The sequence below is a fragment of the Lissotriton vulgaris genome, unplaced genomic scaffold (genome assembly GCF_964263255.1).
Source record: "Lissotriton vulgaris unplaced genomic scaffold, aLisVul1.2 SCAFFOLD_5440, whole genome shotgun sequence".
NCBI lineage: Eukaryota > Metazoa > Chordata > Amphibia > Caudata > Salamandridae > Lissotriton > Lissotriton vulgaris.
In genome coordinates, this window is record NW_028251731.1 from 53,517 (window position 1) to 125,605 (window position 72,089).

Below are 72,089 nucleotides of genomic sequence, written 5' to 3' on the forward strand. Positions count from 1 at the left end.
TCGGGGTAGTTCGTGGGTCGGGGCGATCGTGACATCAAGTGACCGTTTCTCATCCAGATGAAGTGTAACATCTCAACACTGAGAAATGCTATTTATTAGCTCTTTATTAGAAACAATTTTAGAAAACACAAGATAATGGGTTAATACCTCAAGTTATTTGGGAATTTACTATAAAAGTGGAATGTAGAAAGACGTAAAAGAAAAAAATCACAACCAAACCATCACTCTCATCACCACTCAGACATATCACATTCAAGCTACTAACATTCACACATTCATACGCAAAACTCTGCACGGCCTGGTGAATTTAGTGCACCAGTGTGAGGAGTGGTGGGTCTGCTCGATAATCAAAGAATAATCAAATAACAGTTTATCTAAAGAAATACAATCCTATTAATACATAACAATAAGTTTTTGAAAGAACCTAATGTTCTACAACGGTAGTGTAAATTAGATCCAGTGTAACATCAATTAGCACAAAGATAACAGCAGCAGACCGAAAACAACGGCCTACGCGTTTCAAATCCCTGTGGTTCACCAAGGAATCTCCTCAGGGCCAGCGTTGTTCCTATTCAATGCGTCAGTTTAGGAGCAGTGGACACTGCTCAAAGTTCCTCTGGTCAGGGTGGCATGTCACCGGTGGCTAAAGAACGAAGGGGTCATTTATCTTGCGCAGAACCAATGAATGGTGCTGTAGAGGCGCCGTAAGAAGTCAGCGTGGCAGGGCAGTTAGATCGTTAGACAACGAGCCAAGCGAGATTGATGTCAATGTTTCTCGTAGTGGCGGGCAGCGGGAACTAATCTCTCGCGCATGTGCATACAGAGTGAGCCATGCGCTAGAGATTAGTCCACGCTGACTTCTTATGGCGCCTCTACAGCACCATTCATTGGTTCTGCGCAAGATAAATGATTATCGAGCAGACCCACCACTCCTCACACTGGTGCACTAAATTCACCAGGCCGTGATTTCTTTCTTTTACATCTTTCTACATTCAACTTTTATAGTAAATTCCCAAATAACTTGAGGTATTAACCCAATATCTTGTGTTTTCTAAAATTGTTTCTAATAAAGAGCTATTAAATAGCATTTCCCAGTGTTGAGTTGTTACACTTCATCTGGATGAGATAAGGTGACTTGAATTACAAATCAGTATTGGCATCTTTCTTCTGTTATGTTGTTGTATAGGATCAGCCTTACTGATTAGAGCCAGCCCTAGTTGTTACTTGCATTGATTTAATTTCAAACACAACCTTTGACCATGATTTGTGCTGACGGTCATTCTGAACAAATACAATTTGATTTAATTGTCACACCCCGGTATTTGGAGCAATATTAGGAATACCTTGGCTTCAGGTACACAATCCCAAAATCGATTGGGTCAAAAGAACCATCACTCTTGATTCAAGTTACTGTTCCAAATCTTGTTATCAACACCGACAACAACTTTTTACACCTCTACATTGCACCTCTGTTTTGTCTAACTCCTACACAAGAGATTAAGTTACCACAAATCTATGAAGACTTTCATGACGTGTTTTCGGAGGTTCAGCCTACTCAACTACCCCCACATCGGTCATACGTCTGTAGAATCGATCTAATTCCAGGTGCCACCTTGCCTTGCAGTAGAATCTAAGCTTTATCTGAGCCAGAGACTCTATACCTGAGAGAATATCTTGACGACTTATTGATGAAAGGGTTTATTCGTTACTCCACCTCCCTTGTGAGCTCTGTTTTGTTCTTTGTTCCAAAGAAAAACAAAGAACTTTGTCCCTGCATCGATTATCGCGCAGTCAATAAAGTCACAGTGAAAAACAGATACCCTCTTCCACTCATACCCATTTTATTAGATCAAGTGCGTAATTCCACCATCTTCACCAAACTTGATCTAAGGGGTGCTTACCATCTTATCATGGTAAAAGATGGGGATGAGTGGAAGACAGCACTTTGGACCAAGTTTGGCCTATTTGAGTATACTGTGATGCCGTTTGGGCTTTGTAACGCTCCTGCAGCATTTCAGTTTTTTCATAAATGAAGTCCTACAGGAAAATTCCTAGATGTCTGCGTCATCTGTTACATTGACAACATCCTGATTTATTCCACTTCCACTGAAGAACACATTGGGCATGTAAGAGCAGTTCTACAAAGTCTGAGAGAACACCAATTGTTCGTCAAATTGGATAAATGCGTCTTTCATGCCACTACTGTGGATTTCTTGGGTTATGCTCTTTCCTCACAAGGCATTGCTATGGACCAATCTAAAATGCAGGCCATTTTACATTGGGGACTCGAGGATCTATCAAAGACGTTCAGGGATTATTGGGATTTGCGAATTTTTCTCGACTATTCAGCCCAGGTTTTTCTACCTTAGTTACCCCCATCACTCACCTATTGAAAAAAGGTATCCGTTTTCACTGGTCTGACGAGGCAGAAAAAACCTTCGAAAGTCTCAAATGTCTTTCACTGAAGCACCTATTTTACACCATCCTGACTCGACACACAATATTATATGTTGAGGCAGACGCCTCTCTGGTAGCAGTAGGGGCTATCTTGTCCCAAAGAGATCCTGATACTGGCCATCTTCATCCGGTGGCCTATTTTTCAAAACGTCTGTTACCTGCAGAGCAGAACGCGAGTTGCTAGCTATAAAATTAGCTTTTCAAGAATGGCGTCACCATCTGTTATGGGCCCGCCACACAGTAACCATTTACTCGGATCATCGCAACTTGCAGTTCTATCAGAGTGTTAAGGCTTTGACACCTTGCCAACTCCGTTGGCTTCTCTTTTTCAATGAATATGATTTTATCATTACCAATAGACCTGGCAAGGAACAACAGAAAGCAGACACATTGTCCCGTTTAATTTAGCATGGTTCTGAAGTTATTACCGAACAAATAAGACCTATTATGCCTGAGAATGAAGTAGTCGTTCTCTGTGTTCCACAAGATTTTTTGACTCACATACTAAAAACACAAGGTTAGGCCCGTGTTTTATCTGAAATGATAAAAAAGGAGATTTATTGTATTACGATGATCGTTTATATGTTCCAACTCAGGAATTGCTACAAACTGTGTTGTCTTGGACTCATGATTCGTTTTTTTGCAGGACATCCAGTATAAAAAAGAATATCAAAGTATGTCAAAGACAGTTTTGGTGGCCTACGCGCATTGATGATGTCAAAACTTACACTCAAACCTGCCCCGTTTGTGTTCAAACTAAAACACCTCATGTTGCTCCTGCTGGTTACCTACAACCCATGCCTATACCACCTGCACCATGGCATACCCTAAGTATGGATTTTGTCACCGATCTCCCTATGTCCAATGGTTATCATATAATTTGGGTGGTTATAGACTATTTAACTAAAATGGCTAATTTTGTCCCACTTGAACATATTTGGAAAACAATAAAGAGAGCAAGGGATAATGTCACTTGGGAAGTGACAAGAGATATCTCCTATTCCCCTGGTAGGAATATTTATGCAAACAAAAAGAAGGAGTATCCCCAGCGTCAGGTTTTTTGAAGGAAAACACTTTCGGAGGGTGAATTGTTTGGCACAAGAAAAGGAAAAAGTCAACCTTTTTGATAGGAAACCCCTCACTCACCACCTAGTGGTGACTTGCTTCATCAAAAAGAGGTGTTAAAAATTGTCCTGGTAATCTTAAAAACAATTTTTATTACAAAGTAATCAGAACAATGTTTAAAAATTATTGGCGAGATGTACCTTGGTGAGTTACGGCCAAGGTGTCTCTATATGTGTGTGGATGGCTTGGTCAACATGTTTCTACCTTTTGGGCTGTAGCCCGGTATTCTTCAGGACCAAAAACAGGTGGATGGGGGGTGTGTGCCCCCTAAAAGGCACACCCTCACCTATCCCCTGTATACCAACTGGAAAAATTACCAGCGGTTGATGAGCTCTTTAGAATTAAGAGCAAAACTGGTTACAAAAAAGACTTGTCTTAAGTCCTTTGATTACTTCAACGGGCAGGGGGTAGGGTTCTATAACCTCCGCACCTAGTTAGTTGGCGGGAAATAAAGCGGCCATTCACCTACTCCTATCCTCCTCTGCTCGGCTTTTAAACATTGTTCTGATTACTTTGTAATAAAAATTGTTTTTAAGATTACCAGGACAATTTTTAACACCTCTTTTTTGCACAAACAGTCACACCTGCTCCACTGTAATCCAGGTGTCGAAGCACATCCTGGTGACGCTAGGTCACCAGGGTGGACCCCGATGATGAAGCAAGTCACCACTAGGTGGTGAGTGAGGGGTTTCCTATCAAAAAGGTTGACTTTTTCCTTTTCTTGTGCCAAACAATTCACCCTCCACTTGAACATATGCCTTCTGCCAAAGAACTCACAGATCCTGTTGTTCAACAAGTAATTAGGTTACATGGACTACCAACCACTATTGTCTCCGACCGTGACCCTCAATTCGTTTCCAGGTTATGGCGTAGCTTTTGTTCATCAATGGGCATAGATGTCCGTTTGTCTTCCGCTTATCATCCACAAACAGATGGGCATACGGAACGCCTCAATCAAACCATGGAGCAACTCTTGCATTGTTTCTCTTCTATGTGGACCACGGAATGGGATAAGTCCATGCCTTTAGTTGAATTTGTTTATAACAATTCACTACACTCAGCAACAGGAGTTTCCCCCTTTTATTGCTTGTTAGCTCCCCTGTTCGACATTCTGCTTCACTGTACTTCCACTTGACGATACCCCACTCTACAGCACTCTACTTCACCCTACTCCACTCTGAAATGCTGTCAAGCCCCTCTCTCATGCCTCCAATCTCACACACTTTGCCCTTTGTCCTTTCACTTACCCCATGACCGCCTCTACGCTGAGAGTATATAACCTGGAATTAGAAAAACAAAACTTTAATATGATCGCCAGAGATTCAAAGATTTTTGCATAATAAATGGTGTTGGAATTTTTTCATGAGATACAAAAACATTAGGAATGCATACCATGTGATAAGAAAACAAAGGTTTTTATTCTTAGCAACTTGAGATAGTTACAAGAATATCATACTCTGTTAAAATGTTCACTTATAATGGCTCTTATATGAATTAGCTTGTTGTCACTGGATTTTTTATATCTATTAAAGCATTGGAATGTTGGGAGCTCCATTGAAAAAAATGGAGTAGCTCTGGGCTTATAATTGCTGGTATAAGCCTGGAGCTCCAACATTCCAATGCTTCTTCGTTCACAGCTGTGGCTGTGAACAAAGGCTTCAGGGAGCCTGAGGGGATTTCAATCCCCTCGGGCTCCCTCAAGACTTTGTTTTATTTGTTAGAACATTCTGCCGTCTAGTGTTGGAATGTTCTAATAGCCTTATAGCCCTTCGTAGCTGGGCTATGCCGGCTATTAAAGTCCCGCTCCCTTGTTAAAGGCCCTTTAACGCTGGGGCGGGCATTTAGTAGCCGGTATAGCCCGCCACGGCGGGCTATAATGTTATCATACATTGAAAATATGTCTCGGATGGCAGATTGGTTTAGCAGCCTTCAGGCAACAGCTAATCACCACACTTCAGAATGTATTTGTGGATAAATCGGTGAAGAACATGAATGCCATGAACTATAAATGTAGGTGTCGTAGCAGCACTTCGCAATTAAATGTAAACTTCTTTCATAAATAAAACTAGAAATTAATCATTAGATCTCATAGCTGTTTGTAGACACAACCTAAGTACAAATTGCTGGGGGCAAAGCTTGGCTGGCTCTAAGATGGCCGCGCACTAGACAAGCTCCGCGAGAACAGCCTGTAATCCTGCATGATCCTACTTTTCAGTCCTGCCTAGACTGGTAATGCCTCTAAGATGCACTAAGGGAGTGCTGCTGCACTGAGCACCCTGTTTTTAGAGCGTCCTGGGGCCCACTGTGTGCTGCTGCTGCGCTGTGCAGGCTAGCTGACGCGTCCTCCATTTTTTAGGTGAAACACGGTGCGGATGGCCGAGATGCAGAGGGCGACCCAACATGGCCTGAGAGGTGCGGAACTCTTATCCACATGAACTTCTGAGCTGAGCACGACTCCTGGGGTCCCTCGGAGATCTGGAGAGGCATCTGCCCTGACAAATTGAGGAGCTTGTGATTTTGGCTGGAGCGTGCGGCCGGTGAGCACGGCAGGTCTGAGCTCTAGACGGCGGCAGAGTGCTGGTGCGGCCAAAGGATCCGGTGATTGAGCTATTCCCCGGCCCCCGATGGAGCTTTATCCCTATCTTAATAAGGTTTGTTTGGAGTTGGCTGCACCGTTGGGAGCCTTCTGTCTGACCTAGAGGAATTCCACTGCCTCTTTGGGCCTCAGCGTGGCTCATCCTGCTTCCTACTTGTTGTATTGATTTGGTGGGTGTGTCAAGTCCGATTTCTCTGCCTTCCCGGACCTCCCTCTGGCACAGTAGAAGTGCAAGATGAGAGCTACAAAATATGATTAGAGGTGAGTGCGGACAGTTGTTTACCCATTGGGAATACTGAGGGGGGAGAGCTTCTCAATTACTAGAGAAGAGTCTCTGACCTACAAACCATGTTGCACCCAAAATACAATCTGCAAGAGCTTAAGGGAAAGGAGAGGCAATAGTTTAATGCGGCATTGGATTCATATTCTGCTGAAAGCTTAGGGCCTCCCTCCTTCTGATATTACTGTGAAACTGTACAACTGCGACGGGTGGGCCTCTTACCTCATTAGAGCGCTATCAGTGGTGGAGATAGGGGAGGCAGTATTGAGACCTTATTCTTGAGGTGGGAGCGCTAAGGCTGAAATCAGCTGCCTGTTCAGCTTTAACCATGGGTCGCTCAGACAAGTCCCAGTCAAAGCTCCATTTTGAACCCCGCTAAACCCATAGACAGCAGGATGTGGATAAAAATTCCACAGAGTCTGGTTCTGAAATTGGTGCTTCTGTGTCAGATCCAAAGCTGAAACACATCCTGGCGGGTATGCAGCGCAGTTTCACCAAAATAGATGGCAAGATAGATGCTCTGTCATTTCGCATGGACAGAATGTCTGAGCGCCTTGACAAACACACTGAAAGACTGGATGCAGTGGAGAAAAAGGGTCTCAAATGCGGAAGACATTGTTGCCTCAGGTACACTGGCTCATACAAAAATGGACAAAATCCTTCAGACTGAGCAGGGTAAGGCAGAGGATTTGGAAGTGCGCTCTAGTACCATCAATATACAGTCAATTGGTATTGCCGAATTTACCAATATCCCTAACATGGAACTTTTTTGTGGAACATTTACCAGTCACTCTTTTTGGCAGATACACTTTCTGCATGGTGTTTGTTGTGGAGGGGCCCATAGGTTGTTAGCGCCCAGACCAATAACGGGTGCTCCCGGAGTCCTATTATTGCAAAACTGCTTAACTATAGAGACCAAGATGTGGCCTTACGCAGGGCTAGAGAGCTCCAGTCACTGCGTTATGAGGGAATGGACATATCGACATATCCTGACTTTACGCAGCAAGTTCAGGACCCCCGATGCCAGTTTCTACCGATTAAGAGAAAGCTCCGGGATTTGAACTTAGACTGTAACATGATGTACCCCGCCAAGTTGCGCATCCAGGTGGAGGGAAATACTCATATTTTCACAGATCCTAAGCAGGTTCCATTTCTGCTGAGGGGGGTGCTGGACTAGACGACGAAGAACAATGAATGCTATTGGTGCTACTGTCAATAATACAGACTTAGGGAATAGCTTCTTGGTGGTGGAGTTGACGATGCAGTTGAGTGCTACTTGGTAAGCCATAGTTGCTCTTCAATACCAGCATGTGGGTGAGCTGTGATACAGGTGAGACTCGGAGCTGGTACCTAAAGAGAACTATGGTAAGGCTATCGCCAGGCTTAAAGATGATGTTAATAGATGGATACGACTTCCACTTTCTTTGATAGGCCACATTTTCCTCATGAAAATGACTATACTCCCCAGATTTGTATTCCTATTTCAGAACATTCCAATAATCCTCCCAGGTCATATGTTCAAAGTCCTCCGATCTTCGCTGATTAAAGTAGTCTGGGCTGGGAAACAACCCAGAGTTCAATCGGACATACTAACATTACCTACGCCATGGGCGGCCTCAATTCCCCAGACCTAGAATCATAGTTCAGAGCTGTGCAGGGCTCCCAAGCCCATTGCTAGATTCATGCTCCGTTAGATCTCCCGCACTTGCACATTGAAAGACTGGCCGCTGACCTGTCTAGTCTCTCACAAAAGATGTTGCAGCCCCCTAGTAGGAGACCCTGTATACTGGACTCTATCTATTCCACAGTGCATTTGTGGTATAATTTATTAAACAGACAAGCTGCTGTGATTATGTACTCTCCTCTGATGCCAGTGGAATGGTCCCATTGGCTTTCATTCAGAAGGGAAAAGGAAGCTATTCAGGCATTAGCCACACTCAACATTACAAAAATGGGACATTTGTTTTTGGACTGCAAAGTTTGTAGGTGGGCAGACATAGCGACGGAAGGGCACAACTATGCTACCCTTACACGATTTCATTTTCATAGGGTCAGACATGCTCTGCAGGAGTTACTAGGTGAGGATATGCAGGGACATTTTTAATTCGCTCCTCCTCTCCAGCTAACTTGGTAGCTACCATATATAAATTGGCACAGGAATTTAGGAGAACACGCCCCACAAGAGCCAGATTAGACTTGCAGCGAGAGTTGGATATGATAATTGATGACAGCACCTGGCAGTATTGTTGTGAAATGACAAAAAATATCATTAAATGACAGACACTGCCTTATCCACTTTAAATTTCTAAATAGAGTTCATTACACGCATGAAAGACTGTTCTGGTATGGCGTACGGGATTCGGCAGCCTGCTTATATTGTCATCAGGGAAATGCGGGGTTTATACACGTTGCTTGGTATTGCCCCAGGATTGCGGAGTTTTGGGATATGGTAATTCACACATTAAATGAAAACACTGACCTCTCACTGGCACCTGACCCTCCGCTGGCTTTGCTGGGCTACACAATTTTTTTTTAAAAGGGGGTCAGACGATTGATTGCGATAATCTATTAATTGCCAAACGCAGAATAGCAATGTGTTGGGCTAGAGGTCTAGTTGCTCATATCGAGGAATGGTGAATAGACATGTTATATTGCAACACACACTCAGAAATTTACAATGAGTTGTTACCTCCTCATAACCAACCCAAGGGATTCTGGGGGTTATACCAGCAGTACTTGGTTGGCAAGGAAACGGGAGAACCGGAAGGCAACACAGATTATCACTATGACTGAATTGTATGCTGTGGGGTGACTTGCATGTCTCTGCTGTGTCGGGGAAAGAGGTTTTAGGTAATTTATAGGAATCCCATTACACACATCCTGTATGTGTTCATTCCCATTCCACGTCATCATGTAGCTTGACTGTATTATTGCTCTAGTTGTGATATCTACCACTCTCTAAGTGGCCAAAATGGACTCCGACAGCACCCAGTCATGTTTCTCATATATTCCTGCATGTGCATGTAACACTGGATATTGTTTAAATAAAATAATGAAAAAAAGTACAAATTACTACTTTTTGAAATAGTCAATGCATTAATATGTGTAAAAATATAAAAACGATTGCAATACCAAGTGCATATGTGAGGTATAGATCTACAGTTCCAAGAAATCCCTTATTTGGCCACACATTTGGTGCTGGGGGAACGCACCACTCCCCTCTGATACCGAGTCGTGGGATTCCTATACCACTCCCCTCTGATGCTGAGTCCTGGGACTCCTATACCACTCCCCTCTGACGCTGAGTCCTGGGACTCCTATCCCACTCCCCTCTGACGCTGAGTCCTGGGACTCCTATACCACTCCCCTCTGATGTTGAGTCCTGGGACTCCTATACCACTCCCCTCTGATGCTGAGTCCTGGGACTCCTATACCACTCCCCTCTGATGCTGAGTCCTGGGACTCCTATACCACTCCCCTCTGATGCTGAGTCCTGGAACTCCTATACCACTCCCCTCTGATGCTGAGTCCTGGGACTCCTATACCACTCCCCTCTGATGCTGAGTCCTGGAACTCCTATACCACTCCCCTCTGATGCTGAGTCCTGGAACTCCTATACCACTCCCCTCTGATGCTGAGTCCTGGGACTCCTATACCACTCCCCTCTGATGCTGAGTCCTGGAACTCCTATACCACTCCCCTCTGATGCTGAGTCCTGGGACTCCTATACCACTCCCCTCTGATGCTGAGTCCTGGGACTCCTATACCACTCCCCTCTGATGCTGAGTCCTGGAACTCCTATACCACTCCCCTCTGATGCTGAGTCCTGGGACTCCTATACCACTCCCCTCTGATGCTGAGTCCTGGGACTCCTATACCACTCCCCTCTGATGCTGAGTCCTGGAACTCCTATACCACTCCGCTCCGATGCGGAGTTGTGGCATTCCTATACCACTCCCCTCTGATGCCGAGTCCTGCTATTCCTATCCCCCTTTCCTCTGACGCTGAGTTCTGAGATTCCTATACCACTCCCCTCTGATGCCAGTGGAATGGTCCCATTGGCTTTCATTCAGAAGGGAAAAGGAAGCTATTCAGGCATTAGCCACACTCAACATTACAAAAATGGGACATTTGTTTTTGGACTGCAAAGTTTGTAGGTGGGCAGACATAGCGACGGAAGGGCACAACTATGCTACCCTTACACGATTTCATTTTCATAGGGTCAGACATGCTCTGCAGGAGTTACTAGGTGAGGATATGCAGGGACATTTTTAATTCGTTCCTCCTCTCCAGCTAACTTGGTAACTACCATATATAAATTGGCACAGGAATTTAGGAGAACACGCCCCACAAGAGCCAGATTAGACTTGCAGCGAGTGTTGGATATGATAATTGATGACAGCACCTGGCAGTATTGTTGTGAAATGACAAAAAAATATCATTAAATGACAGACACTGCCTTATCCACTTTAAATTTCTAAATAGAGTTCATTACACGCATGAAAGACTGTTCTGGTATGGCGTACGGGATTCGGCAGCCTGCTTATATTGTCATCAGGGAAATGCGGGGTTTATACACGTTGCTTGGTATTGCCCCAGGATTGCGGAGTTTTGGGATATGGTAATTCACACATTAAATGAAAACACTGACCTCTCACTGGCACCTGACCCTCCGCTGGCTTTGCTGGGCTACACAATTTTTTTTTAAAAGGGGGTCAGACGATTGATTGCGATAATCTATTAATTGCCAAACGCAGAATAGCAATGTGTTGGGCTAGAGGTCTAGTTGCTCATATTGAGGAATGGTGAATAGACATGTTATATTGCAACACACACTCAGAAATTTACAATGAGTTGTTACCTCTTCATAACCAACCCAAGGGATTTTGGGGGTTATACCAGCAGTACTTGGTTGGCAAGGAAACGGGAGAACCGGAAGGCAACACAGATTATCACTATGACTGAATTGTATGCTGTGGGGTGACTTGCATGTCTCTGCTGTGTCGGGGAAAGAGGTTTTAGGTAATTTATAGGAATCCCATTACACACATCCTGTATGTGTTCATTCCCATTCCACGTCATCATGTAGCTTGACTGTATTATTGCTCTAGTTGTGAGATCTACCACTCTCTAAGTGGCCAAAATGGACTCCGACAGCACCCAGTCATGTTTCTCATATATTCCTGCATGTGCATGTAACACTGGATATTGTTTAAATAAAAGAATGAAAAAAAAGTACAAATTTCCACTTTTTGAAATAGTTAATGCATTAATATGTGTAAAAATATAAAAACGATTGCAATACCAAGTGCATATTTGAGGTATAGATCTACAGTTCCAAGAAATCCCTTATTTGGCCACACATTTGGTGCTGGGGGAACGCACCACTCCCCTCTGATACCGAGTCTTGGGATTCCTATACCACTCCCCTCTGATGCTGAGTCCTGGGACTCCTATACCACTCCCCTCTGACGCTGAGTCCTGGGATTCCTATACCACTCCCCTCTGATGCTGAGTCCTAGGACTCCTATACCACTCCCCTCTGACGCTGAGTCCTGGGACTCCTATCCCACTCCCCTCTGACGCTGAGTCCTGGAACTCCTATACCACTCCCCTCTGATGCTGAGTCCTGGGATTCCTATACCACTCCCCTCTGATGCTGAGTCCTGGGACTCCTATACCACTCCCCTCTGACGCTGAGTCCTGGGATTCCTATACCACTCCCCTCTGATGCTGAGTCCTAGGACTCCTATACCACTCCCCTCTGACGCTGAGTCCTGGGACTCCTATACCACTCCCCTCTGACGCTGAGTCCTGGGACTCCTATACCACTCCCCTCTGATGTTGAGTCCTGGGACTCCTATACCACTCCCCTCTGACGCTGAGTCCTTGGACTCCTATACCACTCCCCTCTGATGCTGAGTCCTGGGACTCCTATACCACTCCCCTCTGATGCTGAGTCCTGGAACTCCTATACCACTCCCCTCTGATGCTGAGTCCTGGGACTCCTATACCACTCCCCTCTGATGCTGAGTCCTGGGACTCCTATACCACTCCCCTCTGATGCTGAGTCCTGGGACTCCTATACCACTCCCCTCTGATGCTGAGTCCTGGAACTCCTATACCACTCCCCTCTGATGCTGAGTCCTGGGACTCCTATACCACTCCCCTCTAATGCTGAGTCCTGGAACTTCTATACCACTCCCCTCTGATGCTGAGTCCTGGGACTCCTATACCACTCCCCTCTGATGCTGAGTCCTGGAACTCCTATACCACTCCCCTCTGATGCTGAGTCCTGGGACTCCTATACCACTCCCCTCTGACGCTGAGTCCTGGGACTCCTATACCACTCCCCTCTGATGCTGAGTCCTGGAACTCCTATACCACTCCCCTCTGATGCTGAGTCCTGGAACTCCTATACTACTCCCCTCTGATGCTGAGTCCTGGGACTCCTATACCACTCCCCTCTGATGCTGAGTCCTGGAACTCCTATACCACTCCCCTCTGATGCTGAGTCCTGGGACTCCTATACCACTCCCCTCTGATGCTGAGTCCTGGGACTCCTATACCACTCCCCTCTGATGCTGAGTCCTGGAACTCCTATACCACTCCCCTCTGATGCTGAGTCCTGGGACTCCTATACCACTCCCCTCTGATGCTGAGTCTTGGAACTCCTATACCACTCCCCTCTGATGCTGAGTCCTGGGACTCCTATACCACTCCCCTCTGATGCTGAGTCCTGGGACTCCTATACCACTCCCTCTGATGCTGAGTCCTGGAACTCCTATACCACTCCCCTCTGATGCTGAGTCCTGGGATTCCTATACCACTCCCCTCTGATGCTGAGTCCTGGGACTCCTATACCACTCCCCTCTGATGCTGAGTCCTGGAACTCCTATACCACTCCCCTCTGATGCTGAGTCCTGGGACTCCTATACCACTCCCCTCTGATGCTGAGTCCTGGGACTCCTATACCACTCCCCTCTGATGCTGAGTCCTGGGATTCCTATACCACTCCCCTCTGATGCTGAGTCCTGGGATTCCTATACCACTCCCCTCTGATGCTGAGTCCTGGGACTCCTATACCACTCCCCTCTGATGCTGAGTCCTGCTATTCCTATACCACTCCCGTCTGATGCTGAGTCCTGGGACTCCTATACTACTCCCCTCTGATGCTGAGTCCTCGGATTCCTATACCACTCCCCTCTGATGCTGAGTCCTGGGATTCCTATACCACTCCCCTCTGATGCTGAGTCCTGGAACTCCTACACCACTCCCCTCTGATGCTGAGTCCTGGGACTCCTATACCACTCCCCTCTGATGCTGAGTCCTGGAACTCCTATACCACTCCCCTCTGATGCTGAGTCCTGGGACTCCTATACCACTCCCCTCTGACGCTGAGTCCTGGGACTCCTATCCCACTCCCCTCTGATGCTGAGTCCTGGAACTCCTATACCACTCCCCTCTGATGCTGAGTCCTGGGACTCCTATACCACTCCCCTCTGACGCTGAGTCCTGGGACTCCTATACCACTCCCCTCTGATGCTGAGTCCTGGAACTCCTATACCACTCCCCTCTGATGCTGAGTCCTGGAACTCCTATACTACTCCCCTCTGATGCTGAGTCCTGGGACTCCTATACCACTCCCCTCTGATGCTGAGTCCTGGAACTCCTATACCACTCCCCTCTGATGCTGAGTCCTGGGACTCCTATACCACTCCCCTCTGATGCTGAGTCCTGGGACTCCTATACCACTCCCCTCTGATGCTGAGTCCTGGAACTCCTATACCACTCCCCTCTGATGCTGAGTCCTGGGACTCCTATACCACTCCCCTCTGATGCTGAGTCTTGGAACTCCTATACCACTCCCCTCTGATGCTGAGTCCTGGGACTCCTATACCACTCCCCTCTGATGCTGAGTCCTGGGACTCCTATACCACTCCCTCTGATGCTGAGTCCTGGAACTCCTATACCACTCCCCTCTGATGCTGAGTCCTGGGATTCCTATACCACTCCCCTCTGATGCTGAGTCCTGGGACTCCTATACCACTCCCCTCTGATGCTGAGTCCTGGAACTCCTATACCACTCCCCTCTGATGCTGAGTCCTGGGACTCCTATACCACTCCCCTCTGATGCTGAGTCCTGGGACTCCTATACCACTCCCCTCTGATGCTGAGTCCTGGGATTCCTATACCACTCCCCTCTGATGCTGAGTCCTGGGATTCCTATACCACTCCCCTCTGATGCTGAGTCCTGGGACTCCTATACCACTCCCCTCTGATGCTGAGTCCTGCTATTCCTATACCACTCCCGTCTGATGCTGAGTCCTGGGACTCCTATACTACTCCCCTCTGATGCTGAGTCCTCGGATTCCTATACCACTCCCCTCTGATGCTGAGTCCTGGGATTCCTATACCACTCCCCTCTGATGCTGAGTCCTGGAACTCCTATACCACTCCCCTCTGATGCTGAGTCCTGGGACTCCTATACCACTCCCCTCTGATGCTGAGTCCTGGGACTCCTATACCAGTCCCCTCTGATGCTGAGTCCTGGGACTCCTATACCACTCCCCTCTGATGCTGAGTCCTGGAACTCCTATACCACTCCCCTCTGATGCTGAGTCCTGGGACTCCTATACCACTCCCCTCTGATACTGAGTCTTGGGATTCCTTTACCGCTCCCCCTCTGATGCAGAGTCCTGGGGTTGCATTTCAAGACAGGAGGCTACCATTGTGCATATTTATTCTAATGCTAACTCCAAGCAGCCACTTAAAAGCAATACATCATAAAGTGAAACAGTTCTAGAACATAATCTTCCTGATGTATAATAGCCATGCACATAGAATAGTCTGCCTCTTTTAAATGCAGCTCCAGGTGGATAAGTACAACTTTGCTATTCTTTGTCTTTTGGTCCGAGTTATTTTTTAAAAGTGTGGTTGATTGGCATTAGTATTTTTCTCTTAATTTATTGTTGCACTGATTCATCAGTGCTCTCCTAAATCCCTTCCTATACCGCTCCCCTCTGTTGCTGAGCCCTGGGGTTCCTATACCATTCCCCTCCGATGCGGAGCCCGGGGCTTCCTTTACCAGTCCCCGCTGATGCTGAGCCCTGGCATTCCTATACCACTCCCCTCCGATGCTGAGCCCGGGGCTTCCTTTACCAGTCCCCGAAATGCTGAGCCCTGGCATTCCTATACCACTCCCCTCTGATGCTGAGTCCTGGTATTCCTATACCACTCCGCTCCGATGCTGAGTTGTGGCATTCCTATACCACTCCCCTCTGATGCTGAGTCCTGCTATTCCTATCCCCCTTTCCTCTGACGCTGAGTTCTGCGATTCCTATACCACTCCCCTCTGATGCTGTGTCCTGTGATTTCTATACTTCTCCCCTCCAATGCTGATTTCTGGGATTCTTATACCAGTCCCCTCCAATGATGAGGCCTTGGATTCCTCTACCGCTCCCCTCTCATGCTGAGTCCTGGGACTCCTATACCAGTCTCCTCTGATGCTAAGCCTGAAGATTCCTATACCACTCCCCTCTGATGCTGAGCCCACGGATTCCTATACAGCTCCCCTCTGATGTTGAGCCCTGGGATTCTCATATGGCTCCCTCTCAGTCCAGTGATTCCTATACGATTTCCCTCGGTTGCTGAGTCTTGGGATTCCTATATGAATCCCAGGACTCAAATGTGGTACCGGTGTTGCTTTAAATTCATGTTTCAGACTGCAGCAGTTTATATGGCACATCTTTATTTTATTTTCACTTTAAGAATTCATTGAATCCAGCTGCTAAGGGTAACTCTGTGGGATCAATGTGTCTTGTTATCTTAGTCACATGTGACTGGGCTTGGGTTGTTATCAGGTCCATGATCAGGACTGGCAGGATGAAGAGAGATTTGCACGCTTCAGTGTCCTTCACTTCTTTTTAGGTCTCGGCTAAAAGACGCGCGTAAGCGCGTCTCCGCCGAGATCTTATGTCAGCGAGTAGCAGTCCCAGGAGACACTCCTGGTCGCGCGCAGGCGATTCTAAACTGGCACGCGCATTAGCACGAGCGCTGCGCGAGGCTCCCACACAACACACGCATACATAGAAACAGAAGCGCTCACGCACGCACATACATACAGAACCCCCCCACTCATACACACACACACACACACACACACACGCGCGCGCGCGCGCGCACCGGCCCCCCCTCTCCCCTTTAACTTACTGCTCCGCACCGGCAGGGAGAGTTGACGCTGCGGCTCCTATCCCGGGACTCCCTCTTGGTCAAGGGAGCCCCGCAACACGCGTGCAACGTCCTGTTGTCGGCCCCGGGGGCTCTCCACGCTCGCAGGAGCCCCGGGCCGCTCCACGCATTTCCTCCGCCTGCCTCCTCTTCCGGTCCGGACGCGGCTCCGCCCCCGTCACAGGCGACCTTGCCTGACTTCCGGTGCGGCCGCGGCGGAATTCCGGGGGCAGTAAGTTATTGTATATTTGGCTGCTAAATGAAAGCGTGTCCATCTGCCACTGACATTTAAATTTACTAAAAATATGTGAATATGCCCTAAATCCAAATGTAAATTTAATTTAGCAAAAACTATTATTATTTTAAGTGAAATTAATGTTTTCATGTAAATCAAAACCCATGCTGAACAGTTTGTTTCGGCATTACTGTTTGCATGTCATATTTTTATCTTTTTGAAGGAAATGTACTACTTTTGAGTAGAGAAGTAGTCTAAAGCGTGATTTAACACATGCTGCTCGAAATGTGAACTTGGCGTGGTACAGACAGCTTCAGTGTGTTTCCTTGTTTTCTCTGTTTTGACATTATGCACTAGTTCTAGCTGTGGAAGGAAGCTGTAGTGAGTGCAGAGTAGTGAGTGTGAGTAGTGAGTGCAGAGTAGTGAGTGCAGAGTAGTGAGTGCAGAGTAGTGAGTGCAGAGTAGTGAGTGCAGAGTAGTGAGTGGTGAGTGCAGAGTAGTGAGTAGTGAGTGCAGAGTAGTGAGTAGTGAGTAGTGAGTGCAGAGTAGTGAGTGCAGAGTAGTGAGTGCAGAGTAGTGAGTGCAGAGTAGTGAGTGCAGAGTGCAGAGTAGTGAGTGCAGAGTAGTGAGTGCAGAGTAGTGAGTGCAGAGTAGTGAGTGCAGAGTAGTGAGTGCAGAGTAGTGAGTGCAGAGTAGTGAGTAGTGAGTGCAGAGTGCAGAGTAGTGAGTGCAGAGTAGTGAGTGCAGAGTAGTGAGTGCAGAGTAGTGAAAGTGAGTGCAGAGTGCAGAGTAGTGAGTGCAGAGTAGTGAGTGCAGAGTGCAGAGTAGTGAGTGCAGAGTAGTGAGTGCAGAGTAGTGAGTGCAGAGTAGTGAGTGCAGAGTAGTGAGTGCAGAGTAGTGAGTGCAGAGTAGTGAGTGCAGAGTGCAGAGTAGTGAGTGCAGAGTGCAGAGTAGTGAGTGCAGAGTAGTGAGTGCAGAGTGCAGAGTAGTGAGTGCAGAGTGCAGAGTAGTGAGTGCAGAGTAGTGAGTGCAGAGTAGTGAGTGCAGAGTGCAGAGTAGTGAGTGCAGAGTAGTGAGTGCAGAGTAGTGAGTGCAGAGTAGTGAGTGCAGAGTAGTGAGTGCAGAGTAGTGAGTGCAGAGTGCAGAGTAGTGAGTGCAGAGTGCAGAGTAGTGAGTGCAGAGTGCAGAGTAGTGAGTGCAGAGTGCAGAGTAGTGAGTGCAGAGTAGTGAGTGCAGAGTAGTGAGTGCAGAGTGCAGAGTAGTGAGTGCAGAGTGCAGAGTAGTGAGTGCAGAGTGCAGAGTAGTGAGTGCAGAGTGCAGAGTAGTGAGTGCAGAGTAGTGAGTGCAGAGTGCAGAGTAGTGAGTGCAGAGTGCAGAGTAGTGAGTGCAGAGTGCAGAGTAGTGAGTGCAGAGTAGTGAGTGCAGAGTAGTGAGTGCAGAGTAGTGAGTGCAGAGTAGTGAGTGCAGAGTAGTGAGTGCAGAGTAGTGAGTGCAGAGTGGTGAGTGCAGAGTGCAGAGTAGTGAGTGCAGAGTGCAGAGTAGTGAGTGCAGAGTAGTGAGTGCAGAGTAGTGAGTGCAGAGTAGTGAGTGCAGAGTAGTGAGTGCAGAGTGCAGAGTAGTGAGTGCAGAGTGCAGAGTAGTGAGTGCAGAGTGCAGAGTAGTGAGTGCAGAGTGCAGAGTAGTGAGTGCAGAGTGCAGAGTAGTGCGTGCAGAGTGCAGAGTAGTGCGTGCAGAGTGCAGAGTAGTGCGTGCAGAGTGCAGAGTAGTGCGTGCAGAGTGCAGAGTAGTGCGTGCAGAGTGCAGAGTAGTGCGTGCAGAGTGCAGAGTAGTGAGTGCAGAGTGCAGAGTAGTGAGTGCAGAGTGCAGAGTAGTGAGTGCAGAGTGCAGAGTAGTGAGTGCAGAGTGCAGAGTAGTGAGTGCAGAGTGCAGAGTAGTGAGTGCAGAGTGCAGAGTAGTGAGTGCAGAGTAGTGAGTGCAGAGTAGTGAGTGCAGAGTAGTGAGTGTGCAGAGTAGTGAGTGTGCAGAGCAGTGAGTGCAGGTGCAGAGTGGTGTGTATTGGCAATGTAAATGACAATGCCATTTATTTATGATTTAAAGAAAAAAAAAGAAATGTCATGAGCAATGCCAATTGCTCTACCTTTAATGAAGCCGAGACCATTGCATTGCAAATGCTTGTTTCGTACAGCAGGCTGCTCTCTTGTCTCCCGGCGGGGCTCTCTGGGCTTGAACAGAAAGCATTGCTCTCTGAAGTGCACGCAGGAAGGTGAGAAGTTGAGTTCAAGTCTGCGCAGTCATCAGAACTGACACAAATACACTGCGCGGACTCGAGCAATAGCTTCTGCCTGCAGCTTCCAAACCCACCCTTTCCACCCTCCGGACAGGATCACTGACTGTAAGGAGTGGTGAAAGAGTGGGAGGACAGGCCTCTACAGACCCTGACTGAGGTGAAGCCACTGGTGGTATAGGGCATAAGCCTGAAGCGCTAGGCGCTAACTCTGAACCCACGTCCTCAGTGGCTGAAGCATAGTCCTTGAGGTTATGGCTTTGCAAGAATGATGACCTCACAGACCTCAGGGTTGGAAGCTTGTCATGCACAGCAAATTACAGTACCTTGAAAGGTATACATGTACATTGGAAAGCCTGAAAACAAGCAACTGGGGATTTCATTACAAGACCGGAGACTAGCATTATGCATTATTCCTTTAATGCCACTCCGCACAGCACTTGAAAGACCTTTTACATCATAAAGAAAACATTATAGAACAGAACGTCCATAACATATAATAGGACCAGGCACAAAGCAATGTGCCTTTTTTAAATGCTGCTCCTCACAGATAAATATCTTCATTTTCTCTTATTGTAGGCTTACTTGTGCTTTTTCATGTTTATAAGAGCTATTTCATGTTTATGTGAATGTTTGCTGCAGTTTCCAATTTATGGAAACCTAGGGGTTAGTTTTAGTTTCTTAGTGGCATAATTACAAGCCCCTTGCTCTGCAGGTGTGTTAATTTTTGAGAATCACCGACGGCATAGTGAGGTGCTCCATATTTACAAGGACACGTAAAGCCGCCCTGCTTAGCTTTTCATGTCCTTGTAAATTGGCCTCTTTTAACGCAGCACTTTGCGTGAAGGGGGCATTCCATATGTGTTGCTGTGGCTGTTCCCATGCAACACCCATGGATTCTGCCACATTTACAGATTTACAATGTTTCATAAACCTGGTAATGCTTCAGAATTGTACGAGGAGGCATTAGGAGGAGCAAAGAGGAGAAATGCTTTTATTTCTCCTTATTTTTCCTCTTTCTATACCTGATGCATTTTGCAGCACACAAAGAAAGAGGAAAACACCCCTCGTGATTGTTTTTGTGCAGGAAGATTTCCCTTCCTGCACAAAAACCATCATCCCCGCTATGCAGCCACCCTTGCACCATGGTGCAAGGGTGCCTCCGTTGGTGCTTGGCATCCTATTGCGCTCCAGCGCAGTGGTGAACTCAGGGATACGTCATATTGTTGTAAATATAAGAGCCTGGAACTCTTTGCATCATAAATAATGCAGCACGGTGCAACTAAATGGCTTGCAGATCCACGCCGAGTTACTTCATTGTATATATGGCTCATAGTAGTATTTGGCCTACTTACTTTATCTTCTTGGGGTAACATCTGCCTGCTTTCAGGTGTTTTCATCCCTTAACCGGGTTTCACAGCAGTCTAAAGCACCTGAGATGCTCTCAGGCACACCAACTTCTGAGCGGGTTGACTGTGCACGGCTCCCACGTCGCGGGCCCAGACTGCCGAGGCCACCTCTGAGCAACTCCGGCCAATGCGGTGTGTGTGCCTGCAACCAAGGGCCATGCCTCTGAGGATCACGGCCTCCGCAGTGTCAGTGCAGCCAGCCTTTGAGGCAGGGCTGAACTGGGAACCACAACCGGCCCTGGCAAAGTGCTCTGCCAGCCCCCCAGCCCCCTCCGGGAGGTTGGGGGTGCCGCCGAGCTCTTTGCGAGGGCCGGTTTTCGGCCTATTTTGTTACAGGGCTGATTTTGTAGCTATGCTGCAAAAACGGTCCTGTACAAAAATGGCCCCCAGGGGACAAAAACCGGCCCCCACCCATGCGGCGCACAGGGGGATTGCCCGTGCCCGCTATGGCCAGTCCGGCCCTGCTTGGAGGTGTCGGGGCTCTTCGGCTTCCCAGGAGCTGCTGTGGTAACCCGCATTCACCCGACGCATCCTTGGGCAACTGCGCGTCGGGTTGATATTGGAGGAAAAGTGCTGGGCAACCGTTGACAATTACAAGGTCTCCGCAGTCGGCTGCTTTCTGTCAAGATTTACTGCTCCTCACTTCTGTGCTGTGATAAGGAGGAGACTTAGTGCTTGCCAATAATCTTTATAAAAAAAAAATATGAAACTGACCCTTTATCTCATTTTTACTGCAACCTACAGGGTATTTGGAGATTAATATTTTAAAAGTATCCCCCTTCTTCCTCATTAGACTAAGATGAAAGGTCAGGAGACAGGGACCCCTGAGATCTCACAGGAAAAGATTAACGAGGAGCTAATTAAGAGACTAATTCAATCTTGATATTCTGAAGAGATAGGTAGGTTACAGCAATTCAAAGACAGAGGCTTTGGATGATATATGTGATTAAATATAGCTTTATAGTGGGGACATGATCCTAGTGGTTGCCTTTTAGGTCTTCTATACTTTCCGGGGACCAACCAAATAATGATCTCCTAAGCATTTGGAGACCAATTGGAGCAGATTGCCCAAGGTGGGTGGTTGATCAAAAGAAACCCATTGGGAATACGAGTGAAATTAATCATCAATGTCCCCTCTGTATATAATTATTTCCTCCGTCTTTTTGCACAGAGTGTTATGTTGGGTGGAAACACAGAATAAAGCTGAGTGGGATACAATTGATATTCCTTAACCCCTTTACTGCTAAGGCTATTTTACTTCTTTTATGTAATTTCCATTGAAATCAATGGAAAGTCCATGACGAGTTACCCTTGTCATTAGCGGCGAAGAGGTTAATTTAACTGGAGGATTATAAATATAAAGTATGATTCACATCATCATTTTGGGAGCCAAAAAGGAGGGAGGTTCCCTGCATAGAAGCCCCCTGTGGTCCGTATACAGTATTTTGGTGGTTGGGAACACTGAGCAAACCATAATGGGATATCAGTGTGTCATAAATGCAACACAAGGATTTAGTTCATAAAGTATTATCTATACTACTATTATAAAGGAAGAACTTTGAGGCTTTGAGGCGGGTAAACTCGGGAACCACAGCGCCAATCCACACACCCGATAAATCTTTGTAATCCTCAAGGTGTGCAGAAGGACATAGGCTATATAAAGTAAAAAAATACGTTATATCTAAAAAAAATTACATTAAAAAAAAATTGTCCCTGAGAAGTAGCCCGGCCGCGACCTGCGTGCTCACGTCAGGAACGCGAGGAGGAGCGGCGGACATGGCGCAGGGGAGGAGCGGTGACGAGCGGCCGGTGAGGAGCAGCTGACCGGGCGGACATGGTTATTGATTAGGGCTTCATGTTGTATAGGCTGATTTCCAGTAAGTTCATCTTGGGTTACAAGTTATGTGGTTTCTTTTCTGTGAATTAGTGGGTTTAAAACTGGAAATGTCCAAAGTCTTTTTGGTCACGGACTGTTGGCAGGTTTGCGGCTCCGTACCCGGTCCCAGGCAAGCCAAGCACATCACGGCCTCCTGTTCGCCCGAGTTTGGTTTCGTCTCTGCTTTCCAGGGCGGGCGGAGGGGAGAGAGCGAGCGCTGGACGGGTGAATCGGGCTTTCAGCAGCAGAAGAGGGAGTGAAAAAATCTGCTGCTAAATAAACCCAGTTTGTTCGTAATCCATCATCAGAAAGAGACATTTCAATGCACTGCATCTACCTGCAAAATAAACCCATTGTGTGTGATGCATGTGCCAATGTTCCAGTCCAGGCCAAGCAAAACAAAGCAAACAGTGCTCATCTGAGCCCCGTCTCCCTTCTGTTCTTGCGTCTGCCCTTGCAATCTCGGAGTCTGGGGGCCGCAGAGGGCAGGCCAGGGGTCGTAAGGGGCATGATGCCAACTGAATTCCAGGAACATTAGAGGTCATGGGCTGCTGGGGGGTGCAGTTGTGTAGTGCCCCCTGCACACACACAACCCCTCACAGCAGACAGCGCCTCCCGGGCTCATCTTGAGCGAGTTTTGGGGTGCTGCACCCCAAAACTCGGACAGTGCTTTAAAATACCAAAGGTAGAAGAACAAGAAATAATGCTTTAGCACACTGGTGACTGAGGAACGCAGAGGAATATTTTAATCCATGGTGTAGATGTTCAGGACGGCACGGCACTTTCTACTCCCACACAAGAGGGTGAAGTGAAGTGCTTTGTAACACAGGAACAGCAAGGAGACAAACCTGGAAGACAACCACATTGAAAGGTGTAGATGTGAGCTCCATCTGCAGGACTCGTGCGCCCGCTCGTGGTAAAAAGATGTAATGCATGGCGTGTGCACATAAGGAGGTAGTTACAGGGAGGATAAAACCAGCCAGACTTTGTGGGGATGCAGTGTGCAGCCTGACAACTTTACCCTCTGGATCCTGGCACACCATCACATAGCACAGAACCTGACCGTCTACCACACCCGGCCTCAACACAGCACAGGAGGTGTTGAATGAATACGTCTTTATTGTATAAAATCTATATCTATATCTATACTACTATTATAAAGGAAGAACTTTGCACCTTTGAGGCGGGTAAACTCGGGAACCACAGTGCCAATCCACACACCCGATACATCATTGTAATTGTCAGGGTGTGCAGATGGACATAGGCTATATAAAGTATAAAAATATGTGTTATTTAAAAAATTAACATTAAAAAAAAGTAGTCCCTTCGAAGTAGTGCCGGCCGCGACCTGAGTGCTGACGTCAGGATCGCGGGGAGGAGCGGCGTCCAGGAACGCGAGGAGGAGCGGCGGACATGGCGCGGGGAAGGAGCGGTGACGAACTGCGGAATGGCGGTGAGGACCACGGACAGGCAGGAGGAGCGGTAAGCGGCGAGGAGCGGCGGAGCGGTGAAATGAGGAGCGCGGGGGAGGAGCGGCGGCTGAGGTAAGGCTCCGGGCAGGCGGGGGTCGGGGCAGGCGGGGGGCGGGCGGGGGACAGGACGGGGCGGGTGGGGGCCCAAGCTGCTTGACAATGTCGAGGCGGGGGACGGAGTGGGCAGGGGACGGGACGGGGCGGGCGGGGGCCCGGGCTGCTGCGCAATGTCGGGGGTCCGGGAAGCCTGATTGCTCCCGGACAAGGTCGGGACGGGCTGCTAGTCTATAATATTACGATGGGAGATGGAAGGAGGAAGACCCCCGCCCCTTGTCCCCATAATTTAGTTATTGATTCACCTCACCTTCATATTATAGAAGGAGAGGTGTTGGGTATGACTGGATAAAGAATAGAAAGTTGGATTGAAAGGGTAAGAATGGAAGCAATTTACAGTAGAGATGGGCCTTTTGAACAATTGTAAATTAATTGTACGGGTCTGTTTTATGTACAAGAAACTTAGCCATCATGGTTGGAATGTCTGTTTAAAATGTAATCAGGCAGTTACTCTGAAATGAGTATGTGTTTATATATATATATATATATATATATATATATATATATATATATATATATATATATATATATATATATATATATATATATATCTATACTACTATTATAAAGAGAGAACACAAACCTTTGAGCCAGGTAAACTCGGGAACCACAGCGCCAATCCACACACTCGATACATCGTAGAAATTGTCAGGGTGTGCAGATGGACATAGGCTATGAAAAATGTAAAATAAACGTAAATTAAAAAATATAAGTTTAAAAAAAAAGTAGTGCCCTGAAAGTAGCGCTGGCCGCGACGCTGCGCTAGCCGTGACGTGCGTGATGACGAGGAGGAGCGGCGGATATGGAGCGGAGGTGAAGTGAGGAGTGCGGGGAGAAGATGCGGCTCAGGTGCGTCATGAGGAGGAGGAGCGGCGGACATGGAACGGTGGTGAAGTGAGTAGTGCGGGGAGAAGCGGCGGCTCAGGTGCGTCATGACGAGGAGGAGCGGCGGACATGGAGCGCGGGGAGGAGCGGCGGCTCAGGTAAGGTAAAGGCACACATTGGAGTCGGGGTGGGAGGGGGTCAGGGTGGGAGTGGGTGCGCACCCAGGGACGGGCGGGAGCCCTTACTGCACGCAAGCCTCAAATGCTGCTCCCAGCCCCCAACGGCGGCTAAGGTAAGGTAAAGGCACACATTGGAGTCGGGTGGGAGGGGGTCGGGGCGGGAGCGGGTGCGCTCAGAGGGACGTCCAGGAGCCCTTAGTGCACGCAAACCTCAAATGCTGCCCCCAGCCCCCTTCTGCCCCGGGCAACGCTGGGGCGGGCTGCTAGTATATATATATACACATATATATATATATATATATATATATATATAAAAATTGTTATATGATGAATAAGATGAAAGTGTGATATATATATATATACATACATATATATATTACCTACTGGCGGTCGCCAGTAGGTATATATAGTTAGGATTTTTTCTCTATGGGATTTTTGAAAATTCTATGTCTAATAACTTTGGCGTTTGTGGACGGAATTGGCTGAAATTTTCAGGAAAATGGAACATTTTGTTTCTGAGCAGCCCCTGACAATTTGGGGGGGTTTCATCAAGGGGGGGCCGAGAAAAAAGGGGGGTCCCAAAACGCATTTTTCCCATGTTAATTTCCATAGGGCGGTTGGCCTCACTTTTAGCTCGAACGGCTGAATGGATTTGCACGAAACTTGGCAAAATTGTAGGGACTGTTAGCCTGATGTGCCTTTGCTAGGTCTCAATATATGTGCTCCAGTGGATTTTGAGTAATTTAGGTTCAAAAAAATATATATATCTGGGCGGAGCCTAACCACACATCTGATCTGATTGGCTGTCAGCACTTCATCCAAGAAGTGTTGGCAGCCATCTTGGGACCAATATACATGATAGCACCTCATTAAAAAGCATTGTAGTTAATAGAGGGTTTTAGGACTTTAGTTACATTATCAATCATTTGTTGATGGTACCATACTCGTTTTAGGAATTGTGGTGGGTTCTAAGGTGATTTTACCATGTGAAAAAACCTTCTGCTGTGATATCATGAATATTGTTTGAAAGAAAACTAATATCTCATGATTTTCCCACAGTGGTTTGGAAGGGGATCTATAAGCTAAACTGAAAGCATATTTTCTGTAAATTCACATTATCTTTCTCAGTCATGTGAAAATGAAGTCTGACATTCTCAGTAAAACATGTACATCCAACAAGGACAGAGACTGTCAGTTGATTCCTTTGTGTTCTACTGCAGCCTCCTAGAGTGTTCTAAAGAACAACTAGAGCGCTAACAGTCCTACTTATTACAAAGGTATGGCACACCTGAAGCCATCTTGATTGGAATAAAGTGGTAACTCTTAAAACATTTAATTTAAAAAGAAACAACATGAAGGGGTATATTTTGCCATAGAAAGTATGATTAGTGCTGCAGAATGAAAAATTAGGGCACATTTTGAGTGACTTCTCAAATCCTTTTCTATTTCATTAAAACATTCTGACATGCAGTCTCCCAAAATGGCCACCAGAGACAAAAGAGCCCAAATGTAGCCCAAATATCACCCAGATGTAGCCCAAGTATAGCCCAATGACAGAATGTCCCAGAGTGTTCTAAAGAACAACTAGAGCGCTAACAGTCCTACTTATTACAAAGGTATGGCACACCTGAAGCCATCTTGATTGGAATAAAGTGGTAACTCTTAAAACATTTAATTTAAAAAGAAACAACATGAGGGGGTATATTTTGCCATAGAAAGTATGATTAGTGCTGCAGAATGAAAAATTAGGGCACATTTTGAGTGACTTCTCAAATCCTTTTCTATTTCATTAAAACATTCTGACATGCAGTCTCCCAAAATGGCCACCAGAGACAAAAGAGCCCAAATATAGCCCAAATATCACCCAGATGTAGCCCAAGTATAGCCCAATGACAGAATGTCCCAGAGTGTTCTAAAGAACAACTAGAGCGCTAACAGTCCTACTTATTACAAAGGTATAGCACACCTGGAGCCATCGTGATGGGAATAAAGTGGTAACTCTTAAGACATTTAATTTAAAAAGGAACAAAATGAGGGGGTATATTATGCAATAGAAGGTATTATTAGTGCTGCAGAAAGAAAAATTAGGGCACATTTTGAGTGACTTTTCAAATCCTCTTCTATTTCATTAAAAAATTCTGACATGCAGTCTCCCAAAATGGCCACCAGAGACAAAAGAGCCCAAATGTAGCCCAAATATCACCCAGATGTAGCCCAAGTATAGCCCAATGACAGAATGTCCCAGAGTGTTCTAAAGAACAACTAGAGCGCTAACAGTCCTACTTATTACAAAGGTATGGCACACCTGAAGCCATCTTGATTGGAATAAAGTGGTAACTCTTAAAACATTTAATTTAAAAAGGAACAAAATGAGGGGGTATATTTTGCCATATGAATTATGATTAGTGCTGCAGAAAGAAAAATTAGGGCACATTTTGAGTGACTTCTCAAACCCTCTTCAATTTCATTAAAAAATTCTGACACAGTCTCGCAAGATGGCCACCAGAGACAAAAGAGCCTAAATGTAGCCCAAATATCACCCAGATGTACCCCAAGTATAGCCCAATGACAGAATGTCCCAGAGTGTTCTAAAGAACAACTAGAGCGCTAACAGTCTTACTTATGACAAAAGTATGGCACACCAGAAGCCATCTTGATTGGAATGAAGTGGTAAGTCTGAAAACACTCAATTTAAAAAGGAACAACATGAGGGGGTTAATTTTGCCATAGAAAGTATGATTAGTGCTTCAGAAAGAAAAATTAGGGATCATTTTGAGTGACTTCTCAAATCCTCTTCTATTTCATTAAAAAAATTCTGACATGCAGACTGAAACATGCACTTTGAATACCAGCAGCAGACGTCCCTGGTGAGCAGTAGCTTTACTACAGTGATCTAATGTGCAACTAGAGTGCTAACATTCAGAATTTATGGCAAATGTGTGACACATCTGAATGCCTTCTTGATGGAACCAAAGTAAACAAGCATTGAAAATGCAATAGATCTCGCCCTCATTTAAGTTAAAGCCATTCTGTTTGTAATGAGGTGGCTTTTTAGCTTTGCTTTTATTAGTGTTTTTTCAACTTTCATGTAAATAACGCACCGTTTTCACCAAATCGACTTTGCCCAAGCACACCCTTCCGCCAACAAATCCCAAAAATTCGGCACACCTGCCGATCCACTCTCCCTACAGCTCACCCAAGCCCCGTCCCTCTAGCGCAACTGGAACACCCCAAATTCACCTTCTCCATGCGCACCAAAAACTCCCATTGAATAACATGACAATTCGCTACTCCGCACAAAAATTGCTCTTTAAAGCACTTCCACTGCTCCGATCCGCTTCAAACTTGGCTGGACACTAGTTCCAGCGATTCCCTAACATCTCACCAAAAATCAGCCCAATCCATCCACTGGAACGGGGACGAATTTCAACCCGAATACGCGCCCCCCCGCAAACACAAAAAAAAGCCATAAAACGGCCAAATCTCGACCAAAAACCGCCAAAATCCCTCAAAACCTTGCCAACACCAATACGCACGAAACTGAACCGGCCCCTCAGCCCTAGGCTCCGGGAACCCTATTTAATTGACCCAAAAGCCCTAAAAAAGCAACATAATACACACGAAAACGCCCTAACAACCCTAAAATGCATATAAGTATATGTATGCATGCATTTATGTTTGTATTTATATGTAGATATACAGATGATATATGTTTATATATGTATGTATATATATATATATTCACTGAAAAAACCATAGGCTATAGACCATATATAGTTAGGAATTAGCATTTACAAAACCTTGAAAATTCACTGAAAAAACCGTAGGTTATAGACCATATATAGTTAGGAATTAGCATTTACAAAACCTTGAAAATTCACTGAAAAAACCATAGGTTATAGACCATATATAGTTAGGAATTCGCATTTACAAAACCTTATTTTACTCACACAAAACCATTGAAATTCCATATATAGTTAGTTGCACTAACTATATATCGCGCACCCGCAATCCACTGCTGATGATGTCACATATTACATCATTCATGACATGGTCAGTGACATCACTGATGACATCACTGATGACATCTCAAATGACATCACTGATGACATCACTGATGACAACATCCAGTGACTGTATGTTTCTGTAAAGTTAAAATATGTCTTACATATTGAAGAATGAGTGGATGTATAAGTGTCTGGATGAAGGATTTAGTAGGTGCATGACTGACTGTATGAGTGAGTGATTAAATGTGTCTCACTGAGTGCATGGGTTAGTGACTAAACTGTCTTAATTTGTGCATCATTATGTCTGTTGTTCTGTAAACTGTTGCATGTGTTGATAAGTAGCTATATGAGTAACTATATGGGTTATTGATTGGTTGCCCAAGTATTTGTATGGGATACTGAGTGTGTGTGTGGGTGGCTGGGAGGTGTATGACTCTGTGCATAGATGTGTGAGCAGTTGATTCACTAGATGTATGGTTTCAAAAGTGCATGTGGAAACAGCTGTATGGGCGGTTGACTGTGTGCATGAGTGTATTGGTGAGTGAATGGATATCTCAGTGCTACATGTCAAAGTAAGTACATATGTAAAACACAGTACATGTGAGAGTTGACATATATAAATAACTGTGCATAAGAGCCAGTGAATGTGTGAGTGGCTGTATGGATCATTGTGAACTTGTATCAGGGATTGTATAAGAGAGTTAATATGTGTTAGTATATGTTTGAATAAGTAAAGTTTGTATAACTGTATAGTTGAGGAAATGGAGGTGTGATTGATTCTTTGATTGACTGACTAGGTGTGTGAGTAACTCCATGGATGAGTGACAGTCTGTGAGTGTCTGTTTACACTGATTGTATCTAAGGTTATATTAGAGTCTGAAGAGGTTCATCGTATTATCACATGAATGATATCATCAGTGATGTGATCAGTAATGTCAAATGAGATGTCATCAGTGATGTCATCAGTGATGTCATTTGAGATGTCATCAGTGATGTCATTTGAGATGTCATCAGTGATGTCATCAGTGATGTCACTGACCATGTCATGAATGATGTAATATGTGACATCATCAGCAGTGGATTGCGGGTGCGCGATATATAGTTAGTGCAACTAACTATATATGGAATTTCAATGGTTTTGTGTGAGTAAAATAAGGTTTTGTAAATGCGAATTCCTAACTATATATGGTCTATAACCTATGGTTTTTTCAGTGAATTTTCAAGGTTTTGTAAATGCTAATTCCTAACTATATATGGTCTATAACCTACGGTTTTTTCAGTGAATTTATATATATATATATATATATATATATATATATATATATATATATATATATATATATATATATATATATATATATATATATATAAAAAATTGTTATATGATGAATAAGATGAAAGTGTGATATATGCTTTGTTTTTATGTTGGCACATATTATATTATTTTATCCTTGAGAGGGACATTAAGATTGTGGGTCCTGAAGAAGGTGGCTTAACAATACATTGTCCACCGAAACGCATCTACGCTTCATTTTGTTGATTGTTAATTTCGAGGAACAGTGAAGTCTAGACACAACAGAGTTTACAGACTTTGATAACATTGATTCAATCCAATTAACATGTTTATGATTATATATATATTTGTCACTTTGATTGTCTCTCGTTTTAATGTTTTGTGTTCTATATTTTAAAGAATTTGAGACCGATTTTAGAATTGCTTTTAACTGTAGAAAACTATTTTTTATGTGCACTGTTCTTCATATGATTATAATTGTTTTCAATAAATGTGTCTAGATATATAAAAATCTTTATAATTGATTGATGGGTTCTATCTTAAGAGTTTACTGAGGATATGTGGAAACTATATGAGTAATAGAGTCATATGGTGAATGAGTAAAGATATCCAAGAGAAATTATTGTTGATAAATTAACTTTTATAAGGTACCCTGTCTCTTGGTATAGTGGGGCCACTCTTTTTCGTTTTGAGGCCGAAATCAGTCTGTCACACCTGTACCCTTGGAGCATCCAAAGTTCCTGAGCAAGTCCCAACTGCGGGCTCTTGGAGCAGCAGCAGCTTTAACTGCATCAAGTGAGTTTGCTGCATGTGGTCCCGACAGTCTGCACTCTCTGGGCGCAGAGTTGTTCACAAGGGTTGCACCACCAGAGCAACCAGAGGTTTTTTTTCATCTCCTCTTGCAGGATAAGTGTCTGATCCGTCTCATGGCCGGGGAGCGTGATGCGACGATCCTGAAGCCGGTCCATCGTCTTGACAATGGTGTGCAGATGCTCCCCTAGTGATCTCACTTCTCCAGCAGGGGCTTTCGATCAGGTTGCACTTCTTGTTGCTCCTGGTGACTCCCTCTGGAAAACGGGGTCACCGTATCCTCCCTGTACAGGGCTCCAGTGTTTTCAGTATGACAAAGTGCTCTGCTGCGGCTCTTCCTGACATCACAGCACAAGGGATACGACTTTCACAGTATGGCAATCTTCTCATGGTGGCCCGATCCACACTACATAGTGCTCCAGCTGGATAAGTGCAGTGATGCACAAGGCTCATTTCAAGGCAGACCTTATGAGGGTTGCCGACCTCATCCTGCAAATGGGCAATGACCCAATCTGTGCAGCAGCCGTCTCCTCACACCTCGCAAAGGGAGTCTGCTGAACTGGACCTCACACCATCAAACCATCTCCTCTTCCTCACAGGGCACATTGGTCTTGGCTAGCAAGAAGGCACTGGTGCTCTAGGCTAGGTGGTCTTGAATTCCCTTGGTGATGTCACCTCCCACATTAGGAAGACTAGCAGGCCTTTGCCCCAGTCCTGGTCACAGGCAGATGTTGTGCAGAGCTTTCCTTCCTTGAACAGCCTGTCTGGCTGCTTAGCAGATGACAATTTTGGGGTCTCAATCTTCCCTTCTTATACTCCTTTTCCAGACATCAACTGTGATTTAAAGTCTGAGTCTTGGAGGTATATGTTGGGGGCCTGCTTCTTTTGAACTTCCCACTCCTCTGCGCCTCTTTTTCTAGAAAGCAGTCTGTCACAGCCAGAGTGACTCTAAGCCCCACAACACAGGCCATGGGAGGGACTAGTGTCCATACCTGGATGTTATGCACAGTGATATGTTTATCAAAAGGTTAGCCTAAAGCCCCAAACTCACTCTTTAAGACTCTCTGATCAGCTGCATACCCTTCCTGAGATGTGCCCAGCCCCTTTCTTGTGACATCTCTCTGAATCAAAGAGCACCCTTCTAAAGTGCACTGGCTGTCCTCCAGTGTGTGTCCCACCCAGCTCACAGGAATGCAGCAATCCATCTGGTGGATTGCTCTACCTCCCCTCCTCATGTTTCACCATGCTGGCCTGTTTCTCCCAAAACAGAACCCAGGATCCTCCATGTATTATATCATTGACTGGCCAAAACCAAATTGTAAAATGTATGTGGTGGATGAATATGTGACCATAAGTGGTACTGTACAATAGGGATGTAGTGCTGTGCAATACTTGCATGTCAAATGCATTTGCTAGGTGCCATGTGAGTCGTTCAGTGCAGGAAGGATACATGGCTGTGCAGTGTGTGTATGCTGTATATATGCACTGGGTGCATGTGTGCCTGTAAGTTAATGTATTCATTTATTTGTATAGCGTGAACATAACCCAAAGGGGTCAGAGCGCTTTGCAGAGTTTGTATAAGAGCAATTTTAAGAGTTACATTTGGAGTAAATATAAATACATAGTGAAAGTATGTAAATGAAGTATACAGAAGACATGAGCATATGTTGACAATACAGTTTTGAGGTGGATACAGTATAAATGTATATAGTGCTTAACAGAGTTAGGAATATGGTTTTGACCAGTCAAGTAGATATTATTGAGAAGACAGAGATTATGTCCTGCTAGGTACTGGAGATGCAGGTCTGCAGAGTACTTTGCTCATGATGCACAGAGCCCCGCCAACAAGGCACTGGGACAAAACACTCTTTACAGAAATTGTGAAGGTAAAAAGACAAGGATCACTAGGAGGTATGGTGATGTCTGTACAGTACCACAACTGATTGAAAGATCAGAGGTCTGATACACATGTGCACGCATGTCCTCTTTCAGAGACCGATACTTCACCCTAATGCGGGAGACTGAATACGCCAATTTATGTCTCTGGTCACAGACAGTGTCAGGATCCTTGGACAGAGGGGTGGGAGTGATCCTTTGACACAACACAGCTCGCCAGAGGTCCATGGAACGGTCTAACAGGCTTCAGGAATAAGCCAAGATGTAGGGGGAGGTAGGTGGACTTGCTGTGATTGGGACCAGGCATTCAGGACCTGGGAGCTATTAAAAGCCAAGAGAAGCCCATGAAAGGAAAGAGGAGAGATTTCCAAAGAAGTGCGCTCTTCATCATGGACACAGAATCTCATAGCAGACGCAGTAACATAACCACTCAACCAGTCTCTCCCACCACTCCTATCAACCAAACTCACCCCAAACCCAACACCAGCTTCTGACATGTCTGCCTAGTCTAGTCACCAGGCGGAAGAATCGAATACTGGCAATAGAAATGAGTACCCTCAAGGTAAGCAAGTAATAAAAACAGGATGAATCTTCAAACCTATGGAATCACCCACTTTAGATGTAAGCGAAAGTGTATCCTGGAGGCAGAAGCCATCACAGCCATGCAAGCATGGTCAGACTGGTGCTGGAGTCCGAGCTGCTTGGATCCATCTCCTAAGTGTCACAGGGACCGCAGAGACAGGCCATGTGGGGAGGTCTCCCATGCCTCCATTCATTCCCCTCCCACTGGGGTCACAGCCACTCCGGAAGACGGGGAGTCAAGGTGGATCAAAGGGAGTCACTTGTAGGCTTGCTACCTGACTCGTTTTATACCAGTGTTCTAATGTCCAGGGAGATACAAATGTAAGAAAATCACCCAAAGGGCAGTATTTTCCCCTTATCAGAAGACACTCTAAACAGGTAACATGAGAAGAGATCACTTTAAAATGTGTTCCCCTGCTGCCTCAATGACTCTGAACTGATCTTTAAAGTAAACAAAGAGTGTTAAACTTGAATATATGTGATTACAGATAACATTCTACTTCAATCACGTTCGGGCCTTTTCTGAATCTTAAAATGCATCCGGTATTTATTTGTCTCATGGAATGGTGGCAACCCTACTCACTTACTAGCACGACCTTCTATTCAGGTAGTGTGTCGGGGTCCTCGGTCGCTCTTGCAGTTGGAGGGCGCGGCTCATCTCCCAGCAGGTAGGCCCCCTGCCGTTCCTTGGTCCCGGTGTGCCCTCCCTGACAGAGGGCAGAGATGAGGAGTGGCAGATTCGGGCACCGAGGGTGACCACAGCTGTGGCAGGCCCGAAGGGGCAGTGACATGGGCAGGGGCAGACGAGCATGCTGCAGCATGAGGGGATGGGCGAGGAGCAGCCTGTCCGACCTGCGAGAAGAAGCTGTTGTGCGCAGGGAACAATTGTGTGTCCCTCCCCCTCCCCCCACACTGGCCCCACCCAGAGGCAGAGGACCACCTGAGCCCGGCGCAATAATTACACACGTCCTGGCTGGGTCATGGAGCAGCCTGCGGGCAGAAGGACTCGCAGTCAAACGAATTGGGCTCAATTAGGGCACGTGGCTTTTAGGGGGCCCAAACATGGTGTTGGGAGTGCCCGGCACATCAGAGGCCCCCGTGGCTACGGCCATGAGTAACGTCACAGTGAGAAACACATTGTTCACATTATGAGATCACATCATAACAAGTATCAAGTTTCGGGCCAGGAGTGGTCGAGTGCGCTACTGTCATGGCAACGCGGAGGCGTCAGAGTGAGAAACGCGTAATTCATTCACCTTATGACATCACCAAAGGTCTCTCATGCTTCAGGCTAGCAGCGTGCGCGCTGACGTCATGCCAACGAGAGAGGTCTGATACACAGAAGATCACTGGTTTAAACCAATTATGAGATCGGTTTTTTCGTATTTGACCTGGGATCGCACATTCACCAGATGTTCTAATCTCCTTCCACATGTGGCGGCCCTCTCTCCCACAAAAGCTGAAAGAGGGCCCGAACCGAAGCACAGAAGGTTGAAGGGCAAGGATCAATGGAGATGGCGGGGAGACTGGCATAAAGATACATGGCCACGGGGAGAGACTAGCAAAGAGACATGGCCAGGGCACAAGTCCTAAATAAAGAAGTGGGGGGACGCTCACAGACAGGAAGTGACGTCACGACCGGAAGTGGCGTCACAAAAGGGAAAACCTAGAGGTGGGGGGACGCTCAGAAAAGTGGAGTGACGGCACGGCCAGAAGTGACGTCACGAGAAGAAAAACAAGCATTTGCAATGCATAAGGTCTCGCTTTAGGAAAGTTTGAGCTATTGGTATTGTAAATGACACATTTTTAGGTCTCGCCTGTCGATGCGCATGCGCATCGAGCAAGCGAGAGTATTGGGACTTATCCACTCTTTCCCCAACTTGCAAGGAATCGTGGCGATTCCTTGCAGTGCCCGTGACTTTTAAGCTCAATGCGCATGCGCATTGAGCTTAAAAGCGCGTGCACATGGCCCCAGCCGCCTGCCTTGCCTACTCTCCCGCCCCCTCACTTCTTGATTGCACGGCCGCTAGGCCGTGCCTCCCCTACTCCTCCTCCTACTCTCCTCCCCTCCCGTCTGTTCCCGCACTCCTCCCACACCCCCGCTCCGCCCCCTCACTCTCTCTGCCCGCCCGCTCTCCACTCTATCAGGCAGCCAGCCGCACTCCTCCCACACCCCCGCTCCGCCCCCTCACTCTCTCTGCCCGCCCGCTCTCCACTCCATCAGGCAGCCAGCTTCAGGAGAGCAATCTGCGGGGTGCCGCCATTTTAGCAGCACGGGCTTTCCCGATCACTGGACACTTACAAATTGGGCAGCAGCATTGAAGGCTTTGCTGCCTTACAAAACCGGCTCAGCCAGGGACAATCTGAGGGTAACGTGCATTGATTTGGGCAGCAGCATTGAAGGCTTTGCTGCCTTACAAAACCGGCTCAGCCAGGGACAATCTGAGGGTAACGTGCATTGTTAACCAGCGTTCTCCTTTCAGCCTGTAGCATTGCTAGCTTTTTGTATCCTATTCCGATTTAGAGGCAGAAGTATTTTCAATGACGGCGCACTTAACAAGATTAGATCATAGTATGTACATACACTGTCGAATGCGCGTGTCGCATTTCTCCTCCCCCCTCCCCTCTCTATATTGTGTGTTCATCTAGCGCAATGTGCTTCCGGTGCATAGCTCAGCCAGCGTTTCCAGGGAACTTTTGTTAAAACCCTAACAGGTTAAGGACTGCCCCCCCCCCCCCCCTAGACGTCGTTGGTACATGCTGTAAAGGCGCAGGACGCCCGATATCAATCATAAAACATCCACTCGGTATCAGTGCCAGTGCAGGCGCACACCATATAATATATTTTAATCTCGTGTCTGAGCGCACAGTAAACATATGCTTTTATAGTTGCCATCACCTCAGTGTATGCAAGCGACTAAACTGTCCGCCTTTCAAAGTATAGAAGGGGCAGAGGCGCGTATTGCATCCCAGCGGGAAGCGCTGCTCAATTGACACACCGGACCACCAGAAATTTTGACAAAATGTCCGAGCCAGGGACAATCTGAGGGTAACGTGCATTGTTAACCAGCGTTCTCCTTTCAGCCTGTAGCATTGCTAGCTTTTTGTATCCTATTCCGATTTAGAGGCAGAAGTATTTTCAATGACGGCGCACTTAACAAGATTAGATCGTAGTATGTACATACACTGTCGAATGCAAACTGGGTGCTCACAGTAAATGAAATACGTTAGATGCCCCTTTAAATAAGTTCACAGCAAGTTTGGCCCTACATGCCTCGCATTTTCTCAATTGGAATAGTTGCCTTTACTTCCTTGTATAAGTATACTGTATACTGAGGTGATGTCCCTTTCCACAGGCCTTAACATATGGTTGCCTTTCAGGTTAGAATGATAGAGAGCGGAGCGAAGACACCCTAAAACAAGGCTAGTATGATTTTTTGGGTGTATTATTATTAGGGTGCCAACAACGAGAACTGTTCATAAGCCAAACAACTTAAATCCATAGGGAACTTCAAATATGAATCGAATGTTCACGTCAATTTGGAGCATCCTGCTTTCCCATTTGATAACGGTATGCAGCATCAGGCTGGTTGATATTTTGCTTTCGTTATGTAGACATCTGTGGGGCTGGGGCAGACGTCGGAATTATTGCGCAAGGGTAGACAAATAATGCAGCATATTATGCGATAAACTAAAGGACTAACTTTAGCGCAATATGCCCTGGCACGTTTCTCTAACTATTTTAACGCATATGGGCATTTATAAAATAGCGACCCAGATGCTGTATACAATGTTTCTTAAGAAAGCTAGCACTATGAGCATTAGGTGATGAGTGTATAGTTACCGGCCAATCGTTGCTTATGGCTCGATTAAGAGTTGGGTGGAAATAGATCAACAGTTTCTAGTGGACCCTCCCTCACCCTCACCCTCCCTCACCCTCCCCCTCACTCACCCTCACTCACCCTCAACCCCTCACCCTCCCTCACCCTCACCATCACTCACCCTCACCCTCACTCACCCTCACTCACCCTCAACCCCTCACCCTCACTCACCCTCAACCCCTCACCCTCACTCACCCTCAACCCCCCACTCACCCTCACTCACCCTCAATCCCTCACCCTCACTCACCCTCAACCCCTCACTCACCCTCAACCCCTCCCCCTCAACCCCTCACCCTCACTCACCCTCACTCACCCTCACTCACCCTCACTCACTCACCCTCAACCCCTCACCCTCACCCTAAACCCCTCACCCCCTCACCCTCACTCGCCCTCACCCTCACTCACCCTCAACCCCTCACCCTCAACCCCTCACCCTCACTCGCCCTCACCCTCACTCGCCCTCACCCTCACTCACCCTCAACCCCTCACCCTCAACCCCTCACCCACCCTCAACCCCTCCCCCTCAACCCCTCACCCTCACTCACCCTCAACCCCTCACCCTCACTCACCCTCACTCACTCACCCTCAACCCCTCACCCTCAACCCCTCACCCTCAACCCCTCACCCTCAACCCCTCACCCTCAACCCCTCACCCTCACTCACCCTCAACCCCTCCCCCTCAACCCCTCACCCTCACTCACCCTCACTCACCCTCACTCACTCACCCTCAACCCTCACCCTCACCCTCAACCCCTCACCCCCTCACCCTCACTCGCCCTCACCCTCACTCACCCTCAACCCCTCACCCTCAACCCCTCAACCCCTCACCCTCACTCGCCCTCACCCTCACTCGCCCTCAACCCCTCACCCACCCTCAACCCCTCCCCCTCAACCACTCACCCTCACTCACCCTCAACCCCTCACCCTCACTCACCCTCAACCCCTCACCCTCACTCACTCACCCTCAACCCCTCACCCTCAACCCCTCACCCTCAACCCCTCACCCTCAACCCCTCACCCTCAACCCCTCACTCACTCACCCTCAACCCCTCACCCTCAACCCCTCACCCTCAACCCCTCACTCACACTCACCCTCACTCACCCTCACTCACCCTCACTCACCCTCACTCACCCTCACTCACCCTCACTCACCCTCACTCACCCTCACTCATCCTCACTTACCCTCAACCCCTCACCCTCACCCACCTTCAACCCCTCACCCTAACTCACACTCACCCTCACTCACCCTCACTCACCCTCACTCACCCTCACTCACCCTCACTCACCCTCAACCCCTCACTCACCCTCACTCATCCTCACTCACCCTCAACCCCTCACCCTCACCCTCACCCACCCTCAACCCCTCACCCTCACTCACACTCACCCTCACTCACCCTCACCCTCACTCACCCTCACTCACCCTCACTCACCCTCAACCCCTCACTCACCCTCACCCACCCTCACTCACCCTCACCCACCCTCACCCTCACTCACCCTCAACCCCTCACCCTCACACAGTGCAATAGGTCTCGGAGCATTTGAGTTAGAGCTTTTAGAATTGTTTATGGCTTTTTTTATTTGTAATTCTTTAGCATTGGCTACAGGAAACAAAAATGCTAAAGATTTACAAAAAAGACCCATAAACAATTCTAAAAGCACTAACTCTAATGCTGCGAGACCTATTGCATTTCCAATGCTTGTTTATTTATGTGTTGGTTTTGAAAATAGCAAAAATAATAGCTTTGTCATTTACAGTGCCAATAGTTATAACTTGTGACACCTATAGCATTTGTAATGCAATATGTGTTGTATTCACGTGACTTGGATGTATTGATATTACAAATAACAATGGCTTATAATTTTTTAAATAATTAATACTTAAATAAAAGTTATTGTAATTTATAATGGCAATAGCTTAAACTTTTGTAAATAACTTTTGTGAAGAATATGTTCAGTGTATATTATTGTGACGAAAATCCAAGAACAGAAGTGAAATACTAACCTCTTTTTGTGACATTTGTAATAAAGCTTGAAACATTGAGAGAACATATTTGACCCAGTTGTTGTTGAATGGTTGCACAGATTGATGCTGTGGTGGCGCTGAGTGATGCTGTGGTGGCGACTAGTGATGCTGTGGCATTCAATGATCCTGTGGTAGCGCATAGTGATGTTGTTGTGCCCCTTAGTGATGCTGTGGTGGTGCTGAGTAATGCTGTGGTGATGCGATAGATAGAGTGAGTGGGATAGATAGATAGAATGAGGGCGATTGATAGAATGAGGGCGATAGATAGAGTGAGGGCGATAGATAGATGTCGCCCAAACACCCTCCGCGCACAACGCGGAACACCAAAACCTCTGCAACAGCAGCAGCGGCGGTGGTGGCCGCTTTACCTGCGCTCACATCGACAGCTGCAGCCCCGGCCCCAGCCCTTGCTATACCGACTACCACGGTTGTAGAGATCACAGAAGATACGGCGACGGGGGGGGCTGAAAAAACGGTAGCGAGCGCGGAAACAGCAACATTGGCAGCACCGGTCCTGGCTGCTACTTTGAAGGGGAGCGACAGGAAGGCGACAGGTAAGACGATTCTGCGCCCTCCTCTATTGAATTGCGGGACAATTAAAAAAAAACGGCACAAAAAGGTGCAGACATTAATGAAAGTGTTAAAGCCGGGGTGGCTTCAGGTGAGGATGGAGCATTAGTAAGCTTTCAAAATACCATGACATTGGCTAATATAAACCATGATGATGATTCTGCTCTATCTGCTCAATCGGCTATATCTCTTACCCCTACTGAAGACAGCGAGACCCGGGAGATACTAGAAAGCCCTGAGACAACAGTAGGAATAAAGGAGGCAAATGGGGTGGCAAATGGGGGTCCCCAATCATTAAACATCTCCAAGTCATTATCAGATGCTACCTCGACCTATATTCCTAAGACGGCGGCTATATTTTCGAGGATGGAAGACCCAATAGACAAAGGCAAGGGCACATTAGAAGAAAGTAACAGTCTTGCTACGTGCCCAGTGGGTAATTATGGTTCAGAACAAACTTTGGAATTGGCTGAGGAACATCTTTCCTCTGAGGACTGTGATTATGATACAGAGGAGGAACTGGATAAGTCTACGGATAAGACCCTGAGCAGGCTACCCCCACAGAGACGCAGAGGTAAAGCCAAGACAACTCACAAGAAGAGAGGGAGAGCTTTGTCTAGCCTGGCTACAGGAGCAGCCCCCTTGATTACAAAAAAAATGGTAATTGACAAAAGCCCGCTAAGGAAGTGGATTGAGGCCAAGGGGTTAGTCAAGACTATGGCTTTAAGGCTCTCTGGGGGCAGCCCTACAGATAATGAGGTACTACAAGTCCCCGAAATAGGGTCTTATATGACGCAAACCCCTAGCCATGTCCCTACCGAGCAGACCACAGAAGAAAAAGATCTTCTACCAATTGCTACAGCCACTGATCTACCGATATCTGTTGATATTGATACTGACCTAAACAAATTATCTGCTGAAAATATGAATATAAATTCAACGGAAGAGATTAGGTTGGGAAACACTGGTCACCCTCAACTAGACACTATACTAAAACTTTTGATAAATCAAAGGGCAGAATCGGAGGCACACTATCAGCAACTGAAAAGTGACAATGTAAGACTGCAAACCTCCATAACCGATATAGCCTCCATACTAAAGGGTGTTACACAGGAGATAATAGAGCTCCAACAACGTACAGTCTTGGTGGAAGAAGGAACACAACGGTTAGATGCCACTGTGGGGCGCCACGATGCAGAACTAATCCAACTCCAGGGGAAAGTCGAGGACCTGGAAAATCGTCAAAGAAGATCCAACCTCAAACTTTACGGAATCCCGGAAGGGCTAGAGGGATCCGACCCGAGGGCCTTCCTGGTGAGACTGCTGCCTCGAGCCTTCCCGGATCTCTCAGACTGGGACTGGGACTCCCAAGTGCAAAGAGCACATCGACTTCCACTTGTCCAAAAACGCCACAATAGTAAATTCCCACGCCCACTCTTGATGCATTTCGGTAACTTTCTGCTCCGACAAGCTGTGTGGCAAAAAGCTAAACCTAATACTCCAATAACTATTGACAATCTTACCATCTTTGCTCGGTCAGATCTTAGCAACACCACGATGGATAAGAGATGGGAAATGCGTAAATTAATCGATCCAATCAATAAATTGGGAGGCTTAGCATATCTGCAAGAACCCGCCCGACTTAAAGTGATTATGAAAGGGGGCACAAACTTCTTTAGCGAAGTACGGGAAATCAGGAATTTTTAGCCAGCCTCAACAAGACTCAACAAGAGTAAAGATTTAAAAGAAAGAGAGGGGGTTTATTTTATTTTTTTCTGTATAATTGAAGTAAGGGAGGTACAGTCATATTTAGCCTATGGCAGCAGGATTACAGATTAAAAGAAGCAGAGGAGATCTTTAACCCTCTCTGCACAAGAGATATAGAAACTTTAGATAGATAGAAATGGAACTTAAGTTATAGGTGGGGCACGGACACTTCAAACACTCAAACATTTAATTTTTGTTTTTTCTTTTATGTCACTATATTTAGTCACCAGTGTTGATGAAGTAATAACATTAGCTGACATTTCAGGGGGAGGGGGGAGGGACCCTTAGTTCCTGCCGCAGGCGCTGCCTTATCAACGGCAGCAGTAGGTAAGGGGGGTGAGGGAGGGGTTGGTCTTCACAGTTTGGGGAGGGTGTGGGAGATGTGGGAAGGTGGAGGGAGGGTTGGGGAAAAAAGGAAAAAATATATTTTCAACCTGGTAGAAAGACTTGATGAGAGATTTATGTTTGTAAAATGTATTCTTTATTTGGAACTACACATAATAATGCTGATTATTGACATCACTTTTTACATTAGAGATTCATAATATTAGATGTTTGGCATGGAATGTCTCAGGGTTGAACAACAAACGTAAGAGGCACTTAGTTGCTGAAGAATTAAGATTATACAATCCCCACTTAGTATTTTTGTCAGAAACCCACATTATAGACAAAGATAAGAAGTTGTTAAGTCAACTGGGTTTTGAGATGATAATCAATTCGGCAGTTGTTTCCCCTACAAGAGGGGTCGCTATACTAAAAGACAAAAGGTTTAGGGCAGAAATAACTAAAACACAAGGTGATAAATGGGGTAGGTGGGCAATTGCCCAACTTTGTTTTAACAATGTGAAGCTTGTAGCATTTGTTGTATATGGGCCTAACAAAGAAGATCCTAGAAAATTCGAACAGCTAAATATAGCTTTATTAGACTGGGAGGGAGAAGTAATAATCATGGGTGATTTTAATTGCATTTTGAACTGCCAGACGGATACAACACGTCCGGGTAATTACAAACGAATGCCCAAAACTAGAACATCTATCTTAGATCTATGTAAGCTACATAATGTTAGAGATGTATGGAGCTCGCTATACCCAAACTCTCCAGGCTATACATATTACTCAGCTCCCCACAGGTTATGTTCACGTCTAGACATGGCTTTCATATCAGACTTACTGATGAGATCCACAACAATGGTAATATATCCACGTATAACATCTGATCACAATTCCATTATGATTGAATTTACTACCTCTTTGAAACGTAAACCTCCAAGAGCTTTCACATTCCCCAGGAATCTAATATCGGATATGACTTTCATTTTGCAATTAAAACAACATATTACAGAATTCTTGACTTTTAATAGAAACACTGCTTCATGCTTAACAGTATGGGATACATGTAAAGCCAGTATCCGAGGGTTTACACAAACCTTTGTCTTGAAACAGAATCATGAAAGACACAAATATAATTTAACCTTGACCTCTGACATCGCTGCTGAGGAGATAAAGCTTGTACAAGCTCTAAGAGATAACCTATCCACTCTGAATATCAGTGCAAACCTTAGTCAGCTAAAATGTAAAACCAAAGAAACTCTTCTAAAGAAAAGGAGTGCACAGATCCATAAATATAAATTTTCACAATACGAGGGCGGTGACAAAATTGGGAAAATTTTAGCATTTAAAGTAGCAGAGGATAGAGCGGAGTCTATGATTTCTCAAATTATGGGGGTTGATAATAAGAGAAACAACCAGCCAGATGATATAATTCAACAATTTGCTAAATATTATGAAATTTTGTATACACCGGAGAACATGCCTAATGACCATACAATTGAGAATTATTTAAAAGAAAATTCAACTAATAAGATAACAATAAATGAAGCAGAGGAATTGGCCTTAGAAATAACTAGTGAAGAACTAAAGGAGGCTATAAAATCACTGCCATTAGGAAAAGCCGCTGGTGAGGATACCATCCCTCTGGAAATGTATAAATCATGCTTGGACGAGCTAACACCCTTCCTTTTAGAAGTAATCATCTATATTGGCATAACCGGGTCAGCCCCCCGTTCTTGGAATAAAGCCAAAATCTTTTTTTTTCATAAAAAGGGTAAACCTAAAGAGGAGATGGGCTCATATAGACCGATCTCCTTGATCAACGTTGACGCAAAGATTTTTGCAAAATGCTTGGCTAGAAGACTTGCACCACTAATGCCTAACATTGTAAACATGCAGCAACACGGGTTTATAACAGGGAGGGATACATCAGCCCATGTCAACACGGCAATAACAGCGTTCGACATAGCAGAGGTAGAGGCTACTCCCCTTGCTATGATAATGCTTGACGCCGAAAAGGCATTTGATCGGGTGGGGTGGGACTATTTATGGGATATAATGGTATTAATGGGGTTCGGTGGAAAATTCTTAAATGGGATTCGGGCACTCTATGACAATCCAACAGCATATACAAGCTATGGTTGTCTCACGTCACATTGTTTTCCAATCAGGAGGGGCACACGTCAAGGGTGTCCCCGATCACCTGTATTATTTGCCCTCTCACTGGAACTGTTTTTAAAAGCTCTGGATACTCAGTCAGGAATAATACCCTTTAAGACTAGTAGGCAAAGCTTAAAAATTACTGTGTATGCGGATGACATCGCTATCTACTCGACCGAAAGAACTGATTCCCTAAGAGCTATCAATTTTGAAGCATCCAAATTCGGCAATGTATCAGGCTACAAATTAAATGCTCATAAAACCCAAATAGTAGCTAACTTCGTCCCCCCTCAACCAGTGCCTGAAATATGTAAGATCGCGACATATCTCGGAGTTAAAATTACCTCAAATATTAAAAAACTTAATACCATCAACTATAATAATTTAATGAAAACTACCACTACGAACTTAAAAAAATGGCACCGACTTCCATTAAATCTAATCGGTAGAATAAATCTGATAAAAATGAAAATTATACCTAAATACTTATATTTATTTAGATCAATTCCTTTGGCACAGAATAGGCTTTTTTTTAAACAATTAGATAGGATCTTCTGTAACTTTATCTGGGGATACAAGAAGGCTAGGAGATTGCTAAAGATGTTGAAAAACCAAATAGGATCTGGCGGTCTTAACTTTCCCGACATGATATTATACTTTTGGGCTTCTTTTGTAAGACGTATACGATCACTACTGAATGTAGAGGACTTGCTTTTTTATCATCATCTATCATTAAAGGGAGATTCTAAACAATTTCTACTCCGTATTACAGATCCCAACTACTACAAAAGGGTTAAATTCAAGACCGCGCGAGATATAGTAAGAAAATGGGAGGATATACTTATCCACTGTAAAACTACTATATTTCATTCTCAATTAACTCTGTGGGACAATCCTGGGCTTCCTAGTATATTTAGCGATGGGGAATCTCGAAGGTGGCAACTGAAAGGAATTATGGTTCTGGGTGACTTATATAATTCTAAAGGCATATTGGATTTTCTTACTTTAAAACAACTATATGGATTGTCCGATATACACAGATTTAAATACATGCAAATATACGACTTTCTGGTGCGGAAGAATAGAATTAACACTCTGTCGAGCGGGGGTATTTGGGACCTCTTAAACTCTAAAAAAGAGAAATCAATAATCAGCTCGGCATACAAATTCTTTATAGGTTTAAGATCTGACGACAATGATGCACTAGCTAATAAATGGAATTTAAAATTTGGAACTAATCTAACAGGAAAACAAATAAGTAAATCTTACACTAATATTCATTATTATGTAAGATCATCTAGCTTACGACTACAACAATATAGAACTATATACATGCTATACTATACCCCAGAAAAATTCTCTAAATGGTCCTCAAATAACATCATGGGAGAGAAAACCAAATGCCCGAAATGTGATGAGTATGCGGCAGACCTTGTTCATATGTTGTTCTCATGTCCAAAACTAGGGAAATTCTGGGAAGAAGTGGGAAAAATTTTAGCTGCAAAAAACATTCTCAGCTCACCAATAACAGCCCCTATGGTAATACTAGGCCCACATTTGACAAATCAATCACATCATATACTGTTATCAATTTTATTTTCCTGTGCCAAATTAACTTTAGCCAGGGCCTGGATTAACCCTAACCCACCCAACGCTCTGGAATGGTGGTACCTGGTCAATGAAATTAAAATTATGGAGTGTACGTTGGCAGAATTTAGGGGTGTCCGATCGCTAAAGAAATTTGAGAAAATTTGGGGGAACTTAGATTTGAACTGACATGTTCAAGACCACTATTTGTCTATTTGAGTTTTTCTGATCTTTTGTCCAGTTACTTTAATTAACAATGTGAAAAATGATCTATTTATGTTTGATTGTGTATATACTTGATGAACTGAAACTATTTTGAATGTTTTGTAGTCTTATACCAGGTGAAAATAAAATAAAACTCTTAAAAAATAAAAAGAGTGAGGGCGATAGATAGAGGGAGGGCGATAGATAGCTAGACAGATCGATAGAGTGATGGCGATCAGTATCTAGATAAATAGATAGATAGAATGATAAATAGATAGATAGAGTGAGGGCGATAGATAGTGAGGGCAATAGATAGATAGATAGAGTGAGGGTGATAGATAGTGAGGGCGATAGATAGATAGAGTGAGGGCGATAGCAAGATAGAGTGAGGGCGATAGGTAGATAGAGTGAGGGTGATAGAGTGAGGGCAAAAGATAGATAGATTGATAGATAGAGTGAGGCAGATGGATAGATAGATAGATAGATAGATAGATAGATAGATAGATAGATAGATAGATAGATAGATAGATAGAGTGAGGGAGATAGATAGATAGAGTGATGGCGATAGATAGAGTGATGGTGATAGATAGAGTGAGGGCGATAGATAGATTGAGGGCGATGGATAGAGTGAGGGCGATGGATAGAGTGAAGGTGATAGATAGATAGATAGATAGATAGATAGATAGATAGATAGATAGATAGATAGATAGATAGATAGATAGATAGATAGATAGATAGATAGATAGAGTGAGGGCGATAGATAGATAGTGAGGGCAATAGATAGATAGATAGAGTGAGGGCAATAGCAAGATAGAGTGAGAGCGATAGATAGAGTGAGGGCGATAGAGTGAGGGCGATAGATAGAGTGAGGCCGATAGATAGATAGATAGATAGATAGATAGATAGATAGATAGACAGATAGACAGATAGATAGAGTGAGGGCGATTAGATAGATAGAGTGAGGGCGATAGATAGATAGAGTGAGGGCGATAGATAGACAGACAGATAGAGTGAGGGCGATAGATCGATAGACAGATAGAGTGAGGGCGATAGATCGATAGACAGATAGAGTGAGGGAGATAGATAGATAGATAGATAGATAGATAGATAGATAGATAGATAGATAGATAGATAGATAGATAGATAGATAGATAGATAGGAGTGAGGGCGATAGATTGATAGATAGATAGATAGATAGATAGATAGATAGATAGATAGATAGATAGATAGATAGATAGATAGATAGATAGTTATGTGTGAGGTTGTGTTTGTGGTTGTGTGTGCATGGTTGTGTGTGTGGTTGTGTGTGTTATGCTTTGTTTTGCTATGCTATATTTTGTTATGCTATGCTATGTTTTGTTGTGTTTGGTATGCTATGCTATGTTTTGCTAGGCTATGATATGTTTTGTTTTGTTATGCTATGTTTTGTTGTGTTTTGTTAAGCTATGCTATGTTTTGTTGTGTTTTGCTATGTTTTGTTATGCTATGTGTTGTTGTGTTTTGTTATGCTATGTTTTGTTATGTTATGCTATGTTTTGTTATGCTATGCAATGTTTTGTTTTGCTATTCTATGCTTTGTTTTGCTATTCTATGCTTTGTTTTGTAATGCTATGCTATGTTTTTTTGCTATCCTATGCTTTGTTTTGTTATGCTATGCAATGCTTTGTTGTGTTTTGCTATGATTTGTTATGCTATGCTATGTTTTGTTGTGTTTTGCTATGTTTTGTTATGCTATGTGTTGTTGTGTTTTGTTTTGCTATGCTATGTTTTGTTATGCTATGCAATGTTTTGTTATGCTTTGTTTTTATTATGCTATGCTATGTTTTGCTATCCTATGCTTTGTTTTGTTATGCTATGCTATGTTTTGTTGTGTTTTGCTATGCTATGCTTTGTTATGCTATGCTATGTTTTGTTGTGTTTTGCTATGCTATGCTTTGTTTTGCTATGCTATTTTTTGTTGCTATGTTTTGTTATGCTATGCCTTGTTATGCTATGCTTTGTTATGCTATGCTATGTTTTGCTATGCTATGCTTTGTTATGCTATGCTATATGTTGTGTTTTATTATGCTATGGTTTGTTTTTCTATGCTATGTTTTGTTATGCTATGCTATGCTATGCTTTGTTGTGTTTGATATGCTATGTTTTGTAATGCTATGCTATGTTTTTTTGCTATCCTATGCTTTGTTTTGTTATGCTATGCAATGCTTTGTTGTGTTTTGCTATGATTTGTTATGCTATGCTATGTTTTGTTGTGTTTTGCTATGTTTTGTTATGCTATGTGTTGTTGTGTTTTGTTTTGCTATGCTATGTTTTGTTATGCTATGCAATGTTTTGTTATGCTTTGTTTTTATTATGCTATGCTATGTTTTGCTATCCTATGCTTTGTTTTGTTATGCTATGCTATGTTTTGTTGTGTTTTGCTATGCTATGCTTTGTTATGCTATGCTATGTTTTGTTGTGTTTTGCTATGCTATGCTTTGTTTTGCTATGCTATTTTTTGTTGCTATGTTTTGTTATGCTATGCCTTGTTATGCTATGCTTTGTTATGCTATGCTATGTTTTGCTATGCTATGCTTTGTTATGCTATGCTATGTTTTGTTATGCTATGCTATATGTTGTGTTTTATTATGCTATGGTTTGTTTTTCTATGCTATGTTTTGTTATGCTATGCTATGCTATGCTTTGTTGTGTTTGATATGCTATGTTTTGCTATGCTATTATATGTTGTGTTTTGCTGTGCTATGTTTTGTTGTGTTTTGTTAAGCTATGCTATGTTTGTTGTGTTTTGCTGTTTTGTTATGCTATGTGTTGTGTTTTGTTATGCTATGTGTTGTCATGTTATGCCATGTTTTGTTATGCTATGCTATGTTTGTTTTGCTAGCCTATGCTTTGTTTTGTTATGCTATGCTCCGTTTAGTTTTGCTATCCTATGCTTTGTTTTGTTATGCTATGCTATGGTTTGTTGTGTTTTGTTATGCTATGCTATGTTGTGTTTTGATATGCTATGCTTTGTTATGCTATTTTGTGTTATGCTATGCTATCTTTTGTTTTATTATGCTATGCTTTGTTTTGCTATGCTGTTTTGTTATGCTATGCTTTGTTATGCAATGCTTTGTTATGCTATGCTTTTTTATGCTATGCTTTGTTATGCTATGCTTTGTTATGCTATGCCAAGCGTTGTTTTGTTAGGCTATGCTATGTTGTGTTTTGTTATGCTATGTTGTATTTTGTTATGCTATGCTATGTTTTGTTGTGTTTTGTTATGCTATGCTAGGTTTTGCTATGTTTTGCAATGCTATGTTTTGTTATGTATGCTAGGTTTTGTTGTGTGTTATGCTATGCTCTGTTTTGTTGTGATTTGTTGTTTTGTTATGCTATGCTTTGTTTTGTTATGCTATGCTTTGTTATGTTATGCTATGTTTTGTTCTGCTATGTGTTGTTGTGTTTTGTTATGCTATGTTTTGTTATGTTATGCTATGTTTTGTTATGCTATGCTATGTTTTGTTTTGCTATCCTATGCTTTGTTTTGTTATGTTATGCTATGCTATGCTTTGTTACGCTATGCTATGTTTTGTTTTGCTATGATTTGTTATGCTATGTTATGTTTTGTTGTGTTTTATTATGCTATGCTTAGTTTTGCTATGCTATGCTTTGTTATGCTATGTTTTGTTATGCTATGCTATGCTTTGTTATACTATGTTTTGTTATGCTAAGCTTTGTTTTGTTATGCTATGCTATGTTGTGTTTGGTTATGCTATGCTTTGTTTTGTTGTGTTTTCTTACGCTATGCTATGTTTTGCTATGCTGTGTTTTGTTATGTATGCTATGTTTTGTTGTGTTTAGTTATGCTATGCTATATTTTGTTGTGTTTTGCTATATTTTCTTATGCTATGTTTTGTTATGCTATGCTTTGTTTTATGTTATGTTATGCTATGTTTTGTTATGTTATGCTGTTTTGTTCTGCTGCTTTGTTGTGTTATGTTATGTTATGCCATGTCTTGTTTTACTATGCTATGTTTTGTTTTGCTATTCTTTGTTATGTTATGCTATGGTTTGTTTTGTTATGCTATGCTATGTTTTGCTGTGTTTTGCTATGTTTTGTTATGCTATGTTTTGTTATGCTATGCTTTGTTTTAAGTTATGTTATGCTATGTTTTGTTCTGCTATGTTTTGTTGTGTTATGTTATGCTATGCTATGTTTTGTTTTACTATGATATGTTTTGTTTTGCTATGCTTTGTTATGTTATGCTTTGTTTTGTTATGCTATGTTTTGTTATGCTATGCTATGTTTTGTTGTGTTTTGTTTTGTTATGCTATGTTTTGTTTTGATATCCTATGCTTTGTTTTGTTATGCTGTGCATTTGCTATCCTATGCTTTTGTTTGTTATGCTATGATATGCTGTGTTTCGTTATGCTATGCTATGTTTTACAACGCTACTACTACAACGCTGGATCCTTTACAACGAATGCCTTTACAACGCATGACATTACATAGCAGATGCTATTACAACGCATGCCATTACAACGTAAGTATAGGTAAGTTTATCTTTTTTAAAACATTTATTTAATTTGGGTTTTGGGGTACAGGGGTATTTTAAGGGTTCAGGGCTAAGTTTGGGTTATGGGGTACAGGGGTATTTTTAGGGTTCAGGGCTAGGTTTGGGTTATGGGGTACAGGGGTATTTTTAGGGTTCAGGGCTAGGTTTGGGTTATGGGGTACAGGGGTATTTTTAGGGTTCAGGGCTAGGTTTGGGTTTTTGGGTACAGGTGTATTTTTAGGGTTCAGGGCTAGGTTTGGGTTATGGGGTACAGGGGTATTTTTAGGGTTCAGGGCTAGGTTTGGGTATTGGGGTACAGGGGTATTTTTAGGGTTCAGAGCTAGGTTTGGGTTATGGAGTACAGGGGTATTTTTAGGGTTCAGGGCTAGGTTTGGGTTTTGGGGTACAGGGGTATTTTTAGGGTTCAGGGCTAGGTTTGGGTTATGGGGTACAGGGGTATTTTTAGGGCTCGGGGCTAGGTTTGGGTTTTGGGGTACAGGGATATTTTTAGGGTTCAGGGCTAGGTTTGGGTTTTGGGGTACAGGGGTATTTTTAGGGCTCAGGGCTAGGTTTGGGTTTTGGGGTACAGGGGTATTTTTAGGGTTCAGGGCTAGGTTTGGGTTTTGGGGTACAGGGGTATTTTTAGGGTTCAGGGCTAGGTTTGGGTTTTGTGGTGTGGTAAAATCTAATTACCCATGCTTAATTTATACGGTAAAGTCAATACGAATAACCCAGATAAATAAGAGGCAAAATCCGTGATATTGAGGTTTACTCAAAAAGGTTTTTATTCCTTAAAAAGGAATTGGGTATTTGGCTCGAGCCAAGGTGGCATACCATTCCGTCACCACATAGGTTCGGGAAGGGACTGACAGACAACATTTTATTGACAGTTATTCATATATATAGTCAATGCATTACAGTAAGACATATGCAGAAGGCGTAACAGCTGAAAAGAGAGATAAAATGTTCATACGTAACAGAAAAAGGCGTTGCAATAGGCGTGCATGAAGGCGTGTACTAGAAACGTCACTTAACATGAGGTCACAAGTAGGTGGGTCCATAAGAGAATCCTGCAATGTCAGCAGAATTACATGGTAGAGATGCGCGCGCAGCAGTATGACGTGTGATTGACGTGTCACTGGAGGGTGAAGGGGACTTGACATTTAGCCCTACAAGTGCAGACATAAGTCTGGGATGTCAGACCAACCTAATCCCAAATCGTATCTGATATCTTATGTTTAAGGAACTGTAGTATCTGGAAGGGAAAAGGTCTCTCGGACGGAGGCTATTCTATACTGTTGTGAGTGCGTGTATAAGCGTCTTGTGTCTACGTGTCTGCATGAGAGGTGAGGGGGCATGGGCCTACCATGGCAACGGAGTCTATGAATTACTTGCACGGAGACAGAAAGGCCGGGCCCATTGCTCCTGCAGCTGGAAGGATGTTTACTTGAACGACGAGACAGGAATGTATTTTCGAGGAGTGGAGCAGATAACTCGAAGGTTGAAGACAGTCTTGGCAGGCAGAAGGCTGGGTTAAGCGCCGTGAGCCGCGCAAGGAGTAAGGCAGGGGTCACTGGTACAGAGGCAGCCTGGGCTGAGGCCCTCAGAGTCAGAAGGCAGAAAAAGAGGCTCGATGGCAGAATCAGGGCCTACTTCGCCAGAGCTGAAAAACGTGTAAAGTATATCACAAAAAGACGTTGGCATAGCATATTTAGAAACTGAATATTCAATCCGTTCATGACGGATCTGAAAGAGGACATGTTAAAGATGGACGCAAATGTATTTGCGTCTTCATAGCTGGCACAGGAGGGAAATTACATGCACTTCAAGCTAGTACATGGAGACGGTGGGGTACGCGTTAGGGAACATTACTTGACCAAAAATCTATATTTCCTCATTCCCTCCTTGTTCCCTACGGACCCTTCATGATACATCGATCCTCATGAATCGATCTATCTGTTCACGTAACATCATTTGCTCTTCTTTCTTCTTTTCGCGTTTTGAATGAGAATTTGAATGCGGAATGCATGATGTGGCGCACAGGCCACAAATCGCCGGCCCACATTGTAGACACAGGCAGCAACTGAATACTATGAGAAGGGCAATGCCTAGGAAGGACTGGATCTTCCATCCCCAAGCGGTCAACGTTGTCCAAAACCAACCAGACCAAGTCCAGGTGCCTGGATTCTGGTGTATCAAACTTGCAATTTTATGAAGACGTGTGATAGCTTTATATACAGTTGGCGCGTTTTCTGGAATGAAAACACAGCAACTCGACCCGATGACCTTACAAGCTCCACCCCTATCTGCCAAGATGACGTCAATAACGAGACGATTCTGAAGAACAACAACCCGCATGGCGGACTGCTCCTCCGTTAGGTTACCTAGAGCTGAGGTAGTCTCATTCACTACTGCTTCGAGAGTTCTGGTCAATCTGCGTATCAGTTTACTATTAAAAACAGCACCTAGATAGGGGAAGAAACCTTTATTGAAGTCTGTATATTGCTCCCATGCCGTTTCAGTGTAATCGACAAGCGGGAGATCTCTTCGGAGTCGATGGTTTACTAGATTAGTATTTCTATGATAATCAGGTGGGGCTAGGAAGACAGGTGGCAAAAGGAATGCAATGTAACAGGTACCATCCCAATCTAGAGGTAAGCGTATGTATGCGGTATGGCCGCAAACAAAATAGGAATGACGTGAAGCTCTGAATGTAGATTTGCCTTGGTCACTGAATTCGACCACAGTAGTGCATTTGCTATGACCTAAATGTACTGAACCATTTTTCCGGACACATAATTCGCCTGTGACTGGTAATACTGACATAGCTGGTAAGGCTGGTGCAGCTTCAGATTCAATAGTTAGAATCATGAAATTAACGGTGTAATTACCTAACCCATACACTTCATTTTCTAAATCAGTTCCTGTCCCAACGGGAAGTCCCTCCTTGTCAGGGTAGCAGGCTTTAAGCAAGACTAAGTTCAGGTTTCCCCAAACCCAGCTTCCTTCATATACAGCAGTATCAGGATCTAGGGCATTCATCAATTTAAACCACGCGCCACATGAACCATTGTGAGTGAACGGGTACGGAAAGAGGGTCAGAACTCCCTTGTATTTCTGGTAGGGAGGGAGTCGGCCACATATCCAACAATTGGTAGCGTTATTAGTCTGATGGGAGTGATGTAACATACTAATGAAAGTGTTGTTGCGCAGCTGTAAGACAACTCATGGGGGGGTAGTTCACTAAAAGAATGTTCAGCAGTGACGTTATAAGCAGATTGTGCATGCTTGAAAATAGGGTAGTAGATGTGCAGCAGGATACTAGCAGCAATAATCAGAAGGCTTAAGAAAAACATAATCAGTAACGTCACTATACAGTGACTACGAAGTGATTTACAATATGCACGCTTCTTTTGTTGTCTTTGTCTATCTCTCTCTCTATCTCGATCTAGGGGATACATGTCAGAAACTAATTTAACCGATTCACCTAGGGGAGGACTTAAACAATTAAACTGTCTGACTTGCTAGATCGTAATTTCAGTCTATATTCTTCAGAGGCGGTTTTTTCAACCAAAGGGAGTTTCGAATCAGTTTGTGCAGGAGGGCAGGGCTTAAAGTCCAAGTCCGAAGGGAGTCCGTGAAATTTCTTTACGTGGCTGGAATGCAGCCACCCCTTCCTGCCCTCTACTTTTATCGCTGTCCTGGTTGTTAGAAGAACCAATTTCGGGGTTTGCCAGCGGGGCTCCAACGGACTTCTCCGATCGAAGTTGCGCACGAAGACAAAATCCCCCGGGACCACCTCGTGGGGTTTCACCTCGGTGTTGTCGGGAAAGGCTGCAGCTACCTGTGAACGACAAGATTGTAGTGCAGACATCAAGGAGGCAAGGTAATCTGTCAGCATAATACAGTCAACATCTGTAATTTTACGTGGAATAGGCGTCCCCCACATATTCGGTGGCCTACCAAAGACCACTTCATACGGGGATAGCCCAGTTCGAGAATGGGCCACCATCCTCATATAGAAGAGGGCAACCGGCAGAGCAACTATCCAGTCAACACCCTTCTCTCTACAGATCTTGGAAAGTCGGATTTTTAGAGTCTGATTATGGCGCTCCACGAGACCTGCTGCCTCGGGATGCCGGACACAGTGGAACTTCCACTGATAGCCTAACAGAAGTGTAATGTGTTTCACAAGCTCGGATGAGAATGGCTGACCGTTATCTGAGTACACGATACGGGGCAAACCATACCGTGGGAAGAATTCACGAACCAGCTGCTTGGCAGTGGTCGGAGCAGTATAATCTGGGACTGGGTATGCTTCTGTCCATCGGGAAAGAGCACATACGACTACGAGGACATATTTGAATCCTCGACAACGTTCCATCTGGATATAATCCATCTGGAGGACTTCAAAAGGGTGTTCGGGAGGCTGAAATCCACCTTTCTCTACGGGGATGCTTTTACCTGGATTAAACTGACCACAAATCATGCAAGTACGCACTTTCTGCTTGGCTGCTGCTCGTAAGTTATTATTGGACCATATGTGTTGAATACTGTCTAGCATTGCTTTCTCTCCTAGGTGTGCAGGACTATGTATCGTGTTAATGATAACCTGAACCATAGAGTCGGGGAGAAACCATGTAGATTTTCCCTTCGTCATCCATCCCTGGTCTGTTTGGATCCCTCCTAGTTCAGTCCACTTCTTAATTTCGTCTGGCGTGGCATGTGTTTGTATGTCAATTACATCACGTGTGGGATCCCTGACTGTCATGCAGTGTGACGGTACTGCTATTTGTGCCTGGTCAGTTACATAAGTTCGGTTTTGAGCAGTTTGCTTTGCTGTTCGGTCTGCCAGGTCGTTACCCTGGGAGATGGTATCGGTAACTTTTGTATGTGCCTTACATTTCATGATCGAGATTTCAGTGGGCAGATGTATTGCATCTAACAGAGCTTGAATGAGGGGACCATGTTGGATGTTGGCACCGTGAGAAGTTAAGTAACCTCTCTCTCGCCAGAGGACTCCAAAGTCGTGAACGACTCCGAATGCATAACGTGAATCAGTGTATATGTTGACTTTCTTATTCTTGGCTTGAATACATGCTTGTGTCAGAGCGATGAGCTCTGCTGCTTGAGCTGACAAGGTGTCGATACAATTGGTTTCAATAACTTCGGTGTCTGTCGTGACTGCGTAGGCTGCCACTAATTCACCTGTCTTTGTTCTCATACATGAACCGTCCACATAAAGTGTCAGGTCTGGATCTGATAGTGGAACATCTGTCAAGTCTTGTCTGGGTTTTGTTGTAATAGTAATGACTTCAATACAATCATGTGCCAATGGATCTACTCCATTGAGTGGTAATAACGTAGCAGGATTTAATGTGCTGCAGCGTCTAATTTCTATGTGTGGTTGAAACAATGTTAATTCGTAACCTGTCAATCTTGCTATGGTCAGGTGTTGAGTCTGTGTTCGATTCAATAGAACTTCCACGGAATGTGGGACCTGTACTGTCAATGGATGCCCTAATACAATGGAATCACTCTGTCTGATTGCTAAAGCTGTTGCTGCAACTGATTTCAAACACGCCGGGAGGGCCTGGGCTACTGGATCTAATGTGCTAGAAAAGTAAGCACACGGTTTGTGTGAACCTGCTTGTTCCTGAGTGAGGACTGACAAGGCAGTACCTTCACGTTCTGTGACAAAAAGTGTAAAAGGTTTACTGTAACATGGTGTCGCTAAAACAGGTGCTTGACATAAGGCTTTCTTCAAGTCTTCAAAAGCTTGTGTATGTTCCTGAGTCCAAGGGAGGACAGTCGATGTCGCTGCCTCCTGGGTTGTCAACTGTATGAGTGGCTTTGCTAGAAATGCGTACTGGGGAATCCATTGTCTGCAGTATGAAGTGAGGCCTATGAAAGCCCGCACCTCCTTTTGTGTTCTTGGTGGTGACATGTTTACAATTAACTGAATGCGATCAGGAGTGAGCTGTCTCCCCACTTTGGACAGCAAGTGACCCAGGTACACAACTTGCTGAACACAGAATTGCAGCTTCGAAGGGGACACCTTGTGCCCCTTGTCAGCCAGGAAGTTCAAAACAGTCAGTGAGGCATGTTCACATTCGGGTTCGCTTCGAGCGGTGATCAGCAGATCATCGACATATTGAAGCAGGGCAGTGTTAACTGGCATGTGGATACTGTCGAGTTGTTTTTTCAAGGCTTGACTATAAATGCTGGGGCTTTCTGTGAATCCTTGAGGTGCGCGTGCAAATTTGAAAGATCGTCCATTTAAACTGAATCCGAACAAGTATTGGCTCTCCGGATCGATCGGGACACTGAAGAAGGCGTTCTTGAGGTCAATTACAGTGAAGAACGTCGCTTCTGAATCAATAGCTGTCAGTAATGAGGAGATATCTGGGACCACAGGATACTGTGGTACAATGCATTTATTCAATTCGCGCAGATCAATAACTAATCGATAAACAGGTGGTGCATTTGGGTCAGTACGTTTTAGAACTGGAATGATAGGAGAATTACATACATTGGAGTCAGTTTCCACAACCACTCCTTGTGCAATGAGCTCGTCAATGATTCTCAGTAAAACCACTACAGCATCTGGGGGTAACTTGTATTGTCGAATACGTGGTAATATCACTCCTGCTTTGAGTGTGACTCGATATGGTGTAATGCGCATACAACCTACATCCGTGGGGCCTTGCGCCCACAAGTGTGCAGGGACATCCTGTAACCTGCGATCCATGTCTCTCAATACATAATGGCCTTTGAAATCTCGCAAAAACAATCGTACTCCTTCTGGAGAACAGCATATAATAGCTCCTAGAGCTTTCAATGTCTTTATGCCTAACAGGTTTTCTGGACATGATTTCGTAAGCAATAAATCTGTAGTTCGTGTCAAAGGGCCAACTGCAAGAGGAAGAGGTTGTGATACCTCATTAATAATAGGTTTTCCTGAAAATCCAAGGGACACGTTCTGTGAGCCTGAGAGGGGTGCCCCTGGTACTTCATTGTGACTTATCGTGGTTCTGCTTGCCCCTGTATCAATGAGAAACTTTCTGTCTTTTAATAATACCTGACTGTGTACATAAGGACCCCTTTGATCTACAGGAACCTCAATAAGAGGCAAGCGGAACTCCCTCTCCAGGCTGTTTCATGTGTATCGTTGATAATCGGGGTAATCATTTTGTGCATACTGGTACATCTGCTGTGTCGTGTTTTGTGTTGCGGTGATAGGCTGTTGTTGGGGTATCGCTACGGTCTGTGATGAAGCTGGCAAAGGCGGAATATGTTGTATATTCTGGGGTGCTTGTTGTTGAACCTGATCTTGTCTAGGTGGACGCGGTCTCTCCTTGGTCTTACCCGTGGCGATATTGTGTTTCAGAACTGCACAGTCGTTTATATAATGACCTGGCTGTTTACAATAGTTACATATCCCTTTAACAGGGGCCATTGAATTACTGGGCTGGGTCGCACCCTTTTTGTGACCGTCGGCAGGAACCGACTGAGCAACTAACATTTTCATTTTTGTATCTTTCATACGTCTTTGTTCGTGTTCTTGTTCTTCTCTAAGTCTATTCTGATGGTACTGTAACATTTGTAACATTTGTGAAGGAGTATTGGCTTGCCAAGTGCTTTCTACTTTCAGTACTCTGTTCTTAACCTGGGGCAGGGAATTCTCGACTAATTTCGTTACAAAAAGATGTGGATATGACTCGCTACTTGCTTTCAGACCGCTATTAATACCAAAACATTTCTCAAATCGGGTGTAGAAATCACTAGTATCTTCATCTGGTTTCTGTTTGCAGGCTGAGATTGCACCCCAATCTTCCTTTTTCGTACTCAATAAACGTGGCAATACTTGTACTAACAACCCTGGTAACGCCTTGACTTTGTCTCCAAGCCCTAGGCCTGGAACTCGAGTATTTTCTTCATCTTCTAATGCAGCCCAATCAATCTTTGTGTCTCCCACCTCCCACTCCTTTTCTTTCAGTTTCTCGTATATACCTGGAGGCAGTAATACTTTCAATATTTTCATAAGGTCTGGAAAAGTGTAATCGCCCATTAATAACATATCCTTTATTTCACGGTGAAAACCTGCGGGATCTTTGTCATGACTAGGTACTAATTTCTTCATCTCCAATAATTCCATTTTAGTTATGGGTGTGTACACAAACACGCGTCTAAGCGTATTGTCTGCGTTTTGTACTGGGTGCACTTCTCGCAACGGATTCTGTCTGTCCATGTAATACATTTTTCTTTCCATGACATGTGTTGAGTTGATCTGTGGACATAAGAAGGTACTATACTTGTGACGATGTTCTAGAATTACTTTAATTAGATCAGTACCTAGACCACTCCATCTGTTCATGAGCAGTTCTATTAATATATCAGGAAGGGGGCCTGGATCGGAATGTTGGCTTCTATACAATAAGAGCAGGTGTTGTATCATGTATATACCAGCTAAACGCTGGTCACTCGGTGTCAGGTTCAGAAACGTATGTGCTAACGCATCATCACTATACTTCTCAGAATTGTCAGCCCATTGCACGGCTGACCTGGCTAATTCTTGTTCGTCCATAGAATCGAGTACATGGTACCCCATTCGTTCTTGAAGTACTTTATCAGTGGCCTGGAATAAGTGTTCGGGGGTTCTCGCATTACACATGGCTTCCTGAAAAATCCTTTTACTTTCTGGACGCACTGGGCGCATGGAATTATTGAACGGTCTTCCTTTACCTACATAAGCTATCATTTCTCTAGCTGGTAACTGTGTGTGTTCTGGTGTCTCTGCTTGATCGTCCTCCTCCTCCTCCGAGGATTCATGTTTGTCTGAATCTACTTCCGGTAGTGGCTGTCTTTTCTCATGCATTTTATTTATTGCAGTTCTGATTCTTCGGTACATATTATCTACACAGGCCTCTTTATCATGATTCCCATCTGCTATATTCTGACCCCACCTGTGGAGTGCTTTCACGTCTTCCGGGTTCATACCCGGCCTATCCACTTCTCTTATGAAACAATTTATAAGAAACCGTAATATCTTGGCTTTAGTATCCACTTTCTGGAAGGCCATGGCCTCCTTAATACTTTCAGGCCCTACTCCTGTCTGGACAAACCGATATATTCGATCCAGATGATCTATCATTCCAGGTAGTGTTAATAAGAAGTTCGTGACTCTCCGCAATCGTACTGATGCGAGCAACATTCTTTCATCGTTCTTTTTACCAGGTACTGGATCATATCTACAGTCTGCAAGACGATCTCCATAGATGGTAATATCGCCTGTTCTAGGTGTACGTTGTTGTGCTTGTTCTCTAAAAGTCATCCGATGGGTGGGTGGCGGGGTCTGGAAACCTACCGCTCCTCCGGACGCGCCACCTGAGGCGCCGGCTCCGAAGGGATTAGTTGGGGCCATATCAAGGGGTGCAGGTCCAGGAAGAGGTGGAAGGAGGATTGGAAGACCAGGAGGAACAGCGGGAGGAGGAGTAGCTTGTCGGGGAGGTAGGGGCTGACCATCTTGGCCGCCAGGCGGGGGTGTGCGTGGCGGTACGGTATTAACATATGCAGGAGCTACATCGTCTAGATAGGAAGAAAGAAAAACGTCCTTTGCTGTTTTCTGATGCTTTTTAGTCGGGAGCAGTGGGGGTGGTAGGTTTTTCGGGACTTCCGGGGTGGCCTTAGGCAAACCCTCAGTCAAGAGGGGATACATGCCATTCATGAGTGTGTTTCGCTGTCTGTCTACTTGTTCTAATTTTACTCGGATACCTTCCTCAACTAATACATTTTCTCGGGTCTTTTCAGGCTCCTCCTTATTTTTCTCTTCTAGTCTGTGTGCTTTTTCTGTGCGCCTATGCGATTCTTTACGCCATAGCTCAATGGCATCTTTCTGTGACTGTCTGGCTTTCTTTTTCCATAATGCTTCTTCTACTCTCATGATGCAATCTGCATCCCATGTCCCAGCAGCGGGCCATCTCTGATTCTCTGATAGGTCTTTAGTGTAATCCACCCATAAGTCGAGAAATAAAACGTCATCTAGGCCATGCTTGTGGTACATAAAGTACCCTGGAGTGTCCCTAGGTGGAATGGGGACGGCTTCTTCTAGTACCCCTTTTCTAGTTTTTATTTGTCTTAATTTGGAGAATAACGGCATTCTGAAATCTGGCTACTTGGTTCCTACTCAGATATGAACACACTGAACGTGAACACAATAATCACAATAAAGAAGACCGAACATTCACTCATACCACGACATTTGAATGACACATTAAAACAATTCAAAACGAACAACGATAATTATAACAAAACCTACTAACTGCGTGAAACTGGATGTACCGCTAAACGGTACAGATACACCGTAAACAGTGCAAACTAGATATACTGCTAAACAGTACAGATACACTGCTAAACAGTGCAAACCAGGCTTGTGTACCCAAGCCCGTCTCGACCGGCACAAACTAATGCGCACGTCTAGATGCGACCCTAGCAACGGTACTCACCGGGAAGCACGGAAACAGAAGGCCTCGGAAACCCTGGACTGGACTGGACTCGGACTGGATTCGGACTCGATTCGTGACACAGATACTTCGGAACTTCGGAACCTGGTGGGCCTCCGTATACCTCGGATCTTGCTCTCTCAGCTAGGCTCTGGTCGGGATCCTCCGCACTCCTCACCGCCTCGTCTGGGTGTCGGTCGCAGCCTCAGTCACCTCCGTTGGCCTGAGGGAGATACAGGAAATCCTGCGGGTACGCGTAGTTGTCCGTCCGGCTGTGGCAGGGGGCCAGGCCTGCAACGCACCGCCGGCGCGTGAGATGGGGGAGGGGTCCCTATTCGGGCGCCAGTTCTGTGGTAAAATCTAATTACCCATGCTTAATTTATACGGTAAAGTCAATACGAATAACTCAGATAAATAAGAGGCAAAATCCGTGATATTGAGGTTTACTCAAAAAGGTTTTTATTCCTTAAAAAGGAATTGGGTATTTGGCTCGAGCCAAGGTGGCATACCATTCCGTCACCACATAGGTTCGGGAAGGGACTGACAGACAACATTTTATTGACAGTTATTCATATATATAGTCAATGCATTACAGTAAGACATATGCAGAAGGCGTAACAGCTGAAAAGAGAGATAAAATGTTCATACGTAACAGAAAAAGGCGTTGCAATAGGCGTGCATGAAGGCGTGTACTAGAAACGTCACTTAACATGAGGTCACAAGTAGGTGGGTCCATAAGAGAATCCTGCAATGTCAGCAGAATTACATGGTAGAGATGCGCGCGCAGCAGTATGACGTGTGATTGACGTGTCACTGGAGGGTGAAGGGGACTTGACATTTAGCCCTACAAGTGCAGACATAAGTCTGGGATGTCAGACCAACCTAATCCCAAATCGTATCTGATATCTTATGTTTAAGGAACTGTAGTATCTGGAAGGGAAAAGGTCTCTCGGACGGAGGCTATTCTATACTGTTGTGAGTGCGTGTATAAGCGTCTTGTGTCTACGTGTCTGCATGAGAGGTGAGGGGGCATGGGCCTACCATGGCAACGGAGTCTATGAATTACTTGCACGGAGACAGAAAGGCCGGGCCCATTGCTCCTGCAGCTGGAAGGATGTTTACTTGAACGACGAGACAGGAATGTATTTTCGAGGAGTGGAGCAGATAACTCGAAGGTTGAAGACAGTCTTGGCAGGCAGAAGGCTGGGTTAAGCGCCGTGAGCCGCGCAAGGAGTAAGGCAGGGGTCACTGGTACAGAGGCAGCCTGGGCTGAGGCCCTCAGAGTCAGAAGGCAGAAAAAGAGGCTCGATGGCAGAATCAGGGCCTACTTCGCCAGAGCTGAAAAACGTGTAAAGTATATCACAAAAAGACGTTGGCATAGCATATTTAGAAACTGAATATTCAATCCGTTCATGACGGATCTGAAAGAGGACATGTTAAAGATGGACGCAAATGTATTTGCGTCTTCATAGCTGGCACAGGAGGGAAATTACATGCACTTCAAGCTAGTACATGGAGACGGTGGGGTACGCGTTAGGGAACATTACTTGACCAAAAATCTATATTTCCTCAGGGGTACAGGGGTATTTTTAGGGTTCAGGGCTAGGTTTGGGTTATGGGGTACAGGGGTTTTTTTAGGGTTCAGGGCTAGGTTTGGGATTTGGGGTACAGGGGTATTTTTAGGGTTCTGGGCTAGGTTTGGGTTATGGGGTACAGGGTTTTTAGGGTTCAGGGCTAGGTTTGGGTTATGGGGTACAGGGGTATTTTTAGGGTTCAGGGCTAGGTTTGGGTTTTGGGATACAGGGGTATTTTTAGGGTTCAGGGCTAGGTTTGGGTTATGGGGTACAGGGTATTTTTAGGGTTCAGGGCTAGGTTTGGGTTTTGGGGTACAGGGGTATTTTTAGGGTTCAGGGCTAGGTTTGGGTTATGGGGTACAGGGGTATTTTTAGGGCTCAGGGCTAGGTTTGGGTTTTGGGGTACAGGGATATTTTTAGGGTTCAGGGCTAGGTTTGGGTTATGGGGTACAGGGGTATTTTTAGGGTTCAGGGCTAGGTTTGGGTTTTGGGGTACAGGGGTAACTTTAGCCATTAGGGATAGGTTTGGGGTACAGGGGTACAGGGGTATTTTAAGGGTTCAGTTTTTTTTAAAACTACTTTAAATAAATTAAATAATTAAATATTTATTACTTACAATTTAAAAAAAAATGATATACTTACCTATACTTACGTTGTAATGGCATGCGTTGTAATAGCATCTGCTATGTAATGACATGCGTTGTAAAGGCATTCGTTGTAAAGGATCCTGCGTTGTAAAAATCGTGTTGTAATGGTATGCGATGTAAAAGTATGCGTTTTAACGTCATACATTCATCCTTGGATATAGGAGCAATTCTATTAAGGTTCCAAATTCGACCATCATCAAGTTTAACAGCATGTTGAAACAACGTTGTAACTTTAAATGGAGGAGAATATTTGAAATCAGCTGATTCTGCGGATAACGCACTCTCACACTGTCACCCACACGTACCACTGTGTGAGAAACTGCAAGTCTTGCATCAAAGTTCTCTTTTTCTCTTTATGGATTTCAAGTTTTGCATTACAAAATCAGAATTCTTCAAAAATTAGGGGGGTCATTAGGATGGCGGACAGACCTGCGTCCGTCCGCCACCCCCGAGGAAGAGGGACCGTCCGCATGGGCAGCGGCGGTTCCTCCATGCAAATTAGAATGTGACCGGCACCCTTGCGGTTACATCCTGTTCCCTTAACCTTGCGGCGGGTGCTGCTTCAAGCAGCACCCGCCGCAAGGTTAAAAATGCATGTTTAACATTTACATGCACAAAGCGGCAGGCACTGCGCGGTGCCTGCGGCTTTGTGCATGTAAATGCTGGGGGGTACCATAGGTGCACCCCTCACCCCCGACACCCTGGGGGCCAGCAACGGGCCCCCAAACACCAAAGACCACATGCTTTTCCAAAGCGGATAACCCGCCGTGGAAAAGCATGATTCCGCATGAATCCTAATATGGCTGGCGGTGTCTGATAGACACCGCCACCATATTAGAGCTTTTCCGCCGCGGGACCGCGGCGAAAAAGCGGCGGACGGTCTTCACGTCCGCAGATGACCCCCCTGCCATCCTAATCTGGCGGGGGTCTTTGCAATCACCGCAGCGGTGAATCCGCATCCTCCAGGCCAGCGGTGGCTTCCGCCGGCCCGGAGGATGCGGATTCACCGCAATCCTAATCGGCCCCTAAGTCTAACGACTCTTCAAAGATTGAAGCATAACACTTTGGGGAATTCTTCCCCTAAACAATTCAAATGGAACTTTATTCATAGTGGAGTGAGGCGTGAGGCGGTAACCCTCACTCGCTCTACAATCTCACAGATTTCCAGTCCCTGCCCTGAACTTTAGCCAACTGGATACACTCTTTTAACACCCCATTGAACGTCTCTACCAACCTGTTGGTTTCGGGATGATAAAGGGAACAACGTTTGTGTTTAATGCCTCTCTTTCTCAAGAATTCCTCCTTTTCTTTCTAGACTAACTAAACCCCATTGTCTGTTAAAATACAATCTTGGAGTCCTCTCTGCAAAATAGTGGGCAGTCAAAATATTGAAATTTATATATCCCCATACATTAATATTGAGTTTTTAATATCTGTCAAGACCTGCCTAGCCACTAGTCAAAATAGTGGGAAAACCCCAAAAATCATGTCAGGAGGTCAGACGCAATGTAAACACTCACGTTGGAAAAGACGTCATGTGGTTCCAATAGTTTTCCTTAAGCGGTGTTTAATTGAACTCCAAAATAGCAGCGTAAACATGGCTGAAGGAACGGGACGCGGCAGAATGAAAAGTTGCAGGTCTAGTGTTTCTTCGCTCACAACCGATGCAGCAGGTGAGGCGCGCGTTCTGATAACGAACTGCGCACTTCAACTGGAATCGTCCACGAAGTCAGAGTGAAGTTCCGGAGTTCCGAGTTTTCCAGAGAAATCTTCAATTTTCATCCGAAAGGGTTCAACATTCGCATGCGCAACGAGGGACATGAAGTAAGATTCTTCAGCCTCATTCTAGACTGTAACGAACTGCTTTTGACGCGTCTTGCGTCTTCAAGTCGAGGCGTTATCAAGTGACTGAACTGATATGCCGGAAGCTGTTTTCTTTCTTCTATAGTTTACTCATAGCTAGGGTATCGTGTTTTTCCTGGAACGCTATATATTTTTGTTGTCGAGCTACGGAATGCTACTTTAAATGGACTTTGTTACAGAGCACATCCCAACTCTGTCAGGTACATCTTATATAAGATCAATCATAGAGTCACACTAAACAATTTCCGTAAAATATTCTTGATAGCTAATGATACTGTGTTTTACATAGGTTAATAGAAACCCGAGTTCAGTTGAAAATCAATAAGAGAGAAGCAATTGCCTGTGGTCTAAGGGTAAGCGTTTTGCTAGTGTAATAAATGACTTGCATGTAAAATAAGCTGCTTGAAATTAAATAGGGTTTCCTTACAGGTTATAACAGAAGACCCAGAAGACCAATACGAAGAGTGTACTGCATCTCTCGAGGGCAGCCTCTCTTCTCTTTTGTTATTTTATCCACTTCCCCTTTCCCTTCTGTTTTAGCGGTTACCTTGACATTGCAGTGTCGGGTGACTTCTGAGGCAGAGTGGCGTCGGGACTAAGCGTAGACTCCTAGGATTCATCAGGCCTTCCTGACAGATTGAAGTGCCGTAATATCCACCTGAGTCGACATGGCAGAGGGGTTAGACTTAAAGGCGTTGGCAGGAATTCTGGAAGGGTTGCAGAATCAGTTAACCCATTCTGTTGAGGAGAATAGAGCTTTAAGAGAGGAGGTTAAACGTTCCCAACAGGAGACTCACCAAATTAAATTAAAAATGGAAGAGTTGTTGGAAGGTACCACCCCTTTGCCTGGAATCCATTCTAGTATGAATTCAGCTTCTGAAGTAGCCACACAAGTGGTTCATTCAGTAGCCCCGGTAGTGCCATTGGCAAACCCAGAGAGATTTAGTGGGGATCCACATAAGGCCCAGATTTTTCTCACCCAGTGCTCATTACATTTTCTATGTCGGGCAGTGGTGTTTAAAGAAGATCAAGTCAAGGTTGCTTTCATGCTGTCGTATTTGAGCGGTGATGCCGCTGCCTGGTCTATGCCTTTGGTCTCACGCAATGACCCAGCCCTGTACAATTTTGATCTTTTTAAAAAAGAGTTTTTGAGAATCTTTGACAGAAGAACTGCTAATCAAGCTATCGACAACGAACTATTAGACCTTAAACAAGGGAATCGAGACCTGGTGGCCTATATCGCAGCAGTTCAACAAATTAATTGTGGAAACGGATTGGCCAGAAGAAAAGCGCTCAGCAATTTTCCATCGAGGGCTCAAGGACGAGCTGAAAGACGCTTTGGCTCAGATACCGAAGCGGCCGCAGGACATTTCAGAATTGATTGATTTAGTCCTTCAACTTGACCATCGTCAATTCGAAAGGAGGTCCGAGAAAAAGAAGGATTTTAAACCCTGCGTTCCTCGTTTAGACCGGATCAAGTCGGAAGGCAACAAGACGGAAGTCAACACGAGCGAAGAACCTATGCAGATTGGCTCCATCAGGGGGCCCTTGTCTAGAGAAGAGAAGGAGAAGCGGCACAACAATCAGCTGTGTTTGTATTGTGGTACTTCAGGGCATTTTGTACAAGAATGCCCGAAAAGACCAAAGACAAGTCAAGGGGTAAAAGACAGATCCCATCAGTAGAAGGAGTTGCCCTGGTGGGATGTTGCAACGAGTCAACTCAGGAACCTCAACAATTGATTAATACATTACAGTCGACAGCGCCACATCTCACGGTCTCATTCACAGTGAAATTTGGGCTCCAAGAAATCCAGGGAGTCTCGGTCATGATCGACTATGGGGCCACCGGAAACTTTTGTGATTTACGCTATGCTCAGGAAATTGGAGTCAGAACCATCAAAAAGAGACATCCAGAAATAGTAAAAGCTGTTGATGGTACTAATCTCACCTCCGGTCCCATCATTAATGAAACAGAAACTTTGGAATTGGTGGGGTTGCAAGGCCACCGTGAGTTCATAAGATTCAATCTTATAGACGCCCCACAATTCCAACTCATTTTAGGATTGCCATGGTTGTCTGAACACAACCCTTCAATAGATTGGGAACGAAGAACAGTGAAAATGACTTCTGAACATTGCCTGAAGAATTGCTTTTCGAGAATTAAGCCTAAAAGTGAAGGGTCACCGGCTTCTCAGCTTGCTCAACTTGGCAACAGGATTTGTGCCTTTATAACCCAAGAAATTCCCCAAGAATATAGTAATCTTGCTAACGTGTTTCATAAGAAAAATGCAGAGCGACTTCCACCTCATGGAGAATATTATTGCAAAATTGAACTAGAACCCGGAGCTGTGTTACCGTGTAGTCGCATTTATACGTTAACAGAGGCCGAGAATATATACCTGAAGGAATACTTGGACGAATATTTGAAGATTGGATTTATCCGGCAGTCCTAGTCTCCTGTGTCATCGCCTCTGTTTTTCCGTCCTAAGAAGGATGGCAGTCTTCGGACCTACATTGATTACAGAGCGTTAAATCAAGTTACCGTAAAAAACAGATACCCCCTTCCTCTAATTTCCCAGCTGTTGGATCAAGTTAAGGGGGCCAAAATATACACCAAACTTGACCTTAGGGGCGCGTATCATTTGGTAAGAGTGGCCGAAGGCAACGAGTGGAAGACGGCCTTCCGGACCAAATACGGCCTGTTCGAGTATCAAGTGATGCCTTATGGATTGAGCAACGCCCCAGCCGCGTTCCAGCACTTTGTTAATGACGTCTTGCGGGAATTCTTGGATCGAGCTGCGGTCGTTTACATAGACGACATTTTGATTTTTTCAAATAACGTCCAGGAGCATGTGCAACACGTACGTGCTGTGTTACAGAAGTTGCTTGAGAACCATCTCTACGTTAAGTTAGAAAAGTGCTCTTTTCACGCTGATCGCGTGGAATTCCTGGGTTTTGTGTTGTCAGCCGACGGCGTGGAAATGGATGACTCTAAGGTTCAAGTCATACAAGAATGGTCTTCTCCAAGAAGTGTAAAGGAAATACAAAGTTTTATTGGGTTTGCTAATTTTTATCGCAGGTTTATACCCAATTTTTCAGATAAAGTTTCACCTATCACTCAACTATTAAAGAAGGGGAAAAAGTTTGAGTGGTCGGATGAGGCAGAAAAGTCGTTTCAAACTCTAAAGAAGGCTTTTGTTATGGCTCCAATTTTGAAACACCCTGACTCTGAACAACCATTTTATGTAGAAACAGATGCGTCAGACTACGCCACGGGAGGCATATTATCTCAGAGAGATAAATTAACGGGGCAACTCCACCCGGTAGCCTATCGATCGAGAAAATTGTCAGAGCCTGAATGCAATTACTCCATAGCCGACAAGGAGTTGTTGGCGGTGAAAGAAGCTTTTCAGGATTGGCGTCATTATCTGCTGGGGGCTAAACATTGTGTGACTGTATTCACAGATCACCGCAATTTGCAGTTTTTGAAGTCCGCTAAAACTCTCACGCCACAACAGCTAAGATGGTCTCTGTATTTCTCGGAGTTTGACTTCGTAATCACCTACAAACCGGGATCTCAAAATGGCAAGGCAGACGCCTTGTCAAGATTGAATTCTCCTGAAGAAACTAAAACTTCACGTCCTGAATTAATCATTCCCTTGGAAAAGGTAATAGGAGTTATCCAGCTGGAAGAAATTACAGAAGAAATTTTGAAGAATCATTCTACAGAACTCACAAATTGGCCTATGTCCGACGACAAGAAAACCTTGGTTAATGGCCTCCCCTTTTATGATGGCAAATTGTACCTGCTGTCCAAGGAAATGCAGGAAAAAGTCTTAAAAAACTTTCATGATGATCGCCTTGCTGGGCATAAGGGGGTCAAAAAGACTCTGGACCTAATAAAACGACATTTTTGGTGGCCTGGCATGGCAGCTCAGGTGGGACAGTATGTAGCAACCTGTGAAGTGTGTATTAAAGGGAAATCTAATCGAAGTGCTCCTCAGGGCTTATTACAGCCTTTACCTAATGCTCCAGGCCCGTGGCATACTGTGTCATTAGATTTATTCGTAGATCTTCCACCTAGTTTGGGGCATGCAGTCATTCTGGTGTTCGTTGATTCCTTTTCAAAGATGGGTCACTTCATTCCCCTAAAAGCTGTCCCCACTGCTCCTCAGTTAGTTCAACTGTTCAATCAAAATATTGTACGAGCCCATGGAATTCCACAAATCCTCATATGCGATAGGGGTACGCAATTCATATCTAAATTTTGGAAAAAATTCATGCATAGCCTTGGAATCGACACACGATACTCGACCAGTTATCACCCAGAAACAGATGGTCAAACGAAGAGAGTCAACCAGGACCTAGAACAGTATCTACGGCTCTTTCTGTTGGAACAGGAGGGTAATTGGTCTGAGTTGTTGTGGTCGGCAGAATTTGACTATAACAATGCTGTGCATGACTCCACTGGGTATTCCCCGTTCTATTTAAACTCAGGAAGACACCCGAGACTAGTTTTGGGCAAAATGGATAAAACAGTGCCTGCAATCACTGAAGTCATAACCGATTTAAGAGTAGCTTATGATAAGGCCCAGAAGAATCTAACTAAGGCTAAAGAGTCATACAAAAGACAAGCAGATAAAAAAAGAAGAGCAGGGTCAAATTATGAGGTAAATGATGAGGTGTGGCTGTCCACTAAACATTTGAGATTAAAAGGCAACAGGAAGTTTCAACTCCGATATATTGGACCATTTAAGGTGTTAAAAATCATAAATCCAGTGGTAGTTAAGTTACAACTTCCAAAATCAATAAAGATACATCCAGCCTTTCATGTTTCCCTACTTAAAAAGAATCCAAAAAATGTTAGACTTAAGGTGGCCCCTTCTCCCATAGACGTAGAATCTGGAGAAGAGTTTGAGGTTAGCAGGATTCTAGACTCTAACATTTCCAGAGGGAAGTTACATTACTTGGTTGAGTGGAAAGGTTATGGCCCTGAAGAGAGATCCTGGGAACCTTCTTCAAATGTACATGCTCCAAGATTAGTCCAAACCTTTCATAGAATGTATCCTACAAAACCAAAATTGGGGGGTCCTATCTTGGAGGGAGGTACTGTCAAGACCTGCCTAGCCACTAGTCAAAATAGTGGGAAAACCCCAAAAATCATGTCAGGAGGTCAGACGCAATGTAAACACTTACGTTGGAAAAGACGTCATGTGGTTCCAATAATTTTCCTTAAGCGGTGTTTAATTGAACTCCAAAATAGCAGCATAAGGGGGAGGAGCTAAGCCGTGATCCAAGATGGCCGCATAAGCTCCCGGCTCCGCCGACCTCCGCCGGCCGCTCGACTATCCTGTTGACTTTCCTCTACCCACGCCCGTGCCTGGCTGTACTAAGGTTGCCTGATGCCAATGGTGCTTTCCCGGATTTTCTATCCCTTTTAGCGAGGAAGTTATGTTGTGTTCTATTTTCGGCCTACTCCCGGGCTGCCGCCGGGTCCTCGATTTCCGAAGCACCCGAGAGGGACCTCATCAACATCGGCTGTGGGACCGCGATTGTGGCCGGTCTTCCAGGTCTGGAAAATTTTTTTCTGCTCTTGACTCTTGTCCTTGTTGATGGATGGCGAAGAGACACTGCTGGGATCCTCCTGCACCTCGGCTGTGGGTTGTGTGCCTGCCCCCGTTTCTCCGGCCCGGGGCCGACGGGCTGCACCCACGGCCAGTGTCTGTTCTGAGTGCGCCAGTTCGGGACGCCCTTGCTATTGTGATCGCCAAGTGTGTGCCCGGAGCCCGGTGCTGAGTGCTGGAGTTTGTGTTCCCCTCCGTCCTCTGAGCCCCGGGATGGAGGGGGTGGATGGCGCACATTCATTGAGGTCCGTAATGGCGGCAATTGAAGCGCTCCGCTCGCAATTCACCGACGCTTGTGTCTCTCTGGCGGCGAAACTGGACGATGTTCGCTTGCGGCCGGCCATGGTTGCTGCAGTGCCTGCACACAACTCCGCGATCCAGACGACCGATCTGACCCTCCATCTGCAGGGACCCGAGCGGCAGCCCGATTTGGTTCCTTTGAGAGTCGGCCCCACCTTTCCTTCATCTATTGCAGCGCATGGTCTTCCCTCTACATCTCCTCTTCGATGGTGTGTGGTCGTTGGAAATCCTGTTCTTTATTGCCGAGTCTCACGGTCCCGTCGGAGAAGATCGCCATTTTCCTTTGTCCCGGCCAGTCTGCGCAACGGATGCCGCCATTTTGAAACCGACCCGTGCTCAGCCTTCACAGCCCTGGTCCATTATATACGCTTTGATTGCTTCTGGTCTGATGTGACTTGGTTGAGATGTGCTCCGGAACAGATTTGCACTGGTCAGGGCTGACATTGACTTTGGAAACTCTTTTCCTCCTTGCCACTGCTTTGAACTTTGGGACACTTCCTCGGTTTGCAACTGTTACGACTTTGGCGATATAACTCCTTGTGACGCTTGCAGGGTTGACTTCTAATTCCCTGGGGTTGCTCCGTTTGTTCTTGCCGGGTTTGCACCAATTACCCCACCGGGCAGGGGGTCGGGGGGGGGGGGGGGGGTTCTGGTGACTGTCCTCCCCGTGCTAATGCTGACTGATTCTGCTTATTGATGATTATTGTGCTATGGGGGGGATACCGCCGGCGGGAGGTATCGGGTGTACGGGGGCTTGTTTGATTTCTCCTCCTCCACTTCTTTTTAATACTTTCCCTTCTGTGAGGCAGTTTCGGGGCGACAGGCACGCTGTTAGTGGGTTAGGCCGT

The 72,089-nt window shown here is 45.0% G+C and overlaps 1 protein-coding gene across 1 annotated transcript; it reads left to right on the top strand.

The window, feature by feature from the left end:
- Positions 1-40,271: 40,271 nt before the first annotated feature.
- Positions 40,272-41,852, top strand: LOC147662787 (uncharacterized). Its single transcript, XM_086950902.1, has one exon. It carries the CDS (start codon positions 40,272-40,274, stop codon positions 41,850-41,852), a length of 1,581 nt encoding a protein of 526 aa, XP_086807028.1.
- Positions 41,853-72,089: the final 30,237 nt, after the last annotated feature.

Excerpts from the sequence above, each read along its gene's own strand:
- LOC147662787 (XM_086950902.1), top strand. The coding sequence starts at position 40,272 with ATGACATTGGCTAATATAAACCATGATGATGATTCTGCTCTATCTGCT.